The sequence below is a fragment of the Melospiza melodia genome, unplaced genomic scaffold (assembly GCF_035770615.1).
Source record: "Melospiza melodia melodia isolate bMelMel2 unplaced genomic scaffold, bMelMel2.pri scaffold_51, whole genome shotgun sequence".
Classification (NCBI taxonomy): Eukaryota; Metazoa; Chordata; class Aves; order Passeriformes; family Passerellidae; genus Melospiza; species Melospiza melodia.
In genome coordinates, this window is record NW_026948797.1 from 4,009,761 (window position 1) to 4,081,569 (window position 71,809).

Genomic DNA, 71,809 nt, shown 5'->3' on the forward strand with positions numbered 1-71,809 from the left:
GGTCATTGACCTCAAGGACTGTTTTTTCAGTATTCCACTCCATCCAGATGATGCTCCGAGATTTGCCTTTTCAGTTCCGAGTATCAACAGGGAAACACCTCTGCAGCGGTACCATTGGGTCGTTCTTCCACAAGGCCTAAAAAATTCTCCGACGATCTGTCAATGGTACGTGGCATGAGCTTTGGCCCCAGCGCGGAAGAAATTTCCGAAGGTGAAGATCATTCATTACATGGATGATTTGCTCATTGCAGCATCAACATGACAGGAGCTGCAAGAAGCTCGTGACTGTGTGATTGCAGAGGTGCAAAAGGCAGGTCTGGAAAACAGCATTTCGAAGATTCAAGAGGTTGCACCTTGGAAATATCTAGGGTGGAAAATTTCAGAGAGAACAATAAAACCTCAAAAAATGGAGATCAGCACCAAGATCAGCAATTTGCATGATTTGCAACAGCTTTTGGGAGAAATCAACTGGGTGAGGCCAGTTTTGGGAATCACAAACAGCGACATCCCAGCGTTGCTCGATCTTTTGAGAGGAGACACAGACATTCGGTCTCCCAGGACGCTCACGCCAGAAGCGAAAAAGGAGTTGGAGAAAGTCGCAGACGCGATACAGAAAAGGCAGGCACATCGATTTGTTCCAACGTTGCCTTTTCAGTTGGCAGTGCTGGGGAAGAAAACACAGTTCCATGGTTTGATCTTCCAATGGGACGAATCGCAAAAGGACTCTTTGATAATCATAGAGTGGATTTTCCTACCACACAGGCCCGCAAAAAAGATTCTCACAGATTTAAAGGTGGCAGCACAAATCATCATAAAGGCGAGAACAAGGTTGCTGACAATGGCAGGAAGAGAATACTCAGTCATCAGATTACCTTTGAAGCGAGACTATTTCGATTGGGCAATGCAACAATCGAAAGACCTGTTAATCGCGTTGTTAGTGTTCCCAGGAACTTGCACAGTCCACTTTCCACGACATAGAATAATGCAATCGCAGATATGCTATAGAGCAAAACCAAGAATAAGTGAAGAACCTTTGGACGGGATCACAGTGTTCACGGATGGCTCAGGGAAGACACACAAGTCAGTGATCACGTGGAGAGACTCAACGACAGGGGATTGGGAATCTGACGTGAGGATGGTTCTGGGCTCTCCACAAATTGTGGAGTTGGCAGCCGTTGTCCGAGCATTTCAGTTGTTCGAACAACCTCTCAATCTGGTGACAGACTCTGCATATGTTGCGGGTGTGGTCAAGAGATTGGAAGGTTCGCTCTTGAAAGAAGTCAGTAATGAGGTTTTATATCTGACAAGCTTGAAAATACTGCTAGAGAGCAGGGAAAGAAAGTATTTTATCACACACATTAGAGCGCACACGGCACTTCTGGGATTTTTAGCGGAAGGGAATGCTCTGGCGGACAGGTTGACAATGCCCATTTCGCAAACACTGCCGGACATTTTTGAGCAGGCAAGATAAAGTCATGTGTTCTTTCATCAGAATGTGCAAGGGCTAATGGAGTCCTTTCGTCTCACAAAGAGTCAGGCGAGGGAAATCATTAGTGCTTGTCCAGACTGTCAGCTTGTGCAGCCACCTTCTTCTACCGGAGCCATCAATCCGCGGGGGCTGCAAAGTCTTCAGTTGTGGCAGGCTGATGTCACGAAATATCCATCTTTTGGGAGGCTCAAAAATGTTCATGTTTCTGTAGATACATTCTCAGGTGCAGTCTTTGCTTCAGCACATGCAGGGGAAACAGCAGACCATGCTTGCAGACATTTTCTGCAAGCATTCGCAGCGTTAGGTGTGCCTCAGGAGATAAAAACAGATAATGGTCCAACGTACACAGGCAGGGTGCTTGACAGATTCCTGAAAAGGTGGGGTGTCAGACACACGTTTGGTATTCCACATTCACCCACAGGTCAGGCAATCATTGAAAGAACACATCACACCCTGAAATCCCTTCTGGACAGACAAAGAAGAGGTGAACCAGAGGCAACACCTCACATGAAACTAAATAAGGCACTGTATGTGTTGAATTTCCTAAATAGCTCATCCTCAGAACCTAATCCACCAATTGTGAGACATTTTCTAAACAGCACACAGGCAAAGCTAAGGGAAAATCCTTTGGTTTTGATCAGAAACCCAGAGACAGGACAAATAGAGGGTCCTTTCAAACTAATCACTTGGGGCAAGGGTTTCGCTTGTATCTCCACAGATCGAGGTCTGAAGTGGGTGTCGGCGCGGCACGTGAAGCCATTCCGAACGCGAGAACACGAGAACGCTGATCCAAGAAACAAAGAGACGAGTACTCAGACAAGAGTCTAGACTCAGACTGGAAACAGCGATTCAGAAGAGAAATAAAAAGAAACTAAGGACTTTGGGGATTTTCACATAAAAGCGAAGTAATGAGTTTCATGATGCTTACGTGCATCATTCTTTCATTCATTGCAGTAAGCAATGGAGGAAATTTACCTGTTAGTCAACCAAGGCAAAATGTATGGGAGACTTTAGCTCAGGCAGCGAATTTAGATAGCATTTGCCTGACACATTCGAGGCCAGGGAAACCATTTTCAGCATGCATGGTTGGATTGCCAGTGTACAAATGGCCAGTTCCAGGGCACTCTGCAGTTAACATTTCGCAGGTCATTAAAGATCCTGTGAAAGAGTGGTGTGCTTGGACACATCTACTTCCTGTGGCTTCTACAGAACCTCAGGAATTGGAGATTTTTGGGTCCATGACAATGGAACTCTGCATGCAGTTTGAAGCTCCGAAGGTCACAAAGGTGAAAACTATCGATTTGACTCCCATTCATGAATTTTATAAGAATGCGTCAGCATGGTGTAAATATACAGATCGGTCCAAGTCCCAGTGCAATTGCCAAGGGGTTTGTTCTTAATTTGTGGGGACAGAATTTGGCATGGCATTCCTGCTAATGCCACGGGAGGTCCATGCAGCATTGGGGAAATTTCAATGCTATCGCCTGATTTGAACATGTTAAGGGAGAGAAAACGCAGAGAAAAAAGATCAAAAGAACAATATGCGGCAGATTGCAATGATGAAATATTTTCTTGGGACAAGAAAGCGAGTATTGCTACAGCAATCTTCTCGCCTCAAACAGCATCAGGGGTAGCCTTGACTCAAGTCGACCGCATGGGTTGTTGGTTGAGCAAACATGCGCGGTCTGTGTCTGTCGCATTGGATGACATGTTAAAAGACATCAGTGGTGTAAGACAGGCGACTCTTCAAAACAGAGCGGCGATCGATTATCTATTGCTCGCTCATGGACATGGGTGTGAAGAGTTTGAAAGGATGTGTTGCATGAATCTCTCAGATCATTCAAGGTCAATTCATGAAAGTATTAAAAATATAAAGGACAGCATAAATAAGCTTGGCGAGATCACAGGATCATGGATCGATCAGCTGGTAGAGTTCTTTGACATCTCTCCCATTTGGAGAGGAATTTTAAGGGTAGGATTTTATGTTTTAATAGTTCTCCTAGTCCTCATACTTGTGGTCCCATGCATATTTGCATGTTTAAAATGTGCTATGAATCGGATAGCAAAAGAGGTTTTCTTGGTGCAAACAGAAGGGGGAGATGTGGGATCTCAGCACCTCAGGACTGATGTGCAGAGTGACCGAGATCACCCTTGGGGGGCTCGGGAGTCCTGGAACGTTGCCAGAAGTGTCTGGTGGCTGGACTTTGATCCTACACAGGAGACGACACCTGTATGAGGATGGGAGGATTTCACTGGGTGAATGGTGAAGGGATAAGTTAATTAGAGTGTAAGACACAGGGTTTAGGATTTCTGTACAGGGGGGTCTAAAGAAGTAAGATGGAGGAATTGGGGCGTGTCCTGTTCTTCTTCTTCTTCTTCTTGGCCTCCATCTTCTGTGGTGATGTTGACACTTTGGGATTGGTCTTTACTAAAAGTGCACTGGTTAATAAGGGTAAAAGGTATTGGGGAAAAATGATAAATATTGTATATGTAACTTCGAGTATAAAGATAGGTGACCGCCCCGGGGGCTCTCAGTGTGCTCATGGCTGGCTGCTGAGCAGACCTCTGTCGGGCCAAAAGAAAATCTTTTAGATAAACAATTAATAAACACCGAGACCAAGAAAAGATCTGAAGTCTCTTCTCGTCCTTTGAAACGCGGGCTGTCCAAGGCCACCTTGGACCTTTCCAGGTCACCCAAACAGACGAGAAACCGACAGCTCTGCTGCACACAGCCAATACATTTTCCCTGCCCCTGTGCCATGGCAATGCGCTGGGCCAGTTCTTCTGTGAAATCCCACAGATCCTCAAGCTCTCCTGCTCCAATTCCTACCTCAGGGAACTTGGGCTTCTCATAGTTTGTGCTTTTCTGTTATTTGGTTGTTTTGTGTACATTGTTTTCTCCTATGTGGAGATCTTCAGGGCCGTGCTGAGGATCCCCTCTGAGCAGGGACAGCACAAAGCCTTTTTCACCTGCCTCCTTGTCCTGGGTTGACTATATGATGCTTTTATCCCCAATCATCTCATTCTGTTTATGTTGAATAATAAGTTTTGTACCTTTAAGAGTGTTCCAGAGAGTGAAGGGGGGGAGAGAAGAAGTGCGCAGTTTGTTTTCAGACACTGCACTCACTCCTCCACATTCCTGCTCCTGGACTGTGTTGTCTGTGGATGAACAGACAGCGGGACAGAGAGCTCTTCTGCTTTTTTAGTTAGTTTTTAGCTAGCTTAGGCAAAGAAGTTCCCTGGACTGTTTTTTTCCTTTTTCTTTGGACCTCTTGAAACTGCTCTGGACTGAACACCCAGGAGAGCACCAGCAGCTGCAGCTGTGGCCCACCGGACCGGGCCTGGCCTGCGACAATTCCAGCACCGGAGGGACTGATCAGAGACTGAATGAGCTGAGCTTCAATCCGGGGTTTTATCAGTTTGTCATCTCTTACAGAGTGGCAAGGGGTCTCATTGTTTTATATTGTTTTGGTTTTATTGTTTAATAAACAGGATTTTTTCACCTTTCTCCAAGGAGGTATTTTTTCCCTCCCGGACCAGTTGGGGGGAGGGGCCGATTGGATCTGCTTTTTCCACCAGAGCTCCTTTGGGGGATTTTTCCCCATATTTGCTCTAAACCTGGACACTCACCTGGCCGTGGTCTCCTTTTTATCAGCACTGCAGTATTTGCCTACCTGAAGACCCCTCCATCTCCTCCCCATTCCTGGATCTGGCACTGTCAGTTCTGTACTCGGTGGTGCCTCCAGCCCTGAACCATCTCATCTACAGCCTGAGGAACCAGGAGTCAAGGATGCCCTGAGAACAAAGATGACTGGGTACTTTTCAGAAGCAAAAAAGCGTTTGTTTTCTGCTGCTTAGTTTTCAGAATCGAACTCATGAGTGGCCCAGTCTCTGCCTTCTCAGGTCTTTGGTGATGCCTATGGGTTGTTCTTGCCATAATGTGCTCAATTAAATGTTTCTATTCACCCCTGTCCTGGGGTGACGTTATGATGCTTGATGCTTGTATCCCCATTCGTCTGTTCTGTGCCTTTAAGACTGTCTCTGAGGAGTGAAAGTTTTGTTTGGGTTTCTCTTATCAGGGACACAGAGACGGGCAGTACATAGGGCTGCTTTCGTTTTTTGCTTCTTGCTTTTGGCTTGCTGCTTTGCTTGCTCTCTTTTTCTGCTCTCGCTTCTGCTCTGCTTTGGCCTCTGCTTATTAGCTAGTTCTAGTTAAACAGTCCAAATTCCTTCCTGGACTGTTTCTCCTCTCCTGTTTCTGTGACCATCTTGAACCTGCTCCGGACTGGGACCTGAGAACACCGAGGGTTTGCACCGTTTGGCTGCAGCAGCTGCCCCAGCGCCGGAGGGACTGAGAACAGAGCAACCACCCCCGAAAGAAACTTTCTGATTTTGTCATCTTTCTCAGAGCGGTGTCGTCTGGTATTGTTCATTTTGTGTGCTGGGGGGTGCTGTGCCAGTCAAATAAACAGGCTCTTTCCACTTCTCTTCGAGGAATTTTTTCCCGAACCGGTTGGGGGGAGGGGCGGTGTGGGTTCGCTTTCTGGAGGGGCCCTCCTTTGCAGATTCTTTAACAAATTTGCCCTAAACCAGGACAACCCCTCACTTAATTCCATGTCTGCCTCTTGAATTTGATCCAGAAGCTCTGTAATCCAGGATCTGTACTATTGCTTTGTTTGAACAAAATAAATGACCTTGCAGTGCCTTTTTTTTCTGGGATCCCAACTCTGGGACCTGCATGAAGTTATAGGGGGCAAAGGGAAAGGTCCCAGCACAGCAGCACTGCCAGGGAGCAGCAGCACTGGGTCCTTTCAGAGCTGCTCTGCCCAAGTCCACACTCTCTTTCCCAGCCCTTCCATGGGTGCCAGGCCGGAGTGCTCTGGCAGCTTGGTGACTGTCCTACTGCATGTCCATGCTGTGACCACAGGCAGGGACAGGCCATGGGCACTGCTGGGACACAGCTGGGCTCAAGCACAGCAGCTCCATCAGCAAAGGGCATCTCCTGAGGGCAGGGCAGGGAGGTTTGCCCTCTCTCCATTTCCTGCTGTCAGCAATGTGCCCCAGGAATGCGCCCCAGGAATGCCCTGGCACAGCAAAGCCCAGTGCCTGGGGCAGGGGGGGAGTGTGCAGGGGGGGCTCACAGCAGAGTCCTGGCACAGCCAGAGCTCCCGGGATGGCCCTCAGGGAGCAGCAGAGCAGGGCCTGGGCTATGTCTTTGTTCTGGGGACAGCCTGGGAAGGTGCCCCAGGGCAATTGTCCCACACCAGCCCCTGCAACCACCACTGCCAGCACTGGCCTCTGCCCTCACCTGCAGGAGGTTGTTTGTCCCTACATGGAGGGACACCAAGTGACCATGCCAGCAGTCTGTGTTTGCTCTGTACTGAGGAGACTTCAAGAGTGCATCATGTGTGTGTGGGGGGGAGATGAACCCCAGTAAGCACAAACACCATCAGCAGCACCCAGGGGTGGCACAATTCCAGTGGCACAAACAGCGCCTTGAAGCCACTTCACTCAAGAGGTTTGTCCTCTGGGAAACCACCTGAATTCTTTGCCTGGCTGTGCTGAGGACTGCATGGAGAGAAACATCCAGGGCAGAGAGGCTCCAGGGAAAATGCTCAGGACCACCATCGACTGCACAGAGAGACATTGGAGTGGTGGCTCTGTGGGGAGCAATCACAGCTGCCTCCCTTCTGAACCACTCTGAGGACCTGGACAGGGCTCTGCTGTGTCCTGGGCACTGAGCTGGCACTGAGGGATGTGGAAAAGGCCTTTGGTGTCAGGGATGTTGAGAAGGCTGGGCAGTGTCACTGTGAGACTTCTCTCAAAGCCCTTGGAAAGGCCAGAGCCATCCCAGAGGGTCCTGGGCACCTGGGAAGGGCCGACTGGAAGCAGTCTGCAGACATGTGGCAGCAGCTCTCTGGCCACAGAGAGCAAGGCACAACTTTCCCAGGCATTGTCCTGGGGAAGGCTGTGAGAAGATCATAGAAAAGAATGAGAAACAATTCTTATCTTAACTTGCTGCACCTGCTGTTGTGAACATGTGGAATGTGTTATGGAGAATTGTTTACCAAAGGGTAATTTCTTAATTGTCCACTGGTGATGGTGTTTGGATTCAAGGACCAAGTGAGTCCACCTGTATGGTGACTGTCTGTAAGGGCGACGGGTTTCTTAATAAGTAGAGTATAATAAAGTGATTGATCAGCCTTCTGAGAATCATGGAGTCAATGCTAATTATTACCCCTTTGGGGACTGCTGGTTATGACAAGTGGTGAACCCTGAGGTGACCCGGGGGGAGCTCGTGGTTGTGAAAAGGTGCCTGCAGAAATGAGTATCCAGATTTCTACAGGGGAGAACATCAATACAAACTTGACCTGGAGCAACCCAGACAGGGGGGGCCTCCAGGAGCCCAAAGTTGAGGGACCAGAGAGAGGAAACTCAGGGCTGGGTGTTTTTGCTGCATCTTGGTCATTTGTGTATTTTGGGGGCCTGAATCTTGGTGTTTTGGAGGTTTATATGGGTGGCAGATTCCTGGTGACTTCCAGGACTTGGGCAGTAGGAACTCCCTAACCCAATGTGCTCATACATTGTATTTTTCCCCAAACCAGGATTTCTCTTTCCCAAACCTTGGCTGGATGGAGAAGGAGGCTGTTAGGAAGATGTCTGGGAACACATAGGCAGGTGAGGAGGAAGTCAGTGCCCCTTTTCCCCTCTCTTCTGCTCCATCTCCCAGCCCAGCTTGAACCCTGGCTGCAGGACAATCCTGCTGCCGATGCCATCCTGCCAGGGATGCAGAGGGGGGATCTCCTTCCCTCTGGCATGGAGGCAAATCCCATCTCTTTGTCCTTCCTCCTCCAGACAAGGAGCTGAGGACGGAGACCAGGGAGGACAAATCCCCATGGCAGCAGAACTTCATGGAAGAGGCCGTTTTGAGCAACTCCACAGCACAGGAATTGAACAGGGAGGAAAATCCCTGGAGATCCTGCAGGAGGAGGGGCTGCAAACCCAGCCTGGGGTGCTCTGAGGAGGAAAAAGCCACCCTGTGCCAGGAAGGTGGACAGAGCTTCAGCCAGAGCTCAGAGCTGGTGATCTGTGGAGCAGCTTCATGATGGGGAGAAGCCCTGCAAGTGCTTGGAGTGTGGGAAGAGCTTCAGGCAGAGCAGCATCCTGATCTGCCACCAGCTGATCCCCACTGGGGAATGGCCCTGCGAGTCTGGGGAGTGTGGGAAGGGCTTCAGCTGCAGCTCAGAACTCATCAGGCATTCACACTGGGGAGAGGCCCTACAAGTGTCCCAAGTGTCAAAGGAGGTTTCAGACCAGCTCCCATCTCCTCCCTCACCAGCGGACTCACAGGGAGGAGAGACTCTTCCACTGCCCCAACTCCAGGAAGGGATTCAAGCACAACTCCACCCTCGTCAGGCACTGGCGCTTCCACACCGGGGAGAGGCCCTGTGAGTGTCCCCAGTGTGGGAAAAGCTTCTCAGACAGCTCTAACTTCAGTAAACACCAGCAGAGTCACTGGTAAGGGAAGCCCTCCTTAGTGCCCCAACTGCAGGAAGGGCTTCGTGCGCTGCTCCAAATCCATCCCCCATTGGAGGGTCCACGTTGCTCAGAGCCCTTCAGACCCACATTCCCAGTGACCTGAGTTGGGAAGACACTTGGCTAGTTATCCCATTGTTAAGGTCCTAATTTTCTTTTGATTGATCTTCATCCCTTACAACAGTCAAAATTGGGGGAAAAATCAACAAATTCATTGAAGGCATCTAAAGCCTCACTTTTTACAAGTGTTTCAGGGGAATCTGGGATTCAGGGAGATACTTGGGGGGTTTTGGGAGTATTTGATGTGGTTATCTCCCTTTCTTGGCACTCAAAGAGATGAGAGGGTTCAATCTGTCCCCTCAATACCACTCAATGCCACTGAAAACTACTCAATCCCAGCCCAAAATTCCTCGATTCCACAGCCCCTCAGGGTGGAATGGGGTTGGAAGAGGATTGGGGGAAGTGTGCTGCAAATCAGGAAGGGTGAGATGGGCATTGGGTGGGATGGGATAGGTGGGATGGGGTTTGGGTGGTGTGAAATGGGGGAAATACGGCTTGGGAAGTGGGTCTTGATGTCCAGCAGGGGTGGGATGGGTTGGGGTTGGGACTGGGGAGCTGGGGTGTGAAACGAGACAGCCAAAGTTCAGGGATGATGAAGGGAGGGGGAACCCATTACTGAATGCGTTTTTGGATGTGAAAACAATGACACCTCCCATGGCCCCAGAGCTCAGAGCAGCTGAGATGGTGCTGGATCCAAGGCCAACTGTGGATCTTTCTCTCCCTCTCACTCTTCTCCTGATTTCCTCTTCTCAAAATCCACACCTTCTCTGGGCAAACTGTTCCAGGAGGGGCTTTTTTCTGAATCCCTACCTAAACCTACTCTCTTTCCATTTGGATCCAGTCTCCCTTGTCCTGTCCTTGCCTGCCCTCGTACAAAGTCCCTGTCCAGCTTTCTTGTAAGTTGCCCTCAGGTACTGGAAGGCCACAGCTCGATCAAGTCTGAGTCTCTTTGCCAGGCTGAAGAAGCCGAGCTGTGTCAGCCTTTCCTTGCAGGAGAGGAGCTGCAGCCCTGGTACCATCTGGGTGTCCCTGCTGGGCCCCCGCTGCAGCATGGCCACGTCCCTGCCGTCCATGCCGGGGAGCCCGGCAGAGCCGGCGGCAGCGCTGCAGGTGCAGGGTCAGCGGTGGGGAGGAGACACGGCCCTGGCGGCGGCTCCGGGAGCAGTGATTGGCGCTGGGCCGCCCACACTGCAGAGAGCCGGGGCCCTTGTGCCTGCCCTTGCCTCCAGGGCGCCTTTCCCCGCTGCTCACCCGCCCGCCCGCCCGCTTGGGGAAACACCCCCTGCACCGCCCTCAGGGCCGCCCCTCGCCGCTGCCCTGGGGGCTCCCGGCACCAGCTGGAGGGCCCCAGGCCTCGGCCTCACCCTGCTCAGCCCAAGGCCTGGAAAAGCAGATTCAAACACCCACCCAAAAAGTGTCCCAGGATTCCAATCTTTTCTCTACAGCACTGCTTTGCTATCAGAGTCTGCATGGGATTATAAAATCACCAGGAGAAAAGAGCATGAACAAGTTCTGCTTTGGCAGTACCTCAAGGCTTTGAGGGAGAGGGTGTGGTGCTTACTCACTCACAGGGATGCACAGAAAGTGTTGAAATGGTAAAAATAGTACAAACCCCTTAGAACTTGGAAGGAAAACCTGAGGCACTGGCAGCTAGCATCTCAGAAACACCTGGCTTTTGCTCCTCTCTTGCACCTGAGAGCTTCCTGGGCAGGGGCAATTCTTCCAATGACCATGGCTAGAAAGGGCAGCGAGCATGTGGATTTAGCTTCTCCTGCCAGCCCTGAAATGCCAGTTGTCATTTGTGTGCACGGATTCCGTTTCAGACTCTGAACTGGCACAGCTGCTCCTCGGGCGCTGCTCACAGGCAGGCGCAGCGGTGCTGCTGCAGCTGTCCTGCACACAGGGAGGGCTCTGGAGCCTCCCCGGGGCCACCAAGGAGCACAGGAGGGAACGTACCTGGGATCTGGTGCAGCACCGTGGGGTTGGGGGGGATCCTTTGGTCTCTTTGATGGGAGAGGGAGCAGGGCAGATGGAATGAAGATGAGACAGGGATCAGACAACCCCACACCAGGCAGCGTTTTCTCCTCTGAGAGCTCCTCTGAGCTGAGCGAGATGGTGAAGCCTGTGGAGCAAATGAGATCCAGGAGTGAGGGAAAGGGTGGCTGGGAAGGAGTCAGATAAAGCCTGTGTGGGCATTTCTCTTTTCAAGGGGCTCCTGGGGAACAAAGGAGACAAGAAGGATGTCCCATCCCACGACACTTCCTGGGATATGCTTTGGTGGTGGCCTTGGCAGTGTTAGTGGTCTCAGGTTATTGGGAGGACTCTATGATCTTAAAGGTCTTTTCCAATGGAAACAGTTCTGCAATTCTAAACCTCCATTCCTGCTTTGGAAGCATGCAGTCCCAAATAGACCCACATTTGTGTTCTTAAGGAATTTAGCATCTACTGTTCCTTGAATGTCATAGAAATCAGGCTTTTAATGCTCTCAAAACACTTGAATTCCTTGATCTTAAGCTCTGTGTTTGAACTGAGGTGCTTTTATTCAGAAAGGTTTGACGATGGGATAAATGGAGGCAATTCAGACACAATGGCACTTGCTTCATCTGCTTTTCTTCTTCCTTTCCCCATGGGTGGCTGATTTGGGACTATTTGTCTTGTACTTTGAGTTCTGGCTCAGACTTGCTCATGCATGTGCTGTAAAATCTTATCTACTCCTTTGTAGTGAAAAATGCTTGCAGACTGGTGGGAATTGCTAGAGACAAGGCTTACAAACCAGGCCCCAATATGATTAGCCCAGTATCCCTGCTTAAATCCCTGCTTGTATTAAAAAGGAATGAGCTATTCTAACTCACTTGTCCCCTCCCTCACCCCATATTTTTGTAGCTCTTGGGGCAGTCCTGTATGCCATTCCTCCTCTTTGTTATCAAATGTGTGAAGCCATGGTGCTGCTGTAGCTGCAGCCTGAGTTCAGTGGGAACATGTCCAAAGCACTGGGTCCCACAGCAGTGGGCATGGTGAAAGATTTGCCTCTGCTGCCATGGCCATCCAGCCTGGGGAGAGCAGCTGCTGGGGCTTCCCCCATTCTGCCAACAGCAGTCTGCCTCCAGCATGTGGCCTGTATGGCCATGATTTTGCCAGAGTGTGGAAAATGCATTGTTTGAATGTATTTTGATGGTGTCTGACATCACCTGACTGGAGCAGTTTGGTGGGCAGGACGCCCTGTGGCCAGGGCCATGGCAGGGATGGGTGGCTGGCACTGGCAGTGTTATTTTCCCAGACAGGCTCCTGGTACAGCTGTGGAGGAGGGCACCAGCAGCTGTGTCAGCCCAGTGAGCAGCAGCACATGGAGGAGACCCTCATCTGCAAAGAGCCCCTAACCCCTTTGGTCCCCCATGGCAGCGCAAGATGATTCCGCCACAGGTGAAGGGCTGCTGCAGGCTGGAGACTCCTGCAGCCAGGCCTTGTTGCAATCTCCTTGCTGCAGCTGTGCCTGGGGGATGTTGGCCTGCAGCAGCACTGCTGATGCCTGGGAATGCTGCTGGGCTCAGAGAGGCAGAGTGTGTACAAAAGCTGCATTCAAAGCGCTGATGGCGAGACCCCGGAGCCGCTGGCAAGGGCAGCAGCTCTTCTTCATTCTGTGCAGGTGAGAGCCCAGCCTTGGAGCCTGTCCCTGGGGACAGGGAAACGCCCTGAGCATAAGTTTGAATTTTCAGGGACAGTCCAAATAAGAATTGCTTTGTGTTGCAATGTTGGGTTTGGGTGTGTCTGCAGGAAAGAAAGTGGGAATAAACGCCTTGAACAACAAAGGAGAACTCTGCATGGCCAATTTACACTCTACAGATACACTGATCATATCGGCCCACTGAACATTGGGGGCATCTAATGCAGAGTGCAAAGCTTCTTTGAATAGAGAGGAGAGATGAGACTTGAAGAAATAATTTTGCAGATTGAGAAAAAGGGATCAGCCCCAGGGGTCCCATAGATTGGACTTAGTTCTGCCAAATCAAGGATGTCAAGGATGAGTTGTTTTTACCTGCTCTGTTGGGGAGTATTTCAGAATGACTGCCCCTTGCCGGTTCCATTAAGAAAATCTGGAATTTTCAGGAACTGCCAGGATCAGAAATGTTTGGAGGCAGATCATGTTTATGTTGGGTTTGGGTGTCTGTGCAATAAAGAACGCAGAGAAAAAAACCCCAGGGAACAATGAAGCAAAGCAAAAGAGGAACGTTTGAAAGGTCAGTTTGTTCCCTACAGCTCTCAGCCAACTGATTTTTGGGTCATCTACTGGGGAGTGCAAAGCTGCTTTTACTTCCACTGCCCGGTTTCAGAACCCAGGAAATTCCTCTGGCTGCCCTGGAGGACTGGAGCCCCTGCCCAGGGGTCTCAGAGACCTTGGCACAGAGCCCAAGACCCCTGTGCCTTTGATCTAGCCCTTGGAAAAAAGGATTACCAACCTTATATGAAGAATTACAAGCCATGAGATTTTCAGTAGAATAATAGTTAGCTTGTCACGGGGTGAAAAATAGATTTTTGAAGCTTTTAGAATGAGGGCTTGGGGTCCCAAGATGGAGGAATTTGGGTGTGCCTTGTCCTTTTTCCTTCTTCCTAGCCTCAATCTTCAGCTGTGATGTTGGCACATTTAGACTGGTTTAGAGTAGAAAATTGTCTAACATAGATGACAGGTATTGGAAAGTAATTGTAAACATTGTACACATAGTATTTAGTAAAAAAAGATAACACCGCCTCAGAGGCAGGCAGAGTGCCTCTGACATTCTTGCTGAACGGACCTCGGCAGGTCAGGAGAAATAAGTTTATAGATAAGATACACGAAACAACCTTGAGACTGAGAAATGAAGAGCTCTGACTCCTTCTTTAACTGCCTGTCTGGGAAAAGAGACTTTCTAACTTATCTTGGGGTCTTCTGACTAGCTAGAGTCCTGAGAGCCCGGTGCCATTGTTTGTGTCCCACCACTTTGTTTGATGTGAAGAGAATTAAACAAAATCCCACACCAACAAGCTGCAACCTAGAACTGAGTAGGAATTACAGAAATAAAGGCCCTGAAAAGTAGCTTTGGAAAGGGTCTCCTTCCTATGTTATAGGTAAAAGTTAAGTTAAATAAGGGTATAGTTCAATTATATTGTATTAATTATATTATTTGTATTATGTTAAAAGGGGGGGGCGGGGCTTATTAGAATGTGCTAGGAGAAGGGTCCATCCAGGGTTTGGTGGAACAGTGGTCTGGTGGGGCAAGGCGAGGTCAAAGATGGATTGGATGGAAGATCTGACCAATCATTCGAAGCCCTGCAGAAATGCCTGGTCCAGAATGAATGGTGTTTAAGACCAATGAGAAACCTGGAAATGGACCAATCGTCATGCGGATCCAAAATGGACCAATCCTGGACTCAAAAGGGGCTATAAATGGGGGGGGTGGGGGTGGGGGGGGGGGGTGGGTGTTGGGTGGGGAGGGTTCAGTTGGGTCAGGGTTCTTCGTTTTGGCTGCTTGTTTTTTTTTGGGGACAACGCAGTGCACTTGGGGTTAGCGCACTGTTCTGTTTTTGGCTTGCTGTGTGGGTGCCTGGGCTGATCCTGGGTACTCCATTCCTTGTAGCTATTTTAATAAACAAGAACCTCTTTTTTCTGGAGAAAGTTTGGTCTCGTTCACATTCATAACACCTAGACAGTGTGAAACGCTCAGGCCTGGCCTGGCTGGGCTTAGGGCTGGCTACCCTTGGCAAGGGAATGGAAGGGGATGGAGTTGGGGTGGGGTTTTGCAGCCATGGAAACGAGAGAACCATGGTGAGCGTGTCACAAAGGGGCAGCCCCACGCTGGGCTGGTGCAGGTTGTGCTGGACACGGTGCCAGTGGCAGCAGACACGTCTGGCTCTGCCTCTCTGTGCCGAGTGACAGCGATTGGAGTAACCCGGCCTTTGCTCAAAGGCTGGGACCGAGCTCACGGCGCTGACTGCTCTGAGAGCATTCCTAAACTCAAACCCAGACACTTCTGCCAGGCAGAAGCACGGGTTCAAACATGGATTTTAATGGAAAAGGAAAGACAACTGAAGGAAAAGGTGAGGATAGAAAGGAGGTGGAACGCCAGAGGCAAATGGAAAAAAATCCCCCCAGATTTCAAAGAAAACTGGTACGTGGTGGTCAATGCAGACTCTGTGTCAGAGTAGGTGGCTGACAGATGCAGATGATCCTGCAAGGATGCCCTGAGGCATCACAACATTCTATCATTAGTTTATTCTGTCTTTTCATTTTTGACAGTAGCCAAATCACTCCTACTGTCAGCCAGGACAGGGACTGTAGCCATAACTGACCACAGGTTGGACAGGGTGATGAGATGCAAATTCCATTGTTTTCTTTGCCATCAATTTTGGGTCTCATTACAGATTAATTTCCCATTCTTCCTCTGCTTGCTGATAGGGTCTGAGCATGAGGGTGGGTTTAAAGTGCTACAGATACGCCAATAAGGCCTGCCTGCTTGATTGGAGATCTTTGTGGTTTGGAGAAATAACATAACAACTCTGAGAGTTTTACTGTGGATTCACAGGCCAGCCTCAAGAAGGAATCTTTTTCCCCTTTTTATCATTGGAGCCTTCTACCTTTCCCTTCAAACTTGCTACTTCAATACTGCTAAGAGGAATTAAATGCAGGCTAGTTCCATGAGAAATAAAATCAAATAAATTTTCTCAATAATTAAAAATTATTCCCCTTGAGCACCACACCCATTAGATGTGTTGAGGATAAAGGTGGGAGGTCAACTAACTGACTTCTCCCCTTCTGAGCATGGCTCAGCCTCACACAGAGGTGAGTGGGGAGCTAGGCCAATCTCTGCTGGGAGGAAGGGTCTTGTGGCAGCCCAGAGAGGCTGTGCACATTGCCAGGGAACAGCTGTGCCCTGCACGTGCCCCTGCAATGAGCTGTGCTGCTGCCAGTGCCCCTGGAGCTGTGGGGCTGCTGAGCTGTGGGGCAGCAGAGGAGCAGGAGGGTGCATGTGCAGCTGAGCCATTCCTGGAGAGCACAGGGCTCTGGGCTCCCTACTGTCCCAGGGCAGCCCAGAGGCCACGCTGTGCCTGTGCTAGCTCTGGGCAAGTGGCTCAGGGTTGTGCCCTGGCCTGCCTCAAGTGTCTGCCAGCAGCAGGAGCATGTTTCCCTGTGCAGCTGTATAGACATTTCCAGGAAATGTGTCCCAAGAAATATGGAGTTTCAGATGCTTTAGGTTTGCATTGTGGCCTCTGTTCTATTTTGTGTCTCCACTTTGCAGGCCTGACCGGCTACCCTCTTGCCAAGAGGTTTTCCCTAGCAAGTTCCTCCATGCTCCTTCCCTCCAAGCCGTTGCCTCCCATCCAGAGGAGCTCTCCTTGTACCAAGCCAAGCCCAACATGCAGCAGAGAGCAGGAGAATGGGGAAAATGGCACCGGCTGGGATGAGGAGAGGAGAAAAAAACAGGAGCTGAGTTCAGAGGGAAAAGGATGTAAGGTAAGGAGACCAAGCAAAGTCCTGTGTGGCAAATGTTCAGTTTATGTGCTGTTGGCAGAGCTCGGAGAACTTTTCCCTGACAGGAACTGACCCTTTCAGTGAAGTTTGAACAGGTTCTGGTTTGTCTCTTTAGCTGGGCCAGAAATGATGGGATACTGAGGATGAGTGTGCACCTGCCCCTGCTGTCTCCAGCCCCATTCCTGGCCATGGCATGGAGGCACTGGAGCACCTTGGGCAGACAGAGAGCTTGCAGAGAGCAGCAGGGCAGGGGAGCTCTGCTGAACTTCCTCAGTGCCAGGGAGCCTGAGATGATGGATGTGTGGGAGCTGGAGAGCAGCCAGCATGCTGAAAGCTCAGCAGCACCTGGGCTCAAAGGCTGCTGGGGAAGTGTAGAAGGGAAGGGCAGCAGCAGAAGAAATGAGGGGCTTGAGAAAAGCAGGTTTTGACATCCTGCAGAATGGCTTTGTGAGGTCTTGGCTGGAGATCAGCACTGGCTGTGAGACACCTTAGGGGCAGGGAGAGAACAGTGATCTAAAGCCACTGCCATGCCATCCAAAAGGGCAGTGGAGGCAGTGGCACACCAGAACATCCTGATGTCAAACATGTGAATGCCAGCTGGGAATGCCAGCCACACTTTCAGAGGGTGAGCACGAGGGCAGAGGTGGCAAATGTGTGACATGGTCTCTCCCTCACCACTTCGTGTTCCCTTCCCCATCCTGGGCCAAGCTGGACGATCAGTTTGACATTTCCTGGCAGGTCCCAGTTAAATGCATGGCTAAATGTCTTGAGGCATGAATGGGGGCAAGGCTGATGCTTGATCTGATCACTATGTTCTACTCTTTCCAGACTTCCTTGCTGTATTTCAGTGGTGGGAATATGAAGAAGGGGTCACTGGGACCACCTCTGATCCCCCCCATACGCAGGGCAGTGAGTCCCCCTCTTGGCAGTGCTGCAGGGTCCCTGCCAAGCTCTCCTCAGCTGGAATTCCAGGAGTCCCAGGAGATGAGGTGAGTCAAGGTGTCTGCTGCTGCAGTGTGCTGTTCAGCTCTCTCTTCGCATCTCGTGGGGTCATTTTGCCCAGTCAGGTGTCCCATGTATTTAGGCAAACCTCTGTGTATTCTCCATTTTGGCCATCTATGATGATCCAGCACAATGTCAAAGGCAACACCAATGCCCTAAGAGCAGAGGTGGTGGTGGGGAAGAGGAGGCAGGGCTTCAAAGCACCTCAAGATGGGTCGTCTGCTGGACCTTGGCCATTGTTTCATACAGAGCTTGGCCAGCTCTCTGTGACTCCAGCAACTGAAAGCTTCAGGACAATGAATTAGATTTGCATCCTGTTGGGTTTTTGGGTTGCATGTGCTCCTTTATCATAGTGACCATCCTAAAAAGTTTTGCCTCCTTTCATGTTACGCCCATTCTCTCCATTCTCTTTCTACCTCCTCACATGTTCTTTTGTCCTCCATTTTCTCCAGGCCAGAATCCAGCAGCATAAACAAGGGAAAGAACTCTGAACATGCAGGTAGGTACAGAGCATGTCTGTCCTAAAATGACCATTGTAGTCTTGACTCAGGTGACATTTGGAAAGTTTGGTGAAAACCCATTGAATTTAAAAGTTTCTTTAAATTAATTTCAATTTCTTGATGGGCTCAGTGGACTCTCTGAGAGCACAGTTACTGTGCTCCAGTAGTGCAATGAAAATTCCTCCAGTGTGAAGTGTTGAGTGGCAGGTGCTGGAGTGGTACCTTGGAGCCATAGGGATGCAGTGCAGGGCAAGAAAACATTGCTCTCCATCCTGCACATGGCTTTTATCTCCCTGCAGCCTTTCTAGTGTCACAATTAGTAGGATAAAGAAGGCATTTAGCATGAAATGAGAAATGTTCCCACTCCTTCCTCTGCTTATGAAGCAGAAAACCTTTCATTGAGGCAGTTTCTGAGTGGAACCCTTTGAGATATGAAGGAGATTCATGGACATTGCCTGGTATTGTATTGGCAGAAATAGGGAAACCACCTCTGACAGCATGTCCTTATAAATTTTCCAGTTAGGGAGAAAGAGCCTTCCAAAGGGATGCATCCTACGCAGGGTGTGAGTTTGTCATCCTGTGACAGCACAAGCCCAAAGCCACCTATGGCAGGTTCACAGTGACAAATCTCTTCCCTGGCTCTCTCTGCCTGTGTCAGTGTTGCAGGCTGAGGCTGGGGCAGGAGATGCCTTCTGCCTTGTCCCTGTCCCTGCCTTGCCTGATCCCTGACAAGTGGAATTGTGCCAGACAAAATGCAGTCTCTGGTGCATCTGGGTCAGGCAATGCTTTCAAGTTGAAAGCCTCAATGACGCTGCTGTTGTTCCTTTGGCATCTCTGGATGTGTAATGATAGGAGAGATGAGACTTGGAGAAATAATTCTGCTGATGCAGAACAAGGGATAAGATCCCCTGGTCCGTTTGGGGGTCAGGGTTAGTTCTGCCAAATCCTGGCTATGGCCCCTTTGGAATGACTCCTTAATTACTGATATGAAGCTGGAATGCTTAATGCAGCTAGGGAATAGTACTGCTCAGTAAGTAAGGTGTCATTTTTTCTGGACTAATTCTGTACTAGAAATTACTTAACTCATTAAACCTTATCAGTTGCAATTTTAAAAATGATCTAGCCATTCTTCAGGGATAAAAAAAATACATATTTAAGAATGGGTTTCATTTTATGATCTGTCCTATGTAATCTCCACTAAAATTTTTTGAATTGTTATTAACTGCCGTGAACAGACATGTTTTGAAGCAGGTCATGTTTATGTTGGGTTTGGGTCTCTGCAGTGAAGACAGCAGGGAATAAAGCCAAGGAGCAATGAAGCTGGGCAAAACCGAAATATTTGAAAGCTGATTTGTTCCCTGCATATTTGGGTCCTTGAATACTGGGGACTTGTAATGGGGAGTGCAAAGCTTCTTTTACTTCTAACATGGGGTGCCGTTTTTCATGTACCAGCACTTCCTTTCTTGTGAAGAGAAATGGAATGAGTTTGGAACTAAACAAACCTAACCCAGAACTGAGTGGGAGCAAAGGCCATGAAAACTAGCTTTGGAAAGCAATTACTTCCTAGGGGTAATTGTCAAATTCTGGAGACCACTGTGGGTTGCCAACTGTTTGGAAGGAAAGGGATTTCAAAGTAGTGGATGGGCAATGAGCAGCACCTAAGCAAAGTAGAAGAGGCTTTCTGTCTTGCCTTGCCAGCTCCATACAGTTAAGAGGAATTATAGTAATGCTAATATAATGAAAAATAAAAACAGAGTGATCTTCTGAATAGTAAAAAACCCTTGGATACCTAATCGATCCTTGGAGAGATTGATTGTAAGGCTGGGAGTTCACCTAACTGACTTCTCCCCTTCTGAGCATGGCTCAGCCTCACACAGAGGTGAGGGGGGAGCTGGGCCAATCTCTGCTGGGTGGAAGGGTCTTGTGGCAGCCCAGAGAGGCTGTGCACATTGCCAGGGAACAGCTGTGCCCTGCATGTGCCCCTGCAATGAGCTGTGCTGCTGCCAGTGCCCCTGGAGCTGTAGGGCTGCTGAGCTGTGGGGCAGGCAGAGGAGCAGGAGGGTGCATGTGCAGCTGAGCCATTCCTGGAGAGCACAGGGCTCTGGGCTCCCTGCTGTCCCGGGGCAGCCCAGAGGCCAGGCTGTGCCTGTGCTAGCTCTGGGCAAGTGGCTCATGGTTGTGCCCTGGCCTGCCTCAAGTGTCTGCCAGCAGGAGCATGTTTCCCTGTGCAGCTGTATAGACATTTCCAGGAAATGTGTCCCAAGAAATATGGAGTTTCAGATGCTTTAGGTTTGCATTGTGGCCTCTGTTCTATTTTGTGTCTCCACTTTGCAGGCCTGACCGGCTACCCTCTTGCCAAGAGGTTTTCCCTGGCAAGTTCCTCCATGTTCCTTTCCTCCAAGCCGTTGCCTCCCATCCAGAGGAGCTCTCCTTGTACCAAGCCAAGCCCAACATGCAGCAGAGAGCAGGAGAATGGGGAAAATGGCACCGGCTGGGATGAGGAGAGGAGAAAAAAACAGGAGCTGAGTTCAGAGGGAAAAGGATGTAAGGTAAGGAGACCAAGCAAAGTCCTGTGTGGCAAATGTTCAGTTTATGTGCTGTTGGCAGAGCTCGGAGAACTTTTCCCTGACAGGAACTGACCCTTTCAGTGAAGTTTGAACAGGTTCTGGTTTGTCTCTTTAGCTGGGCCAGAAATGATGGGATACTGAGGATGAGTGTGCACCTGCCCCTGCTGTCTCCAGCCCCATTCCTGGCCATGGCATGGAGGCACTGGAGCACCTTGGGCAGACAGAGAGCTTGCAGAGAGCAGCAGGGCAGGGGAGCTCTGCTGAACTTCCTCAGTGCCAGGGAGCCTGAGATGATGGATGTGTGGGAGCTGGAGAGCAGCCAGCATGCTGAAAGCTCAGCAGCACCTGGGCTCAAAGGCTGCTGGGGAAGTGTAGAAGGGAAGGGCAGCAGCAGAAGAAATGAGGGGCTTGAGAAAAGCAGGTTTTGACATCCTGCAGAATGGCTTTGTGAGGTCTTGGCTGGAGATCAGCACTGGCTGTGAGACACCTTAGGGGCAGGGAGAGAACAGTGATCTAAAGCCACTGCCATGCCATCCAAAAGGGCAGTGGAGGCAGTGGCACACCAGAACATCCTGATGTCAAACATGTGAATGCCAGCTGGGAATGCAGCCACACTTTCAGAGGGTGAGCACGAGGGCAGAGGTGGCAAATGTGTGACATGGTCTCTCCCTCACCACTTCGTGTTCCCTTCCCCATCCTGGGCCAAGCTGGACGATCAGTTTGACATTTCCTGGCAGGTCCCAGTTAAATGCATGGCTAAATGTCTTGAGGCATGAATGGGGGCAAGGCTGATGCTTGATCTGATCACTATGTTCTACTCTTTCCAGACTTCCTTGCTGTATTTCAGTGGTGGGAATATGAAGAAGGGGTCACTGGGACCACCTCTGATCCCCCCCATACGCAGGGCAGTGAGTCCCCCTCTTGGCAGTGCTGCAGGGTCCCTGCCAAGCTCTCCTCAGCTGGAATTCCAGGGGTCCCAGGAGATGAGGTAAGTCAAGGTGTCTGCTGCTGCAGTGTGCTGTTCAGCTCTCTCTTCGCATCTCGTGGGGTCATTTTGCCCAGTCAGGTGTCCCATGTATTTAGGCAAACCTCTGTGTATTCTCCATTTTGGCCATCTATGATGATCCAGCACAATGTCAAAGGCAACACCAATGCCCTAAGAGCAGAGGTGGTGGTGGGGAAGAGGAGGCAGGGCTTCAACGCACCTCAAGATGGGTCGTCTGCTGGACCTTGGCTATTGAATTCCTCTGTAATTGTTGTGGTGTCATTTGGGAACTGTACTGCATGGGATAGATGTGTGTGTGTGCCTGTGCCTGTGGCTCCACAGTGAAATAAGATGCCAGATAAATTTTGCAGTATAGATGTAAAATCTGATGTATAATCCGATTGGTATTTAATATTTTGATCTGGGCTTTCGATGAAAGAGGGAAAGGTGCTATAGAAGAGGCATAGGACTGTACCTGATGGAAAAATATTGGCTTGGGTATGCAAAAGAAATTGTAGCTATTACCCTTATGCAAGAGCTAACAATAAAGAGGGAGTCACAGAAGTATCATGCCAATTGCGAATCTTCAATGGGGCTTTTAAGGTGTGATCTGAACATCCTTCCCTAGCAGCTGAGTTGGAAACCAGCCTTTGTTTTCTTGAAAGAGCCAGCAGGTGTAATATCTTTCTCAGGAGACAGCAGTGCTCTGACCACATGTAGCACGAGGCTGTCACCAGGGTAAGGCGCCAGCAGGCAAAGTCAAGCTTTGGCAGCTGTACAAAAGTAGCTGCCCTCCATTCAGAGTCATGATTCAGCTCAGCAGCTCTTGCTGCTTCAGAGAGGCTTCAGGAGCCACTTGGCTCCAAAAGGAGAGGCAGCAGAACTGGGGAGTTCTGATGCAGGTAGAAGAATTACTGCTGTGTTTTAGCTGGAGCTTGGCCACCTCTGTTAGACTCCAGCAATGGCAAACTTAAGGACAATGAATCAGCTTTGCATCCTGTTGGGTTTGTGTGTTTAATTTCCCCCTTCATCACAGTGACCATGTTTAAAAGTTTAGCCTCCTTTCATGGTACACCCTTTCCCTCCCATCTCTTTCTACCTCCTCACATGTTCTTTTGCCCTCCATTTTCTCCAGGCAAAGACCCAGCTGCAGAAGCAAAGAGAACTCTGAACATGCAGGTAGGTACAGGGCATGTCTGTCCTAAAATGACCATTGCATTCTTGTCTCAGAGTTGACATTTGGAAAGCTGGGTTAAAACAAATTCTTTTCAAAATTTCTTCAAATTAATTTCAGTTCTTTGGTGGGCTCAGTGGTCTCTCCCAGAGCCCAGTCTCTGGGAATGTTCTCTGGTGGCACAGTGAAAATTCCTCCAGTCTGAAGTGTTTAGTGGTGCCTGGGGGCCCCTGAAATGCAGTGCTGGAAGAGGATACCTTCCTCTCCATCCTGCTCATTCTTTTTACCTGCCTGCACCCTTTCTAGTGTCACAATTCGTAGGATAAAGAAGGCATTTAGCATGAAATGAGAGATGCTCACACTCCTTCCTCTGCTTATGAAGCAGAAAATCTTTCACTGGAACAGTTTCTGAGCGGAGCCCTTTAAGATGTGAAGCTGAGCCATTCCTGGAGAGCACAGGGCTCTGGGCCCCCTGCTGTCCCGGGGCAGCCCAGAGGCCAGGCTGTGCCTGTGCTAGCTCTGGGCAAGTGGCTCAGGGTTGTGCCCTGGCCTGCCTCAAGTGTCTGCCAGCAGGAGCATGTTTCCCTGTGCAGCTGTATAGACATTTCCAGGAAATGTGTCCCAGGAAATATGGAGCTTCAGATGCTTTAGATTGCATCTCCGCCTCTGTTATATTTTGTGTGTCCATTTTGCTGGCCTGACTGACAGCAGTGGTCCCAAGGAGGTTACCTTGGGATCTGTAGTTTCCCTGCCAAATCCCAAATTCTTTTACCTTCCAAGGTCGTCCTTTCACAGAGCTGCTATCCAAGTCTCCTTTTTTATTATTATGCTGACCATTCTGCAGGGGCAAAAAATCCTGATTTAAGACATTGCTTTTTTTTTACTGCATTGCCACCTAATTTATCCTCTGTGAAGCTGTTGTATAGAATTGCAACTAGAAAATCAGCCTTTAGTCAGCCTGGCCTGAAAGTGGTCTAATCTCATACAGTTTAGAATGAAAATCCATGGGGAAAATGAAATATCTAGTGTCAAGAACACAGTTCACACTTGGGTAGCACTCCTGCAATGCTCAGGTTTTCTTTGAATGTCCTCTGAAATATTCCAGCCAAGTGAAGACAATGTTGGTCTAAATGCATCCAGGTATTAGAACCTGGGGCTTCTTTCAGGAACTGGAAAGATGATGTTTACTACAATCAGCACGAATAAGGGCAGATAAGAATCTCTGTCAAGAGCAATCTCCATCTCTGCCCTTCTCTATCACACACAGAGGCTCTCCAGCATGCAGGGGCTGGGGCCTTCATCAAGCAGCAGGTTTCATCTGATGGCCAACAGAGTCATGTCATGTTTGCTGCCAGTAGCCCATCCCTTGGGAGAGGGTCTAGGCATTGTACCTTGCTGCTCTCAATCCCAATCTCTGTGTCTTGAGAGCTCTGCACTCTGGAACCTGTCTTGCCTGTTGCCCAGCATTGTGTTTTTGGGGGATTGAAGTCTGTCAGAGGTATACAGGAACCTTTGCTTCCATTCCCAGGCCTCCCACTGAGCCAGGCCAAGGAGACAGATCATCCCAGCAGTCCTGGTCTTACAAGGGACAAAGAGCTGCGGGATGCCTTTGGAAAGGTAAGGGATAAGGACAGGGATGAGCGAACTTCCTTTCCAGTGGCTGTTTAGTGCTTGGCCCAAAATGTCACTGAAAATCATCATCTTCCACTCTTGGGCAATGGGGATTCCCTTGGGAATATATTGGACAGCTACAGAACCATTGCTTGGCTATTTCCAGTGGTGCCAAGGTCCCTGATTTGGAGATGGTGCTAAGGTCATGCCAGAAGCATTCTTTGTGTGCAGAGGCTGTTTTAGAGAAGTTCTGAATGACAGAGCAAGCTACACATCAGTGAATGTGGGCAAAGTGCATCCTTGGAAGCAGAGAGGCAAAGATTCTAATGTTGGGTGCAAGCAAGGCTGCAAAAGAAAATGAGAGAGGTTGATTTTTCCTGGTTACCTTTGTGGCTGTATCTCACAGCCCTCTCATTCTCAAGTTTTCTGCTCATGAACATCAATGCTTCTGCAACTTGTTTTCACATGACTCCTCCTTTTGGTCTCCTGGTCTCAGAGACCAAGACCTTCAGAGTCCTTCAGAGCTGAAGGACTTTTCAGAAGGCTTTTCAGAAGCCAGGAAGTGAGAAACAGCTGCAATTCCTGGCCATGAGTGTTAAGCAACAGCTCATTAGTCCTCCTTGCTGGGTATTGCACATGGTTTTTATTCTCCTGCCATGGCCTGTAGGAACTGAACTGCCTGCTCCCTGGCCATGTCAGCTCTTCCTCTGCCTTGGAGCACTCCTATGACTTTCATGCTTCAAGCAGGACTTCCTGACATTGGTTGCAGTTGCAGCAGTGTAAGGCTGTGGCACTGAAGTGTTCCACCTCACTGTGTGTAATTGCCAAGGTGAGGACAGGAGACATTCCTCTGAAACTGTTGGAATGTTGATGGAGCTGCATTGAAGCCTAGGGCACTCTGTGGACTCTGTGCTCCTGATGAGATGTTGTGTGTGGTTTGTGTATCTCTGCTTGCAGTCTATGATGTATTTCCATTGCACTCAGATCCGTGCTGCTTTGTGCATGTTGGCTCAAAAGACCTTGGGGCGGAAGGACGCAGAGCTTTTGGAGAGAGAGATGAAGAAAAGGAGACAAAGGAAAACATCATTGCCACCTATTCCTGAGACAGTCAAGCGTGGGCATGCAGCTGAAGCAAGTAAGTAGTGGCTACACTTGTGGTGGTCCTTTTTGACCACTTGCTTGCCCTTTGCGCAGTGTTGCAATCAGACTGGGGAGCTGTTCAGCTTGCATCTGAGTGGAAGCTTGCTTGGGATTAAATTCTGTTTCCCAAAGAAAAATACAGAGGCATGAAGTGTCTTGCCCACGGCCTCGCTGAGTCAGTAACAGAATATCAGCTTCCCTCCTTCACCTCTAAAGTCTTTCAGAGTAGAAAATTCTGTCTTGCAAAGTGCACCGGGGCTTCAGACTCTCTCCTGGAGAGCAACGTCCAGGAAAGGGGAGTCCAAAAGAGTGCTTTTTAACCAGGCTGCAGCCTGGAAGAAACAAAATTCAGCTCCTTGTAATGAAAACACCAGAGATCCTTCTCCTGCCACTCCCTGCTGAGGAGCTGGCACTGTAGGGCTGTGCTGAAGCCCCAGCCAGGGCTTCTGTTGCAGCCCCAGGAGCAGCAGCATTCCTAACTGGATCCCGGCTGAGGGGCTCTGCCTGCAGGGCTGTGAGCACTGCCTGAGGGTGGCAGCGGGGCCCTGAGGAGGCAGCACTCAGCCCAAGGGCAGCACGCAGGGTTATCTGCACTTTCCTTTGGCAACTGCCCCTGCCAGCCTCTGGAACAGGAGAACAAAGGCAAAGCAATGCTGGGTTTCCTTGTTTCTTAGAGGAAGCATCACTGCAATTTGGTTTTAAGCTAGAATAAGGTAGATTTAGATTAGACATAAGGGAGAAATTTTTTTATAATGAAGGGGATGAAAAGCTGGAAGGTTTTCTCAGAGAAACTGTTGTTGGTCCATCCTTGATGGTGTTCAAGGCCAGCTTACATGGGGCTCCGAGGAACCTGATCAGGATGAAGATGTCCCTCCTCACAGGGGTTGGACTAGATGATATTTAAAGGTGCCTTCCTACCCAAACTCTTCTAAGATTCTGTGACCATTGTCCCATGTTAGTGTTGGTATAAAGTGGTATTTCATTGTTATACTTGAAGTTCTTTGGGGTAACAAGCAGATGTTACCCAGCTCCAGCAAGTTTTCTGGTCCTTGCATTGTCACCCTGTCCAGCACTCTCCCCTTACAAGCTCCTCTTTGGTCCCTGCAGCCTTTAGCTTACCACCTGTTGATGGCACAGCTTCTAGAGGGCATAGAAAACACCCAGGTAGTGCCTTGAAGGAGAAGGTCTTGAGGAAGCAGGACAACATGCCCTTACTGCCCAATACACCCATCATCCATGGGGATGGCAGCTTCCCATGCAGCTCCTCAGGTAAGCCTGCTCCTGAAAAGGCAGCTTTTCCCACTTGGGTTTTTCCTTGCACAAGGAGCACAAACTGCCTCCTGCCTCAGCCAGCACTGCTGGGATCTTGGCTCCATAGTCTGTCCCGAGAGTGAAAAGCAAATCTACTTTTGAGTTACTCCAGCTTGGACGTACTGGAGCAGTTGGTTCTTAGAGATCCATTGGAAAGTTGAACTGAATAAAGTCGTGGTAAAGGCCTAATCTCTGGCTTTTGCCCATCCTAAGAATCCAAACTGCAGCACTGGTGCCAGGAGGCAGCTGTGACTGCAGGGATGAGCTGCAGGGCAGTCTGCTGCTGTGCTCACTGTGCTCCTACGAGAACCACCATGAACAGTTGTTCACTCACCATCTGGGCCCTGTGCCTGTGCTGCTGTCCAGTTCTGCAGCCAGCTGTTCTGCTCTCCAGCAAGGGCTGTGTCTGCAGGGCAGTCAGTGGCTTGGTGCAGTCGTGCTGCTGCTGCTCCCAGAAGTGCCTGATGGCTCCTCACTGCCGCCATCCCAGAGCCTGCAGTGCCAACCAAGAGGGAACAAGCAGTGCCTCCTGTGTCAGCCAGCAAATGCCGCACCCCTGTGCAGCAGATGGCAGCCAGGAGGGGCTGCCTGCTGCTCCCAGGCTGTTTGCTGCCTGCAGCAAATAGACAGCAGAGAGTCCCTAGTGGCTCTTGTCCCTCCTTTGTGGGTAGCCCTTGCCTGTGCTGTGATCCCAAGTAGGGTGAGATAAGAAGAAGGGAGCTAGGAGTGATACTTGAATGCTCTTCTCTAGTGATGCTACTTCCATGTTCAGAATTGACCAGAACTAGCCTGACGTGGCTCTCCATTCACAGTGAATCTAGATGTGTGTGTCTACATCACTGGTGTCAGTGGCTGGGGTACCTCAGTAAAATCCAGATTAGCTCCCCTCTGAATATTTTTGAAGTTGTCATTCCTCCATACTTTGTGAGAACGTGCAAGGTAGCACAAAAACCCTATAGAGTCCAGAGCAGTTCATCTAGATTCTGTGCAATATTTATACTCCATCCTTTTAAACATCTCAAATGTTTTAATCTACGCATTAGAAAATGAGCTTTTGAGTGCACAACATGAAATTTTTGATTGACAGTGCTTTTGATGACAAATGGGTTTCATAAGGAATGCCTTTATCATCAGATTTTTCTCATACCTTGTAAAATTTTTTTCCTTACAAAAAAATTCAATTAAGGCAAACCCAGGTCAACTGATTAACAAGAGAGTGCATCTGCCAACAATGTGGATCTGTATTTGCATATTTTTATCCTCAGAGTACATTTGGAAGGCTTTTTTATCAACTGTCTAGTCTGGAAATTGCATTTTTACATAAGAGAAAGCTTAGAAACTGCTGTGTTTACAGACATGTCCATTAGATGGCAAATAAATTTCACCTCAGCATCCTTGAAATACAGGCAGTGTGTACCTCTGAAAAAGGTTAATGATGCTTGGAAAGAGCAAAATCCATAAAGTACTCCCTTCCCCATAGCAGGCTAAAATATGTGTGCACTCAGCTGCCTCTGTCTGGAATATTTGCAGTCAATGGGAACAGAGGCGCTCTCAGGTGGGAAGGGTCAGGTGTGGCTGTTCCCTGGCAGCTGCTCCGTGGGGATTGAGCCGGGCCCAGCAGGGCTGGGTTGTCCAGGCTTGGCTTGGTGCTGTCTCCAGGCAGCTGCAGGGCTCTCCCCAGGGAGTTGCAGAGTGCCCCTGTCCTCAGGCTGGGGGCAATCAGGGCGCTGAGACAAGAGGGGCACCTGAGGGGTTCCCTCGTGGGCAGCCAGTGCTGCTGGTCAGCGCTGCCTCGCAGGGAGCGGGAGCTCTGCGGCCCAGGAACTGCCGCTGGCTGTGGCACCTGTGGCACTGGGGAGCTGGCGCTGCGAGGCAATTGTCAGCTTCAGCCTGGAGCTGGGCCCAGCTGGGGGAGGCTGGGAGCAAGCAAGGAGCCCCAGGGGCCAGAGAGCAGGGAAGCCTCTGAGCCAGTGCCAGTTTGTAGCACACGGAGCCCTGGCTGGGAGATGCGGCGGAGGCCGCTCCATGGCGGGGCCTTGCCCGGGGCTGCAGCACCCATGGCCGACCCTCTCCTCACAGTGACCTTGCAGAGGGCCCCTGGTGCCAAGCGCCGAGAGGAGCCGCTCCGTGGGCATGGGCGGAAGGACAGAGCCTCTGCAGACCCGCAGCAGTCCTTGCAGGAGGCACTCTCCTTGCTGGGCAGCGATGACTGGTAAGAAAGGCCCCATTCCCTCTGCGTCCCTCTCAGTGTTAAGGTCAGTCAGAAGCGTGTCTTACTTGTGCCTCGGAGCCCCGAGAGCCCAGAGGGCCAAAGGGCACTGGTGAAACCACTCCAGAGTAGAGAGAGGATGAAGATTGGAGAGCAGCCTTTTCTTGGCCTTGCTCTGCAGCAGTGCTGCAGCTGCAGCAGCTCTGTGCTGTTTCCTTGCTTTGCCTGCTGCTCCATGGAGCTGCAAAGGAAACCTTGAGGGAAGAGAGAAAGCTCTGGAAGGAGATGATTTGCTGGCTGAAGGCAAATCAGGCAGAAGGCAAATCAGGCAGAAGCAGGATGGCAGAAGTTTTGAGTGTAGAGATTTAGGTGCCTTGGGCCACTGGCCCAGTGGGACTGAGTAAGATCCTCTCTGCTCCCACTGCTGACAGCAATGGCAGGTGACAGTGTCTCCCCATGACCTCCTGCATGGCAGTCCCAGAAGCAGCTCCAGGGAGCTCCTTTTTCTGAGAAATGGACTGAGTTGTGCTTTCAAGTCCCTCAGCCTGCCATTGCTCCTGAAGGGCTCATGGCAGAAGAGAAGGAAGAAGAAAGAAAATCCTCTAGGTATCTTGCACTTTTGGAATTCAACTTCTTCCTACTCACTGCTTCATATGGACCTGAGATGTTTTGTCAATACTCACCATGTGTCCCAAAATTATACACAGGCAGAAGGAGGCCCAGAGGTGATAACCATACAAATGTCAGCTGATACTGGTTTTCTTTTTGATGGCTTTTTGGTCACTCTCTGCTGGATGCTTCATTCACACAGGGGCAAGGAATCCATTCCCACTGGGATAAGCATGAAAAATCTGCCACAATGCATCTCCTTGTGCAGTCACCTTTGCTTTGCCCTTTCTCTTCTGCTTTCTCTTCCCCATTTCTCTTTGGTGTCTTGTGAGGTGCAGAGAGCTTCTGCAGGTGTGGGGGGTCCGGATGACACTCAGGGTGCCTGTGGGATCGGTCACCAGCCCTGGGCTGCAGCCCTGATGCCTCACAGACCTTCCTGTAGCTGAGGGCCTGCACAAAGCAAGTGCTCAGAGACAGAGTTGTTTGCACCTTTTAAATATCCTGTTGCTGTTGTGGGGGTTGTTTTAGGTAGGGGTTTTTGGGAAAAGCCAGAGTTTCAACAGCTGTTACCCAGGGGTGGAATCTCCTAGGACATCCTGCTGCTTTTTTGGGGAATGTGTGATGTGGAGTGGAGGGGTGACAGAGAGGCCGAGGTCATAGAGTGGAAACTCAGCTCCAGAGTGGCAGTGCAGGCTCTCCCTGCTGAATGCCTGCTGGGGCTGACAAAGAAGGAAAATGCCCCAATAACAGCCTGGTGGCACTGTGTCTCAGGGACAGGTACATGGAGGTGACAACAAACAGCAGCATGGCCCGGTCTCACAGCTTCTTGGAAGCAGTGACAGAGGGGCCTCATGTGCCAGAGATTTCAGAAAGGCTGTCCTCTTAAATGGCCAATCTGAAACCCCTCTCTTTGCCTCTTGGATTTGTGTATGTTTTTGACAGCCACAACATCCTGGGGCAACGCGTTCCCCGATTTCATTAAGCACTCCTTGAATAGCACCTCCCATTGTTCAACTGAGCTGCCAGCCTGGTCATTTCAGAGGGTGCTGCCTTGGTGGAGAGAAAAATCAGTCTTCTGCCTTTCAGGGAGCTGAAGGAGAAGGGACTCTTCACCATCCAACACCTGGCTGGGTCCCATTCAGAGGTCCTGCTTTGTCGACTTCGTGAGGTTTGCTTGGCAGTTACCAGCGAGGTGAGAACATTGTTCTGAATTGTCCCCCATACTTCATACACGGTGTGTAGAGTAGGTATGTGCTTGTTCATCTCCATGTGTGCTCATGGTCTGCCTTCATTTCTGGTTTTAGACCTGATATTTCTAATGTCTATCAGCTATCTGTAGGATCTGTGTGTACATGCAGCTGTGTTTACTGGCAGGTCAGGTATCTGACACTCATCTTTGAGTGTGGTGCCTTTATAATGCAATGTGCAAATGCAGAAACTGAGACACTGATAATGTTATTTGCCAGAGTCCCAGTCTCTTCCCAAGTTGTAATTCAACACTGTAAATTATTCTGTAGACCTGAACCTGTGTTTTCTGTTTCCTGGCTGAGTGCTTCAACTGCTGGTGTTGCTTTTTTGAACAGGAGCACCTGACTCTTTTATCTTTATGACTTGTGCATTTATGATTTGAAAGCAGCTCTTAATTTAATTTTCTAGTAAAAGGGCCTATAATCAAAGCTCTGGACATTTTAGAAGTGTTAAGCACCCAATGAAATTCTTATTTTATGCCTGCAGTAAGCAGGTCTGAGGCCAGAAATTGGTGCCAGAGTAAGTGCCTTTCTGTGCTTGTGCTCTCCTGCTCTTCTTGTACTTGTATGTTCCTCTGGACACAGTGGGATGTGTTGTCATTTCCTGGGACTTCTGTTGAAGGCAACTGATTTTTTTTTCAAGGTGATTCTTATGTTTCCCCTCATGACTTCCCCAGGTGACCAACCTCCGGTCCAAGGTGTCCTACTCTGCCATTGTCACTCTGGGAGAGCTCTTTGTGACCTTGAAGAAGGATATGGACGCTGAGGTGAATGAGGTTGCTCGGGTCCTTCTCCAGATGGTGCCCAACTCCCCAGAGTTTGTTCAGAAAGCAGCCAGTCAGGCCCTGGGGATCATGGTGGAGCATGTGTCTCCTGCACGAGCAATGACTGCTCTCATGGACATGGGAGTCAAGTAGGTTCTTTTCTTTTAGTGATATTCTTCACCTTTGTGTGTGTGGGAGGGAGAAGGGGTGAGACAGAGAATGGGAATGCTGGGAGGGAAGGGTCCTGTATCCTGCATCTTCTGTGAACTCAGTGACTTGATTCTCCAACCAACCTCACTTCTTTCCTCTTGTCACCTATTTCTGCCCTCCTGCAGCCCATTAGTTCTCAGAATCACAGAAGTGTAGAATATGGGGAGTTGGAAGGGGCCCATCAGGACCATCGAGTCCAGCTCCTGGCCTTGCCCAGAACAGCCCAAGGGTCACACCAAGTGCCTGAGATTGTTGTCCAAATGCTCCTTCAACCCTGTCAGGCTTGGTGCTGTGACCACTGCCCTGGGGAGCCTGTTCCAGTGCCCAACCACCCTCTGGGTGAAAAACCCTTTTTCCTGATATCCAAACTAAAGCTCCTCTGACTCAGCTTCCTGCTGCTTCCTGGAGTTCTCCCAGTCTGTCAGAGTTTCCTAGATGTGGTGACTGATGGGGAAGGGAAAGTGCCTGCAAAGGCCAAGGATAGAGACTTGTGCTTTTGTGGGAAGAGGGACAATTGAAATTGCAGCTGTGAGCAGTGTTTGGTATTTCACAGCTCTAACCACAGAGGCCCTGGGAAAACCATGTGTCCTCATGATGCCATGAACTTGAGAAATGAGGAGGGTCCTTGCTGGGGCTTGGAGCACATGAGGGACAATCTGATGGGTGTGGCACAGCCTGCACTGCTGGTGCAGCCCCTGCCAAAGGAATTTTGCATGACTGTCCTGGCCTTAGAGCTCTACTTTCTATTCAAACTGATGTTTCATGTTAGCCTTGAGATGATGAATCACTTTACAGGCACCTTCACAGGCTGACTGCCATGCGACAGTTGGAGCAAATGCTGCCTTAAATGTTGGTGCTGGGCCTGATAGCTCCCAAGAGACACTCTCTAGAACAGGACAGCCTGGCTAAACTGCCTGGCACCCTTTCCTCAGCTTTGCAATAGGGTAAAACATTCAGATGGATCCATTGCCAAGCCCCACAGAAGAAACAAGCTGCATTGCTGGATATTCTGCAACTTCATGACCCACAATATGTTTTCCCTGCATTTGTTGTTTTCCAAAGGTCTGCAGATTTGGGGATAAATGGGTGGAAAGAGCCTCAATCCTGCTGCAGTTCTGTTTACCTGGTACCTTCTGATGGGTCAGCATCAATTGTCTCTAATTTCTAAATTATTCATATGTCATCTATTTCTTTAATCTTTCTCAGAGTAAATACCGTGAAAGAAATTGAGTATCAGACAGTGCAGGGAGACAGAATTCCTCCCTCTTCCATGTAGGCAGGCCTTCTGTACAGTGCTACCTTTGTGTTTAGCTGAGGACAGAGCCTTGTGCAGGTGTCTGAGGGTGCGGGGAGAGCCCAGGCTCCTTCCCCCAGCAAGGGCAGGGAGCAGGCTCTGGCCAAGGCCGGCGCTGCTGCTGCTCCTTGTCCCTGTGCCCAGGGTTTGCTCTCTCCTCCCCAGCAGCCGCCACGCCCCGGTGCGCGAGTGTGCGGCCCAACTCCTCCTGTCCCTGATGAAGAGAATTGGAGTCACCCAGCTCGCAGGCACACCCAGGGCTGAGAGGCTGCCACAAGTGGCAGGGAAGCTTGCTCAGGACTGTCACAAGGACACAAGGTAATGATCTTCATTTCACCTCCCAAAACAGGAAAACCATTTTGTGTCTGGCTATAAAGTTGAAACCACACAAGAGTGGAAACTAAAGGGAATATGAAGTTACCTAACAGTATGAATAAGGGTCATAGAATCATGGAATATGCTGAGTTGGAAGGGACCCATCAGAGTCATCGAATCCATCTCCTGGCCATGTGCAGTGACCCCAAGAGTCACTCCATGTGCTTGAGAGCATTGTCCAAACTCTTCTTGAGCTGTGTCAGCCTTGGCACTGTGACCACTGCTTGGTCTGGATTGCCTGGGCAAATGGCTGTACTGGGTAATCTGAGGTTGGCCAGCAAAAAGGAGCATTGCCAACTTTTTCCTGTGGCTTGAAGGATTCTTTACTGAGATCAAAAGAGCTCAGATCAGCCAGTCCAACAGTTTTGATTTGCCTTAGGTGCACAAGAGAAAGCCAAAGTGTTGGCTAATGTTCATCACTGAAGGATCCCAAACATGCATTTTTCATTAACTTCAGACTATCCTAGAAATATTTCAGGGATCTTTAGCCAATCTTTTCAGACTTTCTAAACCTGTTCTGTAGATTTCTAGAATGATGTTATCTGTGGCTCAGTGAGCTCCACATTTCTTCTTGAAGAAAACTGTGGTTTCCTACTGGCAAAATCAACCCAAACCACCAAAATCCCCTTCCTTGATGATGAAATTGCCATTAATAACTGCCAAGAACACCAGAGAAACTAGCTGCCTCTGTGCATACACATAGTATAGAATAATCAAGAGGGTGCATGAGGTGTTCTGTCCTGGCTTCCCTGCCAGTTAAAGAAAGGCAAATTATTGTGCAATGGCAGCAAGACACTGCCAATAGGCTCTGACAACAAAGCAGAGGTGTTTTGCTTTGTCCCTGGGATCCTTTGATGCCACAGAAGCACACCCTCAGTTTCAGAGTGAAATGATATTTTTCTGTTGCCCCACATTCTCCTCTTGTGTTCAGCTCTGTACCTCACTGTGCAGTGTCAAGTGAGGTAAATCTCCCTCTTTGCTGAGTAGGTAATGCCTTCTCGTGCAGGGATTGCACCTGATGTGTTTAAGGCATCAGCCTCTTCTGTTGACACTCTTCCTGTGTTTTTTCACTTTTCTTTTGTTTCCTTCCTGCCTTTCTTCCTTCCTTCCTTAGGCATTATGGACAGGAGATGGTGAAGATGTTGCTCAGTCATCAACAATTTAAAATGCTTTTGGAACAATCTCTTTCCCCCCATGACCTGGAAGATATTCTGACAAGAATTAAGAAGAAAGTAAGTGCTTGGCAGGAGAAATGTCTCCTTTGTGCAAGTATTGCCACTGATAATATGATATCAAACATACGCAATCTGTCTTTAGCTCATTCCTCTTCTGCTGAATCATTTTGCTCCTGGGAATGAGCTGATAATCCTCAGCCTTTTCATCTGCAGACCACAGAGGAACTGATATTATTAGGGAAAAGGTGGGGTTTTGAATATTTTCAATATTGGTCACAAAGAGGAAAGGGAAAGAGGATAAAATGGGTTTACATTTAAGCATAGGCCCCCCACCATGCTCTCCCTACTCTGCTCCCTGTAAAGAAATTAAGTGAGAATTGTGCTTCTGAAGATAACAGAGTCTTTGCAAAGGACACTGAAAGTAGTAGTGCCAAGAAAATTTCCAGATTTACAAAAGATGTCCAGGTCAATCCTAGTTACTACAATGACTGTCTGTCTTTTGTGAATACTGCCCAGCTGTCAAGCCCTGTGGAGCTGGAAGTAGCTTGGTGAATTCAGCAGCATCCACTGGAAAATCCTTTGTTTGTTTGATGGGGAGGATTTTATTTTTTTAATCGACATTACAGAAGGGAGCCTGCCTTTGTGTAGGCACAGGGAGAGTGAGTGTTGAACCAAATTGACTTCCAACACAATGGGCCAACCCCCAAAGAGTCCAGTGATTTCTGTTGCTTCCTTCATGAACACTCGTTGCCTGCCAGTTTGCATTCCTCCCACTTATGGTCAAGACTAAGGAATTTGGGATTTTAGACTGCTGCTCAGACTGGTAACATCCATAACCTGCCTTGGGCTATTGAAAACAAAGAGTTGGCATCCCTGAATCTCTGCTCTGTTTCCATCTGTAAGTTAGGAAATGTTTTCCTAAGCCTTGGTAGCAGTGATCCTGGTTCTAACTTGTGTTCTCAACAGGGAATTTCCTGGTTTATATTCTAAAGATTGATGGGGTTTCTCTATGTCTTTGTAGGGGATGGAAAACCAGAAGGCTGAAGGCCCATCTTTCAAGGAGCCGGTGAAGGAGAGAAACAATGGCTCAAAGGAGCCCCAGGCCACATTGTCTTCTAACAAACGGTACTGAGCACTTTTGTCAGATGTGACAAAGCACATGACAAGCTTTACATGTCTCTTGCTCAAGAAAATCTTTCTGGCAGAGATGACCAATGCCACAGATTGTTTCCTTTCCCTACAAATGCTCTAGGATAAAAAATGTCTACTTCTGCATTGTGCTGACCACAACTTCTCGGGAGGGGTTTCCACAAAAATGGAGAGACAAAAAGACACCCATTGGTTGCAGCTCAGATGATCCAGTGCAGTGGAAGGGCAGTGTTGTGGAGGTTGTGAGAGGGTCAAGTCTCTGCTACCTGACTTGGGACAAGTAAATTCAACCAGGGCTTTTTTTTCATCTGAGTGGAGTCCTTTCAGATGGGTGTTGTGACGAGAAATCTCAGTCTGGAAGCAAGATGCCATTCCACAAAGATGCATGTGCTTTGGCCTGGCTGAATCATGTTTTCTTACCCTCATACAGTACCAAGTTTGAGTAGCAAGGAGCAAGGCAATTCCTGAACAACTTCAGTCAACAGGTGTCTGAATGTGGACTTTTTGTCTTGATATTCCTGTCCTTCATGTAATTTGCTTGATGGACAGCATGTTCCCCCTGTGCTGCAACCAGCATTTAAGACAGGAATTGCTCCTTGCTGTCTCTTCATGGCAGCTGCAGAGTTTATATCTGTTCTCCTCTGACAGCAGAGGGGATTTATTTAGCTCTGTCCTGCTCAGCAGTGGCAGGAAAGTGACCACATGCCTCAGTAGCACAGCTAGCATCTTCCCGTGCTCATGCAAGAGACAGGTTGATCAGGGGAATTGCTCCCAGTGGGGTTGTTAAGCTGTGCATCTAGACTCTAAGGAAACAAATGAAATGTGAGAGTAGTTCTGGGATGTCTGACTTCTGGTTTTATCTCTCTTACTGATTTTCTGAATCCTTGAAATATGGCCCTGTTCATCTGTTCAGGTGCATCTGAGCTACTTTTCCAGATTGTCATGCCTAGTTGCAGAGACACTTCTCCAGAGTGATGAGTTTCCTTATTCTAAGTCACACACGTCCCATATGAGGAGGCATTTAAACTTGGCAGTAGTGTCTCTCTTTCTCCACAAAGCAATGTGACCTGTGTTCCTTGGCAGCCATCTGAAGATAGATCAGATGCATCTCATCCTTGGTTTTCCTGAGTGAGCACTGGTGAGAATGTCACTGGCAGATTGTCTCCTGTAATGATTGCCATGAGGTCCACGTTGTTCTTCAGAGCCTCATGATTTTCCTGCTTGAAATCACATAATTAGGAAAGCTGCTCAAGATGTTTTGCTCACAATTAACTGAAAGCATTGTCTGTGGCTGCAGCTCTCTCCATAGAGAGCAGCAGGCACAACTTTGCCAGGCATTGTCCTGGGGAAGGCTGTGAGAAGATCAGAGAAAAGAGTGAGAAATAATTCTTATCTTCACTTGCTGCACCTGTTGTTGTGTGGAATATGTCATGGAGACTTGTTTACCAAAGGTGATTTCTTAACTGGCCACTGATGATGGTGTTTTTGATTCAATTGACCAATCTGGTCTGTCTGTATCAGACTGTCTTTAAGGCCAAGGAGTTTCAGTATAGTATAGTATAGTATAGTATAGTATAGTATAGTATAGTATAGTATTGTATAGTATAGTATAGTATAGTATAGTATGGTATGGTATGGTATGGTATGGTATGGTATAGTATAGTACAGTACAGTACAGTACAGTATAGTATAGTATAGTATAGTGATTGATCAGCCTTCTGGAATCATGGAGTTAATGCTAATTATTTCCACTATGGGGATGCCATGCTATGATAATTATCACCACCAGGTACTCATTTGGTTTAATTTCCCAGGGTGAAATCTCCCTCTGATGGACACCTCCTACACTGTGCACAAGCCCAGGTCACATCACCTACAGCTGTGGAAGAAACGGAGCTGCTCCAGAAGCTTTACAATCTCCTGGAAGCCAAGGGGTTTCAGAAAAGGATGGAAGGAGTGGAACTCCTCCGAGACCTGTGCAAAACCAGCCCCCAGCTCATCTCCACTAACATTGCCCAAGTATGTAGGGTATCTTCACTGCTCCTTTCCTTTAGCTCCTTTCCTAAGCCTGTAGCAGCAAAGTTAATTCAGTGTGTCTTGGCACTCTGTCCTGGCTGTTTGGGACACGCTGATCCCTCTTACCCAGACAAATGTAATTCAGGTCCAGGCTTCAGGACAAGTTATTTCAGTCCAGCTGTTTTATGTCTGGCAGGTGCCTATTGCTGCTGTTCATCAGATGATGGCAGAATTTTCTGCTGGTGTAACTGCTACTCTGTCCTACTCCCTGCTGGGTTAGGTGAAGGGAATCCAGCCCTTGAAAGCATGGCAATTATTCTCTAGACAAAAATGGGTTTGCATAGGGAAGAGAAGTATCAGGCTGGGTTGGTTTAGACCCAGTTGTTTTTTCAAAAACAACACTCCTATATACTCCATCTTGTCTTACACAGGCACAGCTCTGGCTACTCATTTCCATCCTTGTTTCTATTCCTCTTAGTAAAGACAGTGCTCACCCTTCTTGGGGGTCTTTTTTCTCTTTGCAAAAGGAGGAATACAGCTAAGGACTCATCTCTGCCTTCTCCTCCCAGTAGCTGCTTTTTCCCTTTTTCCAGGGAAAGGCGCCTGATAATGTGGCTGTCAAGGGACTGAACCTGCTCTAATGAGAGCTGTACAGCACATGACATTTCAGAAGTCCACCTGTTACTTAGAGAAATGCTCTGGATCCTGGAAGAGTTGATCAGAGCCCTGCACTTCTCCAGACACTGGCTCTGAGAACAACAAAAGAAAACTTAGATCTCCTCCAGCCATAATTTTGGCAAAATCATAACTGCCCTCAGCACTTGAGGCAAGTGTATAGAAAACCAGGCATTGTAAACATCTGCTTGCATTCAAAGCAAAGATACTCTTTAGCATTAATAAATGGAATGGATTTAATGATTTATAGATGGAGAGAAATACCATAGGAACTATTCTGTCCCCAGCCAAACCTCCAGAAAACAGAAGAAAATCTTTCAACTAGCATGAGGTTGTGCCACCATTCCAGTGAGTGGCCCACAGGAAAACAGTGAAATTGTGCAAGCAAGGGCTGACCTGACAGAAAGGATCACTCTCATCTTTGACATTGCTGACTGCTACATCCACCCTTCAAACAAGGACATTTGAATCCAGCTTTCACATTGCTTGTTCTCTTCACAGATTTTTGATTATTTTGTCCTGAGAATATCTGACAGCCACAAGAAAGTGAAGCAGAGGGCGCTGGACGTGCTGGCTGAAATCACAGGAGCCCTGAAAGATGCCTTGAACCCGGTGATCATTGGTTTAGTGGAAGGAATAACAAAGAACCTGAATTCAAAGGATCCCAGGGTTCGTGGGGCAGCTGTGAAAGCACTGGAAGAATCCATTGCTCATTTGGGTAAGGCTGAGCCCCAGCAGGGACTCTCCTCAACTTCGTCTCTGTCTCTCCTGCACAAGAGAGCGCTGAGTGCCTTGACAGCTGCTTTTGTCTGTGGAACCCTCCAGCTGACACTCACCAGAAGCTGTGCAGGTGCATTCCTTATGCACCATCCCCAACAGGCTGGAATGGGATCAGCATTTCCCAACAGTCTCAGGAGCCCTTGGCTCTGTGCTGCTTGTCTGAAGAGCAAGTCCTGGGCTGCAGCTCTGCTACAGTTCAGAGGCAAAGGGGGTTTGGAGTTTGCTTGGGCCCCGTCTGACTTCCCAAATGAACAGCTTTGCTGTTTGCATGAAGGGACACTCACCCATCAGAGCTTCTGCAGGGCAGCCACCTGCAAGGCTCTACATTACAGGCATTAGCTGCCTATTTTCCACTTTTCTCTTTGTCTTCTATTTTCAAAGTGGAACTTATGATTCACCAAGTTCATTTCTTCAGAATAAACAGGTATAAACCCAGCTATCAATGATGCCTTGTTCCACATGTTGTTTTGCATGGGGCAAAATGGCTACAGCAATTAACTACATAGGCAAGGGCTGCTCTAAATTCCTTTGCCACACAGATTTATGTCAGCTCTGAGAATACTGCACTGGGGAAATATGCCTGAAAAAAGGAGTGTTGAAGAGGCAGGTCTTCAAGAGGAGTTTCCACTTTCTCCTCCCCAGCTGCTTTGTGAACTCAGGAACTGCCTGACTCAGTGCCTTTCTGTGCCCCAAGTATGGGGCTCTTCCTTTGTGCTCCGGAATGCAGAACTTTTTCACTGCTTCCATGTGACTGAACTCTTGAGGTCCCTGATGTGAAATGTTTTAACACAGCTCCTGCTACAGCAGAAATGTTTGGATTTACAAATGTGAAAGGAGAGCTTTGCTTTTGGAATTTAAAACCCTGCCAAGTAGGCTGGAAGGAAAGAAGAAAACTATTTAAAAATCATCAGAAATGTACATGATTTTATAAAATGTGGTTGGCCCTGCACTTTCCCTCCCCACTCTCCTTTCTCCTATGACCTGAGAAAAGTGAGCAGAAATGTGTGTTTTCCTTGTAGATAAAGTGGCACTGCTGAAAGAGTTCAGCTACCAATGGAATCACCTGAGTGGCCAAGCCCTGCTGGATGTCACCGAGCGTATCACAGGTATGCCCTCCCCTTCTGAGCCAAGAGCTCTTCCCCGGGAGTATTTACAGGGAATGCCTGTGAGCAGACAGCAGAGCAGCTCCTCCAAATCATCAGGTGCTGAGCTTGTCCCTGCTGCCCTACAGAAAAGGCAGGTGGGTTTGGCAGGTTTTCCCTGGCTGCTGCAGAGCTGGGCAGCATCTGAGATGGGGGCAGCGCTCGGCCTGGGGCTAAGATCTCACTGGGGCATCTCAGAACCACCTCCAGCAAAGGCAGGGGCTAAAATAACCCAGCTGGCTCCTCTCTGGGAAGCTCAGGGACATCTGTGACCTTGAGGGGAAATGGTGGCAAATGCTGTCTCAGGGCATCAGTTTGTTTTGTCCTCACAGAATTTTTGCTTTTCTCTTGGAAAGTTTTGAGGCTGAACCGTGCAGAGCCTGGGGGTCACAGCTTAGGCCAGAACTCAACAGAGGTATCAGAGGCATGGGTTTAGTGCAAGGCAGCCTCTGGGGGCACAGGGACAGAAGCAGAGTGCTGAGGCTCCCTGCCTGTGCTGTCACAGTGGCATTGGACTGAGCCTTTCAGGGTGTGCAAACAGTGTCTGCCTGTGTCAGCGCTGTCCACAATGCTACAAATGCAGCTGATAATTGATTCCTCAGAGGAGCTTGGTATGCCAGCAAGAGCCAAGGAATGGAAAAATGATAATCTCAATATATAGTAGAGAAGACGATTGATAGCCTTGCTTTAACTGGGGCTAAATCCACTTCTAACTATGCCAACGTCTTTGAATGCAAGGTTTAATACACTTTGTGTCTTCATTAGGAATCTCAAAAGGGCATGTTCAGAGATTGGGAATGTCAAAGGTCTTTTAAAGAGCATTTGAATAAAGTAGATCTCCAGCAATAGGGAATTTAGTTTAACAGTTCTTTTGATCTCTTTTTCAAATAAAGGAATTAACCATAAATTAGGACTACTTTAGGAAAAGCAGATGTTCTCTCTGAGATTTAATAGGAACAGACAGCTGTTCCTCACATTCAATAGTCACTGATGTCTTTAGTTGCATTTAAACTCAAATGAATTCCCATTTTAAAATGGGTACCATAACCCTTTCCTGCTTAGCAGAATTGGTTTTGGGTACTTGCAGGAGCTGTTTCAATGCTGGTGGATTAACAACATAGAGAAAATGAAGTCTCTTCCACCACAGAATATTAAATGGCTACTAGACAACATTTTGTCTGATCAGAAAATAAGAATGGTCTCCAGAGCATTTCAGGTTTTCATATGTCTCAGCCAAATCTGCCATGCAAGAAGCCTGTTGGTAGTAAATATTCGTCTGTGTTTGATACAGTTCAGTTTAAAAAATGGGCAGAGAGATTCCAGAGACAAATTGAGAAAACACTCGTGTTTTGGTTACATTTCAGTCCCCTGTGTAGCATTTTTCTTTCTCTATGCCCCTATTTCAGTGGACATAAGAGAAAATGCCATTAACATTGAGAGGAAAAATGGCATTAAAATGTGGAGATGCTCAAATGCAACAGCAATGGGGTCTGGGTAATTCTCTAAGACACCCTGAGGTTTGAAACAGATCTTTGTTGGAAGCCCCAAAAGCATTCTGCCAAAGACACCAGCTGGTCACTGATGTTTCTCATCCAGCTGTCAGGCAGCAGCCATCTCTGGTGGGCTGGAGTTTTGAGGTGTGTTCTAACCCTGCCCTTTGCTGTGTGCCGCTGAGCAAAGAGAAGAGCCAGATTAGACATTTGGCACTTGACATCAAAGTTACAAAAATGGAATCATCCCTTTTATTAGAAATCTCTCCATTTCCTCTCTTTGGTGCATTTCCAAATATTCAAGTGTGGGTTTAGACAACTTCTAATGGAAATCAAAGGCAATTGCACATTTCATTCATTGTTCATGCAGAAAGAGATTGTGAAATAATTTAGTAAAGGTAGGAAATCGGCCACAGGGACAAGGCTCTGGTTGGAGCAATTAGTCCTGAGGGGTTGGTGGTTCTGTTCCCAGGTTGATCAGCTGCTTTGCCCTTTTCTGGATCAAAGGGCTCTGGGTGCTATTTTGCTGATCTTGGCCAGAGAGGCTTGCAAGAAGCAAAAGCAGAGGTAGATCCTTGTTTGCAGTGAGGCTGGTGGGTAAGGAGCTGTGTCTCTGTCCCGGCAGTGCTTGTGCAGTGGATTCATGCCAGGAGCCCTGAAGTCGTCCAGCGTGATGCCCTGCCTGTGCTCTGGGCCTTCCTGGGGAACAAGGCGCTGCCTGTGCGGAGCGCCAACGTCCGCACCGTGGCCACCAAGCTCGCCTCTGCCCTCTACAAGGTGATGGGCACCAAGCTGAAGAAATGTGCTGCCAGCAAGCCTCCACATGTGCGGGAAAACCTCTCCAAAATGTTGGGCTGGTGAAGGCGAGATGTTCTCCAGAAAGCTGAGGAAGCACTGAGTTGGACATGTCTGGATTTTCCTTTTGAGCTGTTCCAAAAATGACTAAATCCTAAGGAAGGCTGTGCATCTGCTCCCACTCTCTCCATTGCCCTTCCTAGTCATGGCATGGGGGGCCTGAAGCAACTCCAGATGGAGGACAAGGTGAAGGCAATCATGGCTCAGCCTCACACAGAGGTGATTGGGAAGCTGGGCCAATCTCTGCTGGGAGGAAGGGTCTTGTGGCAGCCCAGAGAGGCTGTGCAAATTGCCAGGGAACAGCTGTGCCCTGCATGTGCCCCTGCAATGAGCTGTGCTGCTGCCAGTGCCCCTGGAGCTGTGGGGCTGCTGAGCTGTGGGGCAGGCAGAGGAGCAGGAGGGTGCATGTGCAGCTGAGCCATTCCTGGAGAGCACAGGGCTCTGGGCTCCCTACTGTCCCAGGGCAGCCCAGAGGCCAGGCTGTGCCTGTGCTAGCCCTGGGCGAGTGGCTCAGGGTTGTGCCCTGGCCTGCCTCAAGTGTCTGCCAGCAGGAGCATGTTTCCCTGTGCAGCTGTTTAGACATTTCCAGGAAATGTGTCCCCTGAAATATGGAGCTTCAGATGCTTTAGGTTTGCATGGAGGCCTCTGTCAAACTTTGTGTCTCCACTTTGCAGATCTGACTGGTTACAGTCTTACCGAGAAGTTTTCTCTGGACACTTCTGATGTTCCCTCACCCACAAAGTCCTCGCCTCCCATCCAGAAGAGCTCTCTGTCCTCTAAGCTCAGGAAGAAGCTGCCGCCTGTATGAAGAGTGTTTGAAGAATACGATTGATGCATTAGGCTTCATAATTACAGCTGTACATATGTTCTGATCTTTAGATGTAATTTTGAATTAATGTGTTTTGATTGTATCTTTAAAATTTGATGACATATTTCTAATTGTATATATATTTTAAGATGAAAAATAAATAAATAAATAAATAAATAAATAAATAAATAAATAAATAAATAAATAAATAAATAAAATTTAAATGAACCAAGAGAAGAATGTGAGACCAGGACCTGCTAGCCTAGAGATTATGGGAGTGCAGCTCACTCGATGTGGCAGTGTCTCACCACATCCTTTCCTCATCGGGCCTCTCCTCTTCCTCTTTGGCCATGTTTTTTTTGTGTCATTTGTGCTGCTCTTTGTTACTTGGCATTACAACGGGGTCACCTGTTGACCTGTTTGGGGGACAGTGGATCCAAAAGATCCTATATAGTCAAAGGTTTTTGTCTTGGTTTGGTAAGACAGGGGGCTGCTAAGGAAAGCAGGAGCCTCCCCAGAAATGGAGAATGTAAACCCTCCCCACCCCTCCAAATTGCTATAAATTTTAAATTAAGGGGCTCTCAGGCAAAAATATGGGAGCAGGAAATAACAGTTCTTTAATAGGTAAGGAAAAAAAAGGATAAAATAAACAATGCATTACACTAGAACAACACTGACAGAGTCAGAACCCAACCTGACACCCTGTGGGGTGTTGGTGGCAATCCAATTGAAAATGTGGCTGCAGCCCTCCTGAAGTGTCAGGTGTGGTTCTGTTGGAGCAAGGGGGATCTGTAGAGAAGGATGTATTCTTCCTCTGAAGATCCAGTAGAAGAAGAGAGAGCTGCTGTTCCTCTGGGGAATCCAGTGGAGAAAGCCATGCTGGTGTCTCAAAAACCTCTGGATTATATCTGGGTAGCAATGCTTGGCTCCTCCCTCTGGGCAGAACATCTCACAATGGGATGTTATAGTTCTTATCAGTCATGCAGTGACATTCAATAGCCTGTTATCAGCAGATGTCTCCTCTCCAGGGAGGAGTGGGAGTGAGTGCTCAGAAAGAGAGATAAGGCAAACTGCCCACTTGACAGCTGCCATACAGATGGTAATAGAATGCATCTTGCCTTGCAATCTGGAACATTATCCACCCCTTATTCTATTTCCATCTGCATCACAATGAAACCTTACACACAGTTCTCACTTAAGACTAAGTTTCCCTGTGGTACACAAGGGTTTTCTCCATCTTTCTGCATTACCCACCAAGTGTAAACAGGTCCTTGAGCAAAAACAATTCCATGCATGGGTTTGTCTTTGCCTGAAGTGGGAGTAATCCAAACAGTTTTTCCTAAAATACCTTTCATGTGTACAACAGGGACTTTATCTCCACCCACTGTGTGCAGGGGTTCAGACTGGGCAGGACCAGCTCTATTTATGGACCCTCTGGTGTTGACCAACCAGGTGGCTTTTGCTAGGTTCATTTCCCAATTTCTAAAAGTCCCCCCTGACGAGTGCCTTCAGGGTTGTTTTAAGTAGTCCATTGCATCATTCAACTTTCCCGGCAGCTGGTGCCTGATAAGGAATATGATATATCCATTCAATACCATGTTCCCTGGCCCAGGTGTTGATAAGGCCATTCTTGAAATGGGTCTCATTGTCTGACTCAGTTCTCTCAGGGGTGCCATGTCTCCACAGGATTTGCTTTTCCAGGCCTGGGATGGTGTTTCGGGCAGTGGCGTGAGGCACAGGGTAGGTCTCCACCCATCCAGTGGTGGCTTCCACCATGGTCAGCACATAGCACTTGCCTTGGCGTGTCTTGGGCAGTGTGATGTAGTCAATCTGCCATGTTTCCCCATACTTTTACTTGGACCACTGCCCACCATACCACAGGGGCTTTACTCACTTGCCCTGCTTGATGGCCGCACACATCTCACAGTCATGGATGACCTGAGAAATACTGTCCATGGTTAAATCCACCCCTCGGTCTTGTGCCCACTTTTAGGTGGCATCTCTGACCTGATGGCTGAGGCATCATGGGCCCATCGAGCTAGGAATAACTCCTTATGTTGCCAATCTAAGTCTATCTTTGACATCTCCATTTTTGCTGCCTGATCTACCTGCTCGTTGTTTCGGGGTTCCACATTAGCCAACTCTTGGGGACATGAGCATCCACATGGTGGACTTTCACGGGTAGCTTCTCTAACCGAGTGGCAATGTCTTTCCACTCATCAGCAGCCCAGATCGGTTTTCCCCCACACTGCCAGTTGGCCTTTTTCCACCTTTCCAGCCAGCCCCAAAGAGCATTGGCTACCATCCATGAATCAGTATAAAGATAGAGTTTTGGCCATTTCTGTGTCTCAGCAATGTCCAGGGCCAGCTGAACAGCTTTGAGTTCTGCAAGTTGACTTGATCCACCTTCTCCTTCAGTAGCTTGTCCAACCTGTTGTGTGGGGCTCCATATGGCTGCTTTCCACTTCTGGTTCATCCCTATGATGCGACAGGAACCGTCAGTGAAAAGAGCATAGCGTGTTTCTTCTGGGGGCAGTTGGTTATAGGGAGGAGCCTTTTATGCACGTGTCACTGGTTCTTGTTCCTCTTCATTATTCAGACCAAAGTTCTCACCTTCTGGCCAGTTTGTAATTATCTCCAAACTCCCAGGGTGATTCAGTTTACCTATCCAGGCACGCTGTGTGATAAGAGCAATCCATTTACTCCATGTAGCGTCAATGGCGTGATGGGTGGAAGGAACCTTGCCTTTGAACATCCACCCCAGCACCAGTAGTCGGGGTGCCAGGAGGAGTTGTGCTTCCATGCCAATCACCTCTGAGGCAGCCTGGACTCCTTCATAGGCAGCCAAGATTTCCTTCTCTGTGGGAGTGTAGTTGGCTTTGGACCCTCTGTATCTTCAACTCCAAAATCCCAGTGGTCGGCCTCGAGTCTCCCCAGGCACCTTCTGCCAAAGGCTCCAGGACAAGTCATGGTTCCCTGCTGCAGAGTACAGCATATTCTTTACCTCTGGTCCTGTCCTGACCGGGCCACGGGCTACTGCATGAGCGATCTCCTGCTTGATCTGGGCTTGTTGTTGTTCAGGGCCCCAGTGGAACTCATTCTTCTTGCAGGTAACCAGGTAGAGAGGGCTCATGATCTGACTGTATTCGGGAATGTGCATCCTCCAAAAACCTATGGCACCCAGGAAAGCTTGCATTTCCTTATTGCTAGTTGGTGGGGATGTAGCTGTGATCTTGTTGATGACCTCAGTGGGAATCTGACGCCGTCTGTCTTGGCACTTCACTCCCAGGAACTGGATTTCTTGAGCAGATCCCTTGACTTTTCTCTTCTTGATGGCAAAGCTGGCTTCTAGCAGAATCCTGATGATCCTCTCTCCTTTCTCAAATACTTCCATTGCCGTGTTCCCCCACACAATGATGTCATCCATGTACTGCAGGTGTTCTGGAGCCTCACCCTTTTCCAGTGCAGCCTGGATCAGTCCAATTGCAGATGGTGGGGCTGTGCTTCCACCCCTGGGGCACTTGGTTCCAGGTGCACTGCACGCCCCTCCAGGTGAAAGCAAACTGAGGCCTGCATTCTGCTGCCAGAGGAATGGAGACAAACGCGTTAGCAATGTCAGCAGTGGAGTACCACTTTGCTGCCTTGGACTCCAGCTCGTACTGGAGTTCCAGCATGTCCGGCACAGCAGCGCTCAGCAGTGGAGTCACTTCATTCAAGCCACGATAGTCCACAGTCAATCTCCATTCTCTGTCAGACTTGTGCACAGGCCGAGTGGGGCTGTTGAAGGGTGAGTGAGTCTTGCTGATTACTCCTTGGCTCTCCAGCTCTTGGATCATCTTATGGATGGGCATCACAGCATCTCGAGTGATTCTTGTACTGTCGTCAATGCACTATGGAAGTGGCAATTGGCACCTATTGCTCTTCTTCCGTCAGGACTCCTACTGCAGATGGATTCTCAGACAGTCCAGGCAAAGTGTTCAGTTGCTGGATGCCCTCTGTCACTACAGCTGCTATCCCAAATGCCCCCTTGAGTCCTTTTGTGTCTTTGAAATACCCACTTCGGAGGAAGTCTATGCCCAAAATACATGGGGCCTCTGGGCCAGTCACAATAGGATGTTTCTTCCGCTCATTCCCAGTCAGGCTCACATCAGCTTCCACCACAGTGAAATCCTGGGATCCCCCTGTCACACCAGCAATAGAAACAGACTCTGTCTCCACATGTCTCGATGGGATTAATGTGCATTGCACACCAGTATCTACCAAAGCTTTATACTCTTGTGGTTCCGATGTGCCAGGCCAACGAATCCACACAGACCAGAAAACACGGTTTTCCCTGGCCTCTACCTAGCTAGAGGCGGGGCCCCTCTAAGCCTGCTTATCTTTCTTTCCCTGGGCATATGTCTTGGATGTTCCTTCAAGGGGATCGGACGTGTCATCATCATCATCATCATACCTGGCAGTTCGGCTATGGGCAACTGGAGCTGCTTTCCTTCTGGTAGCTTCCTTCAGTTCATGCACCTGTTGTGCCAGAGCAGCAGTATATTTTCCATCCCATCTCCTCATGTTTTCTCCACAATTACGCAGGTGGAACCACAGCTCAGCTCGTGGGGTGTACCTTCTCTTGCCATCTGGGTAACATCTGTGTTGGCTACCAGAACCTCTGATCTGTACTGCTGAGATTTGGAGAAGGTCTTCTTTAATCTCCTCTCTGAACTTCTTATGATTCTCTTCTATCTTGTCCTCTAATATCTGCAGACATGTTTCTACTGCTGCGATTCTGGCATGTGTTGGGCCATGCACAGCATCTGCATATGCTCGGAGCTTCTTTGCCATATCCAGCACAGTCTCATCCCTCTCATCACACTTCATTATGGCTAAGGCAGAAGCATATTTGTGTGGCACAAGTCGTACAAGTTTCCGCTACATCACAGACCTGCATGGTATCAAGTCTGGGTTCCTAGTTGTTACATCATCTGAGAAGATAATCTCTGCCACTGCCATTTCTCTCAGGTGTTGGATCCCTTGTTTTATGGTCTTCCATTGGGTTTGTTGCATATAGAGATCATCTGCACACAGGTATCTTTGTGCTACATTTTCCAAGACCCGTGCCCAGAGGCTGTGTGGAGTAGTCCCCCTCATCATTCCTTGGTCAATGACAGGATCCTGTGACAGGGATCCCAAATGCCTCGCTTCAGTGCTGTCCAGAATTGCAGCCTCACCTGCAGCATCCCAGAGATGGACTAGGCAACTAATTATGGATTCATCAGGTCGTTGGGTGTAATCCTTCTGTAGGCCACAAAGGTCCTTCAGAGAAAAGGACACAATATTGGCTTCTGATCTTGCGCCTGCTGGTTTGACTCCTGATTTTATGTCAGGAGGCACTGAGGGTCCTTCTCCTGCTGCATCATCATCATCATCATCATCATCATCATCATCATCATCATCATCATCATCATCATCATCATCCACTGGTCGGTCGGTCTTGTCCGTGCATTTCCCACTTCTAGTGATGGTAGCAACAGCCATTGGTTGAGGCTTATTGTCTGGTTTAGCTGCTGGCTTAGGCTCACTATCTGGTTTAGCTGCTGGCTTTGAGCCTCTGCTGTTGGCTGTAGCCTGACTGGGATAGCTGCTGATTTATCTCCCTGCTCCCCTGCCTCTGTCTGCTGCCTGACAGTATCTAACAGAGTGGGATAAGCATAGGCCAGGGCCCAGCTTATTGCAATGAGCCTTTTCTCTTTAGAATGATCATGGCACTTTGTTTTTAGGTATTTCGCTACCTCAGCTGGGTTCTGAATTTGTTCCTGTGGAAAATCCCAGTCTGCAGGATGAGAAAATTGCTTCAGGGTTTAGCCTGTATTTTCCCATTCTCCACACCACTTAGGATTTTTCACGCCTGCATCTGCTGCTGGGTCAATGATCTCACCAACTCCTCTGGATATCTCAGCCCTCATTCTAGAGAAGCTGTAGACCATATAGAGGAAGCTTGATTAAATACCAGATTAAATACCAGAAAGATGGTCTCTTTAACATTCAGGGGAAACTGAACATTCTCAAAAAGTGACATAACAGATTCAAAGGAGAAGGAGGAAAGGAAAGGCTAGAAAAGCCTCATTCCCTGCTCCTCCTCTAACAAACTGGGTGCAATTACTAATAAATTCCCAAAACATACTACTGGAACTGGGATGCAGGGTAGGACAAAGAAACCATAAACCATAAATATCATAAACAGACTCCAGTATCTGTGGTAGATAGGGAAAAGGCGCTGCGGAAGATCACGCGATGTCACGGAAAGCCAGGACCCTTTGTTCATGTAAGATAAGAGATTACCCTAGGAATGTGGCCCCACTAACAGTAGGAATGTGGCCCCACTAACAGTAATGCCAGTAACTTTCCATTCCTTACCCAGTACTTTTCCATTCCCTACTAACCATAGATAAGAAGGACAAACCCCCTTTTGACGTAGAGACCCCTTAGACTATAAGACCCCATGAGAAGAAGTAATAAACGCCTTTTGACCGTCCACCATATTGGTGTCTGCGTGTGTCATTGGCCCGAACGACCCTGGAGAGAGTGGGTCGTCAAGCTGTTCCTCAGAACCAGGTCGCCTGCCTTGATCCAGAAGGCAACATTTGGTGCCCGAATCCCGGGAAGCGACTTGCGCCTGGCGAACGGGGATTCTCCTGGAAAGAGGACGGTGGCTGCGGCAGCAGGTCTGACCACAGCAGGAGGGACGCCTCCGGATCAGCGTGGACAATGGAAGCCATAGCGAAGGTCGTAACAGAGATGCATGCACAATGGGGTATAGAATGTAAACTTAGAGATTTAACTCTCGCATTGCCGAGATTGATTAAGCTTGGGGCTATTGAAAGCCCTGTGGACGTCCTACATTCGGACGTGTGGGATAATTGTACAAAAGCTCTGGCGGAGGACACTATGTCCTCGGGCTCAAGGACAGCCCTAAAATCGTGGGGCAGAGTTGTCCAGGCTCTGCAAAAAGCTCGACAAGAGCAAGAAACCTGGAAAGCCGCACAAACTTGTTTATTTGCCATGCCACAGTTGGGGGTGGGCGCGGCGACACAAACCGCGAAGGTGCCTGACCCGGGCGGGCGCGCGGAGGCGCGAACGCCAGATGCCGCTCAGTGAGCGGACTCACCATCGGAGGGGGGGAACATGCGCCTGCATTCTGGCGGGGGCTCGCGGAGGAGGCGCGGAACGTGGCCGGATTGTTCGACCCCATAGGGATCGATAAAAACACTCCCCCACCCTATGCGTTTGAAAATGGCGCCAGACCGCGTGGTCAGGGTGGAAAGGAGGAGGAGGGGGACAGAAACGCAGTCAGCCTGCTTAACAACACATGCGCGGGCAAGCAGGGAGACGGGGCAGCCCCCGCGGAGGCGCGTAAGACCAATCAGAGCGCTTTATTCAAATTAAGTCCTTGTAGGGCAAGGACCTCCCCCAGCAGGAGGCGGGGGGACCCCAGGGGGAGGGAATGGCCCGACCCCCACAGGAAGGGGCGCAGTCGGAGCCCGAGGAAAAGGCAGAGCAGCCCGGAAGCGTCTAGTTATTCGACTTCCGGCTCGGCCTTGGACTCGAGCTCTGAGCCCGAGATAGGGTCGGAGGATTCCGACTCAGATTCTAGCTTTAACAGGCAGGCCACTTTAACAGAGAGAGAGCAGTGGCACGTAAGGTCATTAGCCACAGCGCTCCTGCATGGGTGAAGGGGTTACCAGAGAAAAACCGAACCCCGCTTACAAACTGGCGGAAAATAAAAATGGCTTGCGCGGAATGGGCTCCGTCTGCCACTCTGGTGTTCCCGGTCCGTGTGGAGGGGGCAGCCGGAAACCAAAGGACTTATTCACCGGTCAATCCGAAAGATGTGCAGGCAATTGTTGAAGCGATTGCGGATAAGGGAATTAACTCTGCCATGGTTTGCACACTCATTGACGGCCTTTTCGGTGGGGACGATATGCTTCCCTTCCATATTAAGCAGAGGTGTAGAATGATATTTGATGGTGCAGGGATGATCGTTTTTAAACAAGAATGGGAGGACAATTGCATCAAACAGCTAGCCTTGGTAACAGGGGCAGACCATCCACTGCACGGCTCCAGCATACAGAGGCTAATGGGCACAGACCCCACTATGATCACCCCCCGGCTACAGGCTGAGGGCTTGCGTGCCCATGAGGTTAAGACAACAACCCGTGCTGCCCGAGAAGCCATCCATGATGCTTCTAAAGTGGTAGCCAAACCATCTCCATGGTCTTCCATAAAACAGGGTGAGAGTGAGAGCATCACTCAGTTTGTGGACAAGCTTCAGGCCGCATTAGATTCCTCTGCGTTACCCTCAGAGGCGAAGGGTCCCGTGCTGGCAGAGTGCCTATGCCAGCAATGCAACTCAGCCACCAAGGACATTTTAAGGTCACTGCCACAGGGGTCTAATATAGCTGCCATGATCAGACACGTTGCAAAGGAGGAACATCTAGCTCCCATTCAAGCAGCAGTTCACACTGCAATAACCAGTGTGATGGCATGCCTTAAGTGTGGCCAGGCATGCCACTTGGCATTAAACTGCCCCCAGCCAAGGCGCCTATCAGCAGCTGCTCCACCATGCCAAGGGGGAGGTAGGGGGCCATGCTGGGTGTGTGGAAGGAAGGGGCATTTAGCTAAGGAATGCAGATCCAGGCCCCAGGGAAACGGGAGAGGGAGGGGGCACCTGGGCTGCATCCAGCCCCCTCCCACCTGGAATATGCAGCGGCCCAGCTACAGCAACCCCCAGTGGGGCAGGGGACTCTCATACCCTATGCCCCCACAGGGAGCAGTCACCTTTGCATCCCCCCCAGCAATACAATGGCAGAGTTGTGCAGCACCCTCAATACCTTTACACCCCCCACCACCACAAGCCGCGCCGGAGTCACAGGAACAGCAGGGGATGCCCCAGAGCGGGATCCCTGGGTGGCCTTGGTCATGAGAATAGGGAAGGAGCCCCTGATGGTGTGGGGGAAATGCCGCCTTTACGGCAGTCAGGATCCCCATGTCATAGGGTTTCAGTTCTGGGCGGACACGGGATCAGACTGCACGATTTTTCCCCAAGCACATTGGCCCGGACATTGGCAATTCAAGGAAGTCCCCCCAGTGAACGGAGTGGGGGGGCAGTCCCGGGCATGGAAGAGCACCCAGCCAGTGGCTATAACACTTCACACGAAAAAGGGACCAGAACAGACAGTGGCAATCTACCCCTACATTTTGCAAAATTCTCCACCCCTGTTAGGAAGGGACGTCCTTTCCATGCTCGGATTTCGGATTACAAATTTATCATGAGGGCCACTGCTGTACACCCCCCGCTGCCAATCAAATTGACTTGGAAATCATCAGACCCTGTATGGGTTGAGCAGTGGCCCCTGACAGAGCCTCGAATGGCAGCTTTGCTGGAACTGGTCGACCGTGAACTGCAAAAGGGTCACATAGAACCCTCCACCTGCCCATGGAACATCCTTGTATTCGTGATCCTCAAAAGGTCCGGACAAGGCTATCGCCTCGTCCACGACCTGAGAGAAGTGAACAAGACGATCCGACCCATGGGTCCAGTCCAGACACTGCTACCTGCGAACTCAGCCATCCCCGCAGGGCAGCCATACGCAGTACTGGATATCAAGGACTGTTTCTTTTCAATACCCAATACCCCTGCAACCTGAGGACAGAGAACGATTCGCCTTTTCCGTGGCGTTTCGAAATGGCGAGCGGCCCAACCTTCGCTTCCAATGGAGAGTGCTTCCACAAGGCCTGGTCGACAGCCCGACCATATGCCAAATCACCGTGGACAAAGCACTGATGCCGGTCCGACACTCCTATCCCACCGCAACCATCATCCAGTACATGGACAACATCCTGGTCGCAGCACCATCGACAAGCCAAGTAGATCACCTGGTGTCCACAATCATGGAGACCCTTCAGGCCAACAGCTTCGAGATCGCGAGCGCAAAGATCAAGAGAGGACCCTGCGTGACCTTCCTGGGAGTAGGAATTACAAGCTCCTACATGACACCCCCCGAGATGAAGGTCAACCGAGAAGTCGAGACGCTCCACAACATGCAACGCCTGGTGGGATCGCTGCAGTGGCTTCGCAACATCGTCCTGATTCCTCCCGAGGTCATGGACCCTCTGTACGACCTCCTGAAAGGAAAGAACCCCTGGGATCCTAAGGAGATGACGCCACAAGCAACGAGCTCCCTCGACTTCATGGAAAACCAGATGTCCACTGCACGCTTGCCAGGTGGAACCCAGCCATGCCACTGGACCTATACGTCCACTTTACACTGAAGGGGGGAGTGGGAGCACTGGCCCAAGGACCTGCTGAAAAGGCCCGACTGATCCAATGGGTGGTCCTCGGAAGACCCGCTCATGCATTCTCCCCAGGAATCGAATGCATCGCCAGCCTCATCATGAAAGGCAGGAGACTCACCTTGAAACACCTAGGGACAGAGCCGACAAGCATCCACCTTCCGTTTCGCAAGCAGCCGACCTCGGAGTCAGCCACAATATCGGAGTACCTGGCCCTTGCTCTCACCGGCTTCGGAGGAGAAATCTCCTACTCCTCCAAGCCACCCTGGATTAAGCTGCTGACCGTAGTCGACATGGACATGCCACCGAAGGTCAAGGACAGACCGCAGCCAGGACCAACGGTCTTCACAGACGCTTCCTCCACGACTTCAACCGCAGCAGCAGTGTAGCAGGCAGGAGAGCAATGGCATTGCGTCAAAGCGTGTGACCCCACACTGTCAGTGCAACAACTGGACGCAGCAGCAGTGGTTTTGGCGTGCGGACTCTTCCAAGACAAACACCTCAACATCGTAACGGACTCTATATTCGTGGCAAGGCTCTGCCTACCCATGGCAGGACCAGGTGTGTCAACATCAGCAGCAGCTGGAAGAAGCACTCTCCTCGCGACAGGGCACCGTGTCAGTCATTCACATCAACAGCCATGACCCAGTCAAAGGTTACTTCCAGATTGGCAACGACAAAGCGGACGCTGCAGCAAAAGGCGTTTGGACCTTGCAAAAAGCTCGTCAACTGCACAAGTCACTCCACATTGGAGTCAAAGCACTGGCGAAGAGATGCGAAATCTCGACGGCGGACGCAAAACATGTGGTAGCCACCTGCCCTCATTGCCAGAAGTCAAACCTTTGGACCTACGGGGTCAACCTGAGAGGTCTCAAGCCCTCAGAAATCTGGCAGTTGGACTTCACCTGGTGCGAAATGCTGAAGCCCCGAGCATGGCTTGCAGTGACAGTGGACACTTATAGCGGAATGATCATAGCCACACAGCACCCCAAAGCTAACTCCAAAACCACAATTCAGCACTGGCTGACAGCCATGGCTTGGCTTGGTAACCCCAAGCAGATCAAAACGGACAATGGCTCCAATTTCACCTCCAAACAAGTACGGGAATTCGCCTCAAAATGGGGCATCAGTTAGTGCAAGGCATCCCATACAACAGTAGCGGGCAGGCCATAGTTGAGAGAGCAAACCAGACCCTGAAAACCGAGATAGAAGTGTTGGCAAAAGCAGAGGGCTTTGCCAATGCCATTCCCCCAGGAGATCAGGCGCGTATGCTGGCAACTGCTTTGCTGGCACTGAATCAATTCCCTAGGGGAGATGAAACAAACAGTCCCGTCCAAAAACACTGGGCCACTCGAGCGCTAGAAGAGGGCCCACAGGTGGTAATTAGAAATGAGCTAGGCGAGTGGGAACGGGGCTGGAGGCTGATGCTCACGGGGCGAGGGTACGCAGCTGTCAAAAAGGACGGCAAAATCAGGTGGTGTCCACTTAAGTCGATTAAACCGGACCTTCATAGCGAGCAGAATGAGACTGACAAGAATTGTGAGTCTTTGTTTACAGGACCTGCTCGTGGGACGTCCTCGTGACGCGTACATCCCGGTTCCAGACGAAAGTGACAGACCACCAAGCCGTCAGGCAGCACCCGAGAGACCCACACGGGTGAGACCCAAGCACCAAGGGTGTTTCTGTGTGATTTTGCTGTTGGGGCTTGTTGCCAGAGGGCAAGCCAGCCCAGACCACTACCCCCATCGGCCCTTCAGGTGGGTCATGCGACACCTTAGTAGTGGCAAAGCACTCAGAGAAATCACCACACCAAACACTCCATCCTTCGTGCTCCGCATCACCGACCTGTTTCCAGGACAGCCAAGGGTAAACCCCTATTCCCCACACGTCACACACTCGTCCCTATCCTACTGGTGCCCAGCTTCAAACCCTGGGAAAAGCTACTGCAATCACCCAGGGTGGGGATATTGTGGGCACTGGGGCTGCAAAACCATAGTTACAGATGCCAGACCGTCGGGGCCTGGGTGGGATCCACGAGAGCCTGACAAATTCTTACAGTTCACCTGGGCACCCATCGGCTGCAAAACACCCTTCTTCTCTCACGGAAACTTCCATCGAAACCAACATAAAATACCTAGATTTCGGGCATGCACTGATTACAACATGACGGTCTTACAGCCAGATCACCCTAGCTGGGCCACAGGCAAATCGTGGACAGTGGTCCTTCAAGGGTCAAAAGAGAGGGTGAACGTGCAAATTATCAGGCTCCAACCATCGGCACCCCGAGCGGTCAGACCCAACAAAGCGATTAAAAGCGTGCCGAAAGGGAGAAACGTAACCCACCCCAAAACCTTACCCACGGGGATCAGCTATGTCCCGACCGGTGAAGCGGAAACCTTTCAGATGAGCCGCTTAACCGAGTCAGACTCAGACCCAATCCTTCGTATATATTAGAAGCTACCTTTGTATCCCTGAACGAATCCAACCCTAACCTAACCGAATCCTGCTGGCTTTGTTACGATGTCAAACCCCCCTTTTACAAAGGAGTCGCTCTAAACACTCCCTTCAGTTATTCCTCAGCCGACGCCCCTCACCAGTGCAGATGGGATACCCCTCGCAAAGGAATCACCCTGAGTCAAGTCACAGGTCGAGGCAGATGCTTTGGCAATGCAACCCTAGCTAGGCGGAAAGGCAACGTCTGCGCCAAAATTGTCAAGCCTAACAGGAAAAACAAGTGGGCAGTCCCATCCGCATCGGGGATGTGGGTTTGCCAGCGATCCGGAGTGAGTCCTTGTGTGTTCCTTGCCAAATTCAATGACTCTAACGACTTCTGTGTCCAAGTTCTGATTGTTCCTAGAGTCCTGTATCACTCAGATGAAGAAATGTACCATCTTCTTGAGGGACCCAGCCGGATCCACAAAAGAGAAATAATGACAGGTATAACTATTGCAATGCTGCTCGGCCTGGAAGCAGCCGGAACGGCCACGGGTGTCTCAGCCCTAGCCACCCAGCCCCAAGGACTGTCCCAGCTGCAACAGACCATTGATGAGGACCTGCAAAGGATCGAGAAATCCATCTCTTTTCTAGAGAAGTCGGTCTCCTCACTCTCAGAAGTGGTCTTGCAGAACAGGCGAGGCCTGGACCTCCTGTTCATGCAGCAAGGGGGCCTGTGTGCCGCCTTGAAAGAGGAGTGTTGTTTCTATGCAGACCACACGGGAGTCGTGAGAGACTCCATGGCAGAACTCCGGAACCGACTGGCTCAGAGACAGAAAGACAGGGAAGCCCAACAGGGCTGGTTTGAGTCCTGGTTCAATCAATCACCATGGCTAACCACTCTGATTTGTGCCCTGATAGGTCCATTGGCGATGCTGTTTCTAACAGTTACCTTCGGACCACGCCTGCTGAACAAGCTGGTCTCGTTCGTTCAGAAACACCTGGAACGGACCAACATCCTGTTCGTAGGGCGACGACAGTTGCTGTGAATTCAACCAGGGAACACTGCCAGTCAAAAGATTTCCTGACCTTGTCTGGCAAAAGCTTACTCAGGTTTCCCAAAACCCCTTTCCCTTGTCAAGTTACAACCTTATACCTCATTTTAGTACCTATGTATATGACTACCTCGTTCATTTGTGAAAAAGGGGGGGAGATGTGGTAGATAGGGAAAAGGCGCTGCAGAAGATCACGCGATGTCACGGAAAGCCAGGACCCTTTGTTCATGTAAGATAAGAGATTACCCTAGGAATGTGGCCCCACTAACAGTAGGAATGTTGCCCCACTAACAGTAATGCCAATAACTTTCCATTCCTTACCCAGTACTTTTCCATTCCCTACTAACCATAGATAAGAAGGACAAACCTCCTTTTGACGTAGAGACCCCTTAGACTATAAGACCCCATGAGAAGAAGTAATAAACGCCTTTTGACCATCCACCATATTGGTGTCTGTGTGTGTCATTGGCCTGAACGACCCTGGAGAGAGTGGGTCGTCGAGCTGTTCCTCAGAACCAGGTCGCCTGCCTTGATCCAGAAGGCAACAAGTATCTTTGTAAGCGCCCTATAAATCATTATCACCAAGGCCAGCACAACAGCTATTCCAATCCGTGCCGCACTACCGTAAAAATTACGGGGTATGGACAATAATCCCAGTGAGCAGAAAGGTATTGAAACCTCAAAAAGCTCTAGAGACCAGAACCACGTGAAGGCCTCTACTCCAAGAGACATTAGGAATTCAAGCAACATGGCTACTGACTGCTTTAACTCACTAGAGAGTGAGCACAACCAACATACAATCAATAGAGCTTTTTTCCACCTTCTTGAGCTACGCATTGGGCACCAGTAGATGTATTTGTCCTGGTTCAGAGCAAATTTGGAAGAGAATTCCAAAGGGGCTCCAGTACGAAAGCAGATTAAATCAGCCCCTTCCCCCAACCGGTCCTGGAGAAAATACCTCCTTGGAGAAAGGTGGAAAAAACCTGTTTATTAAACAATAAAACCTAAACAATATTAAACAATAAAACCCCTTGCCTTTCCAAAAGAGATGACAAACTGAGAAAGTCCCCTCCCTGGGTTGCAGCTCAGCTCACTCAGTCTCTGATCAGTCCCTCTGGTGCTGGAAATGTCTCAGGCCAGGCCCGGCCCAGTGGCCACAGGTGTAGCTGCCGGTGCTCTTCTGGTGTTCAGTCCAGAGCAGGTTTGAACAGCTCCAAAGAAAAGGGAAAAACACCCCACAGTCCAGGGAACTTCTTTGTCTCCTTTGCCTCAGCTAGCTAACTAACTAAAAGCAAAAGAGAGCTCTGTCCTGCTGTCTGTCCATCCACAGACAACACAGTCCAGAGCAGGAATGTGGAGGAGTGAGTGCAGTGTCTGAAAAAAATCTGCCGCTTCTTGTCTCCCCCCTTCACTCTCTGGAACATGTCTTAAAGGTGTAAAACTTATTATTCAGCATAAACGGAATGAGACAATTGGGGATAAAAGCATCATTTAGTCAACCCAGGACACCAACCCATTACTTACTTTTTTCTTACTTTCCCAAGCTTGCTGACAAACTTGCTGAGTCCTGATGACTCTTCTTCTTGTATCTCTTTCAAGGATATACCAACCCCATTTCTGAATATGTCCATTATTAATTGTTTGTGCATGTGTCCATTGTCCATTAGTACAAGCAGGCTGGATTGTGCTTCGGCTGAATATGGCCATTGTCTAACAAAAACTCCTCAATCTGCAAAAACTCTCAATATGTAACCATACTGAGATGACTGGAACCACACAGGAACAACCAGGACCATGCTGAGGAGAACTGGGACCACACTGGGGGTAACTGGGAGTGAGTGAGACCATGCTGGGAGGGACTGGGATCATATGGGGAGTGACTGGGACTATACCAGGGACAACTGAGTTCAATTGGGACCATACTGGGAGTGTCTGTAACCATAGGGGAGTGATGGAAGCACGCTGGGACCAGCTGGGCCCATGCTGGGACCAACTGGGATCACTCTGAGAGGGACTGGAATCATGGAGGGATTGACTGGGAGCAACTGGAATGATGCTGAAAGCAACTGGGAAGAAGTGGGAGTGACTGGGAACAAGCTGGAAGCAACTGGGATAAACTAGGAGACACAGGGAGACACTGGGATCATACTGGAGGCTACTGGCATTGCTGGCATTGACAGGGGGCAACTGGGATAACACTGGGGGCACTGAAATTGTACTGGGAGTGTCTGAGAGCAACTGGGATTAGACTGCAAGTGACTGGGATCATACTGGGAGTGGCTACAATCATACTGGGATCAGAGTGGGTGTGATTGCACCCTGACTGGGGGTTACTGGGAGCTACCAGGCCCATGCTGGGGGACATAATTAGAGGAACTGGGAGCAACTGGGATAAAACAGGGGGCAAGTGAACCACCCTAAGGTAACTGGGAGTGCCTGGCAATGACTATGAGAATGTCCAGGGCAACTGGGATATACTGGGAGTGTGAGGCCATATGGATGTTGACTGGGACCGGACTAGGAGCCACTGGGAATGTGCTGGGGGAACTGGGAACATGCTGGGGGCAAGTGGGAAGGACTAGGGTCCTGGTGGGAGAGACTGGGATTATACTGGGAGTGCCTAGGACTATGCTAGGGACAACTGGGAGAACTGGGAACACACTGGATGAAATTGGGAAGAACTGGGACTGTACTGTGATCAAATTACATCAGCATAGGGAATCACTGGGAGGCACTGGGCTCATAATGGGAACGAATAAGATCCTGCAGGGAGTGAGGGGAAGTGACCAGGCTCATACTGGGAGTGCCAAGGAAAATGGAAGCACACGGGGAGACTAACTGGGCTCATACTGGGACCAACTGGGCTCATACTAGGAGCAGCCACTGAAGGCCCAGGGACCCCCCAAAAACACCTCCCAGGATCCCCGATGTCCTCCTGAGGGCCATCTGCGGCTTGGCTTTGGAGCCCTGCCAGCTCCAAACATCATTCCAAAAACTCCAAACCCAGGCACCCCCCGGGATATTTGGGCCGAGCTCCCCCTGACCAGGCACTGGTGGGACTGGGGGCGATGCTCAAGGGGTTGCGGCAAATTCAGGGAGTGCCAGGGCTGTGAGATTCTCCCTCTCCTCTTCCGCTGCAGATGCTTGGCCTCTTCCTTCCTCCCTCCTCCTCCTCCCCCACTCCCGAAGGCTGAACCTTGAGAGGAAAAGGGGTGAGGAAAGGGCGGGAACCATGAGGGGAAAGGGGCGGGCGCAGGCCAAGGGCGGCAACTGTGAGGGGACACTCTGGGAGGTGGCAGTCTGCAAACAGAACTGCAACAGACTGAAAATGAACAGGAAAGAAAGCAGAAAGTCTGAGAGTTTTATTTGCTGTCAAATACATCCCACACACCCAGCCCCACACAATCCCCTTGCCACCGCTCTAATTGAGATCCCACATCTCCCTATCTCCTTCCAACCCTATCTCAGCCTGGTGGCTGTGGAATTGAGTGAGTTTGGCATGGGATTAAATTTTATTGAGGTGGGAAAAAGCCATTTGAGCTTCTATTGAGCCCTTATGGGTTAAAAATCAATTGTTTTCACTGGGACTTGAGTGGTTCTGAAGTGACAAATTGGCTTTTGGACTGCAGAGAGATGAAGAAGAGAAAACAATTAAGGCCAAACTAAAAGGAGAGGCAGCCAGGTGTGTTCCCAGCATGGATCACAGGGAATGTGGCTCACCAGGCCCAAAGTGCCTCCTCCAGTGGGGGATGGAGCCGGAGCAGTGCACGAAGCTCTTCCTGCACTCGGGGCACTCGCAGGGCTTCCCTTACCGGTGCCTCCATTGGTGTCGGGTCAAGTTAGAGCTGCTGGAGAAGCTCTTCCCACACTGGGGACACTCGTAGGGCCTCTCCCCAGTGTGGATGCGCCAGTGTCTGATGAGGGTGGAGTTGTACTTGAATCCTTTCCTACAGTCGGGGCATTGGAAGGGCGTCTCCTCTCTGTGAATCCGATACTGCTGGAGGAGACTGGAGTTAGTCTGAAACCTCTCCCTGCATTTATCACACTCATAGGGCCTCTCCCCAGTGTGGATGCGCTGGTGGATGATGAGGGGGTGAGGGTGGAGTTGTCCCTGAACCCCTTCCCGCACTCAGGGCACTGGAAGGGCCTCTCCTCTGTGTGACTCTGATAGTGGCGGCGGAGATTGGAGCTGGTCAGAAACATCTTCCCACACTCCCCACAGTCGTAGGGCCTCTCTCCAGTGTGGGTCCTCTGGTGCTTGGTCAAGACAGACCTGCAGCCGAAGCTCTTCCCACATTCCCCACAGTCGTAGGGCCTCTCCCCAGTGTGGATCCTCTGGTGCAGGATAAGGTGGGAGCTCTGGTTGAAGCTCTTCCCACACTCCCCACAGTTGTAGGGCTTCTCCCCAGTGTGGATCCTCTGGTGAATGATCAGGTTGGAGTTCCACCTGAAGCTCTTCCCACAGTCCACGCACATGTGGGGCTTCTCCCCATCATGGAGCTGCTCATGGAGCACCAGCTCCGAGCTCTGCCTCCATCTCTGGCTGCCTTCCCAGCCCAGGCTGGCTCTTTCCCCCTCAGATCCCCACCAGCTGTGTTTGCAGTCCCTCCTCGTGCGGCATCTCCAGGGCTTTTCCTCCCCATTGGCTTCCTGCACCATGGAGCCGCTCAAAATGGCCTCTTCCACCAGGTTCTGCCATGGGGATTTCTCCTCCCTGCTCTCCATGCTCAGCTCCTGCTCTGGGGGAGGAAGGACAAGGACAGGATGGGATTTGCCTCCGTGCCACAGGCAAGGGCTAGGAGATCCCCCCAGGGCTGTGCTGCAGTCGGGGGCCATGCTGGGTTGGGAGATGGAGCAGCACAGAGGGGAAAGGGGCACTGACTTCCTCCTCACCAGCCTCAGTGTCCTGGAGCATCTTCCTCTTCCTCGCAGCCTCCCAGGGGTTGGGAATGGGAAATCCTGGTTTGGGGAAAACAAGGGATGAGCACGTTTGTAGGAGCATCGGGGGGTTGCATGGTCAGGACAGACGGAGACGAGAGATCTCTGCAGACAGGTCGTGGAACTTGCGGTTTATTGTAAAGGGCCTGGGTGTAGGGCCCTGCTTGGAGCTGCTAGCCACAGCTTGGAGCAAGCCCAAGAGAAGAGAGGGGCAGAGAGGATGAGAGGGTAAGGGAGGAAGATTCTGTTACAATACAATAAATCTTCTGTGTTGAACATTGTCACTAGCCAATCTAGGGCAAGATACAAATCCTATAGCATTTACATACAGCCTGTAAGATTCATTACATCACCATACTGTGTTACATTTTAAACCCTAAAAACTACTCTTTGGACCCCTTCTGCTGAGCTAGCTGTCTGCTCTGACCCCTGGGTCTGTCTGCAAGCAGCGAGAATTGTTTCATCAAAAGGGGATTACCTTCATTTGGGCCACACCATTTTTTCCAGTTGTTCACTAACAAAGGTATCTCAGAGCTTGCTTTCATTCCAATCTTGCTTCTACTATCTATATTCTCAAAATCTTTTGCCAGACAATCATATTTATAAGGCTTTCCTGTTTCATCTTACCCAACACACGTAGAGTTTGAAGGTCCCTCTGCCTGACTCCATCTCAAAAAGTCACTGGCCACCTGGGCTCCAGAAAAACCTCTCAAACACCAAGATTCAGCCCTGGAAAAGCCTCCCAGGAGTTCCCCTTTGGTTTTCGGAGACTCCCCCTGTCCCAGCTGCATGGTGTCACGCTTGGATTGGGGGTCCCCCCTCTCCTCAGTGCCCGCCCTGCCCAGGCTGCCGGCAGTCCCAGCAATCCCAAAAGCTTATCCCTCATCGCTCTCCCCATTTTGGGATGCCAGGGCTCTTTGGGCTCCAGGGCTCCCTTCTCCCCTCATTCTCTGCTCGGGGCTGCAGTGGCTCCAAGGAGTCCCCCCTGCCCCTCTCCAGGCTCTTGAGGCTCCCACCAATGGTAGCGCTCCCCCCTCTCTGGGCTCCCCACTTTGGGCTCCTGGGGGACACAGGGCTCCTCCAGGCTGCCTCTGCCGGCAGCCGCCACCGGCACCCCCGATGTCCCCCCCAAGGGGCCTTTTCCACTCAGCCTTGGACTGCTTCATTCTCCAAACATCCTCCCAAAAACCCAACCCAAGGACTCCCTGGGATATCTGGGCCCCGCGCCCCCTCCCTGCTCACTTGCGCGATGATGGGGGGCGATGATCCCACAGGTGGGGGTTGCGAATTCAGGCAGGGCTGGAGCGCATGCTTGTGTCGGCTCAGCCTTGATCCGCCTTTGTCCCTCCTCTTCCTCTTCCTCCGCTCCTCCTCTTCCATCCCCCCTCCTGCTCCTGTCTTATCGCCACCTCCTTCTCCTCTTCCATCCTGCCCCTTCCATCTCCCCTCCTCCTTCTCTTCCCCCCTGACCCCATCTCTTCCTCCCCCTTCATCCTTCCCCTTCCCTCCCTCCTCCTCCTCCCCCAGCAGCAGCCACACCCTTGGTGCCCCGTTCCCGCAGCCCTCGCAGCGGGGGGAACCCAGCCCAGGCCAAAGGAGAGGCAAACTGGGCAAACTGGGGGCTGCACATCCCAACTGGGCCTTGCTGGGCATCCTGCCTGGCCACCGCCAGCCCTTGGGGCTCCTCTCGGCACATCTGCCTGGGGGAACTCACACAGGGCCGGGGGATCCCAGCAGTGGCAGCACTGCCAGGGACTGGGCTGGACTGGGATCATACTGGGAGTGAGCAGGAGCTTGAGAGGGGCAAATTGAGACCATGTTAGAGGCAAATGGGATACACTGGGAGTGACTGACTGCATGTTGGGGGTGATTAGAAACTGCTGGACTTATACTGGTATGAACTGGGATCATGCTGGAGGTGACAGGGATCATACTGGCAGTGAGTTCCACTACACTGAGGTTGACTGGGAGTGGTTGGGTGGAAATGGGATCATACTGAAAGGAATTGGGAATGACTGGGAGCATGCTTGAGAGAACTGGGCTGCACTGGGACATACTGGGACGGTCTGCAACAAAAGTGAGGGTGAAAGACAGCAACTGGAACCATGTGGAGCACAATTGGCTCACACTGGCAGGGACTGGGAGCACACTGGGGCTCATCTTGGGATCGTACTGGGAGGGACTGGACTAATACTGGGAGTAACTGAGAGCGACTGGGAACACATCCTGCACATCATCCCCCATACTGGGCCTGACTGGGAGCAACTGGGAGCACGCTGGGAGCAAATGGCATCATACTGGGACTCTGACTGGGTTGATCTGGGAAGCAACTGGAACCATGCTGGAGGCAGCTGGGACCATACTGGGAGAGATTGGAAGCAACTGGGATTATACTGGGACCACACTGGGAGGACTGGCATGTGATTGGAATCAAACTGGAGCTTACTGGGATCATATTGGGGTTGAAAGGGAGTGACTGAGATCACCCTTTGGTCAGCTGGGAGCCACTGAGAGAAACTGGAATGATGCTGCAAGCAAACTGGAGGAACTGGGAAGGACTGGATGCATGGTGGAGGCAACTGGGATATTCTGGGCATGACTGGGGGATCATACTGGGAGAACTAACACCTCACTGGGGCCACTGGCAGTGCCTGAAAATGACTACAGACATGCTGGGGGCAACTGGGATATACTGGGAGTGTCTGTAACCATACGGGCGTGACTGGAACCACACTGGGAGCAATGGCACCATGCTGGGGAGAACTGGGACCACGCTGGGGGCAACAGGGAGCAACTGGAACCATGCTGGGGGCAATTGGGATCCCTACTGGGATCACCGTGGAATCACCTGGGCCCCCATGCTGGGGGAGAATGGGATCATACTGGATCATACTTTCAGCAACTGGGACTGCACTGAGGGTGACTGGGAAGTGGCTGTGAGCAACTGGGATCAGTCTGGAAGCAACTCCAATCAACTGGGAGTGACTGGGAACATGCTGCGGGGAGCTGGGTTATACTGGGAGAGACTGAAACCATAGTGGGGGTAAATGGGAGCTACTGGAACCATGCTGAGTGAAAATGGGAGCAGCTGTGTCCGTGTCGGGGTCATACTGGGATCATACTGGAACTGCCTGGGATCATACTGGAAGTGACTGGAAAAGTACTGGGAGTATCTGACAGTGACTGGGATTCTACTGGAACCAGACTGAGAGTGACTGGGAAGGTGCTGGCCATGACTGGAACCATACTGGAGGAGAATGGGAGCAACTGGGCCCACACTGGGAGTCACTGGGCGTGACTGGAATAACACTGGGAGGATCTGGGAGTGACTAGAGTCATACTGGGAGTGACTGGGAGCAACTGGTATCATAGTGAAAGTGACTGGGATTGTAGCGGGAGTTACTGGGATCATCCTTGGAGCCACTGGGATTGCAATGGGTGTGAATGGATCCTGACTGGGGGTTACTGGAAGCTGCTGGGCCCATGTTGGGAGGAAAATGTGGAAACATTGGGAGCAAGTGGGATCAGCTGGAAGGTACTGGAACCATGCTGAGGACACTAAGACCACAACTGGGATCATACTGGGAGCAACTGGGACTATACTTTGGGCAACTGACAGAAACTGGGATCATGCCGGAGGCAACTGGCAGTAATTGGGAAAGACTGGGATCATTCTCAGGTAACTAGAGCCTTACTGGGGCAACTGGGATAAACTGGGAGTGTTTGTAACCATAGCGGGGGGACTGGAACCACACTGGGAACAGCCAGGACCATGCTGGGGGCAACTGGGAGTGAGTGGGAGCATGCTGGGAGGGACTGGGACTATTCTAGGGACAACTGAGATCAGGCTGGGATCACAGTGAGAGCAGGTGGGTCCATTCTGGGTTAGACTGGGATCACATGGAGGGTGACTGGAATCATGCTGGGATTGACTGGGAGTGGCTGTGAGCAACTGGAATTGTGCTGAAAGCAACTGGGAGAAAGTGGCAGTGACTGGGAGCATGCGGGGGGTGACTGGGATATACTGGGAGAGACAGAGAGTCACTGGGATCAGAGTGGAGGCTACTGGGGTCATGCTGGCATTGACAGGGAGCAACTGGGATCACCCTGGGACCACTGGTATCAGACTGGGAGAGACTGGGTTCATACTGGGAGTGGCTACAATCATACTGGGGAGCAGACTGGGTGTGATTGGACCCTGACTGGGGGTTACTGGGAGGTACCAGGCCCATGCTGGGAGCCAACGGGGCACATAATCAGAGAAACTGGGAGCAACTGGGATAAAACTGGGGGCAAGTGAACCACACTGAGGCAACTGGGAGTGCCTGGCAATGACTATGAGAATGTTCAGGGCAACTGGGATGTACTGGGAGTGTCTGAGACCATATGGGTGGTGACTGGGACCAAACTGGGAGCGACAGGGAATGTGCTGGGGGAACTGGGAACAAGCTGGGGGCAAGGGCGAGTGACTGGGACCCTGCTGGGAGAGACTGGGATCATACTGGGAGTGACTTGGACTCTGCTATGGGAGATCTGAGAGAACTGGGAACACGCAGGATGAAAGCGGCAGGAACTGGGAGCAACTGGGACCTTGCTGGGAGCAAATTGCAGCCTCCCTCCTCCTCCTCCCCTGTTCCCAAAGGCCAAACCGTGTGGGGAAAGGGGGCGAGGAAAGGGTGGGAATGGTGAGGGGAAAGGGGCGGGGCCAAGGGGAGGCACGGTCCTAAAAGGGCCCAGCTTGGTTTAAAATCACCCAAAGGCATCTCAAATGCAGCTGAAATCCAGCAGGTTTGACCTAAAATCAGCCAAATGGGATTAAAATTATCCTAAGGGGTCTAAAATCCAACCAAAGGGGCCTAAAATTGTGTTGGGATCGGTGGGAGAAATGCAGCACGCAATATGAATGATCAGCAAATCTCAAACCTTATTGATAGGTACACATCTTTATATCGGTGTTAATGAAGCTCATACATATTGCAAAGGCGAGCTCACTATTGGTTAGTTATTTATCAGCCAACTACGCCTACTTCTGCATTCTTGTGGATATTTTATTGAAACTACTCTTCATATTTCTGCCAAAGATCTTCTTCCCTATCCTGTTGTTGCACCAAGGGCATAATGTCCTTGCCTGTTATTAGACACTGACTGCTGATTCCTGTACTTGTGCCCTTCTAGCTTAACCAGCGGCATTATGTCGACGTGACCTTTCTCAGCTAACCAACTGTCTACAAAGCTCTCCACACTTCCCCCGTTTTTCTGTTGAATAAGCATAGTCTGATTAAACGCAGCAGATATCCTTTGCACCATGTTCTGTAAGCACCTGCAAAAATATGGCAAAACAGCACTACTAAAAGAGCTATATTGTTCACTATAATGCTAACTTTAACAATAGAGCGTAACCATGATCTTAGGCTTAACGATGAGAACCATTTATCAATACTGAAACTTGATTTTACCTGTAAGTTTCTAGTTAACCTCTGCAATTTAGAGAGCTGGGCGTGGATGGACTGCAAATGGTTAGAAAGGTTCATGCAACACATGCTCTCAAATTCTTCCCAGCTATGGCTTTGTGCAAGTAAAAGAAAGTCAATCGCAGCTCTATTTTGAAGCGTTGCATGGTGAATAGAATCAACATCAAGCAAAAGGCTAGAAAGTGCCAAAGAGGTGGAATTGGTTTGCTTCCCAGGCCAGCACCCCAAATTATTTAGGGCAGCATGGACACCTGTGGCTGCTACTTTTGGAGTTAGAAAGGATGCTGCAATTATGGCTTCTAGGGACCAAAATTTTTGCATCGTCTTTGCAGTCAGCAGTAAATGCATGGATCATTCTCTTATTTCGATGATGGTGGCGGCTCATGTTTAATATCATGGACGTATTGGGTGTAAGCAGAGACAGGTGTCTAATTGTACATGGCCCCCTGCACAGCATCGATGGGACACCGGGCCGAGCACGGTCTCTACAGATTAAGAAGTAACCTGCTGGCACTTGAATAGGGTCATTTGATGAGATTGACGCTTTCCCTGTGGTATAATTGCACCAAGCTGTTGCATTATGATACACAGCCATGCGGAAGTTACGATAGTGGAATGGTTCTTGGCTGAAAGCTGGCTTCTATGGTTAAAATTAAGGCATGCATTTGCCATCACTAAACTTAACAGCTCCAATTCTTGGGGTTCCTGTGGTGCTATGGGGAAATGAGAAACTCATTGGTCTTAATTATCTACACTTGTTCTAGCATTGTCAGTTTTGCAGGTCGGTACACATGAGGGGCATGGCCAGGGATCTGCTGGTAGCCTAATCAAACAAGTTGTAAATGGATTACCAGGAGAAGATAATGACAGGCAAATAGCCTCTTGGTTAGTTAAGTTTGCTAGGGTGACTTAAATGTTAGTCTTGGGCTGAGGTGGGGTTCATGCTTAATGAGTTTTCACTTCTCTGGCAGCATCTGCACTGTCTGTTAAGAGGGTGAAAATTGGCAGCATCTGCACTGTCTGTTAAGAGGGTGAAGATTGGTAAAGCAACAGCATAAATTTGCCACATCACTTTGATCTTCTTAGGCGCTGCTTTTAACCACTCAGACATTTGGGAGATAAACATGTTTCTCACAAGTCGTTAAGATTGTTTCTTCTTTCTTTTTCTTTTCTTTCTCCTTGATCTGTCTAGATTTAACTTCTTTAGGTCTCTCAGACAATTGTCCCACACTTGGTTGGGATCTTGATCTCTTGAAATTGGACCTATTACACCTGACTGTGAAAGGGGAATACTCTAACTACACTTAGACTGTAAAATATGCGACTGGGATTGTTCTTAAAGTGCGTTTAACTAAGTGCTGGGTTTCTCACAAACTATGTGAGAATTTTCTGTCTGGGGATTCATACAACTGCAGTCTTTGGCGGCTAGTTAATCCTGTAAAGGCCTGAAGTTCTGTTTGCCAGGAGATCAACTGCCAATAAAATTCACAGCTCCTGCACTACAACTCAGGTAATTGGGTCTGATGTACCTACTTAGTTTCTTGACAACTCTCGCAAAAAAGCAATACTCATGCAGCACACTCTCTATTTTGACAATTAATACAAGCTAGGTTCTTAAGTCTTCAAAATTCAAATGTAGAAAGCGCTGGAAGCTGGCTTAGTATATTATCTAAGGATTTGCACTGATCAACCGCTCGGTCGATAGCCAAACTACACTGTCCTTTCAGCTTAACAAGTATTAGTCGAAGGATGATCAACAGCTTTGTCTCTACTCGCTGATGGTCTTCTTTGCTCAGTTGATGGAGGTCTGGTGGTTCCATCTAACACAGCTGCTCGGGTCCATTTAGCAGGTACCCATAAGGATCCTGTAGGGGTAGAAACACAAAGATATCCACGGCCCCAATATAACACCTTAGCAGGACCTTGCCATTGTCCTGTTTTGGGATCTCTGTATTTTACCCATACATCCTACTTTACACTTTCTTTCTCCTGTACATAGTGGCGAATTACAGCAGGAACTTTGCTTTCCCAAAAACACACGAATGATTCAAAACAAATAGGCACCTTAGCAATCTTTCTTGTGGCTCTCTAATATCTTTGTATTTACCTAGATATCTTTTCAAGGTACTATTAGCTCTTTCTACAATCACTTGTCCTGTCAGGGAATTAGGAATGCCTGTCACGTGTTCTGTCTTCCACATTTGCATAAACTGCTTTATTCTTTTGCTGCAATAGGCAGGCTCGTTATCTGTCTTAATACACTGTGGCACTCTTATTACTGCAAAACAGCTACTGAGATGCTTCTCTACTTGCCCGGCTTTCTCACCAGTCTGTGCTGTGGCTCATATAAAATGACTATGGGTGTCTATAGTAACATGCATATACTTCATCCTTCCAAACTCAGCAACATGTGTGACATCCATTTGCCAGGTCTCATTTGTATTCAACCCTCTTCGGTTAACTCCCAGACCTAACCCGCAGCCCCCATTATGATGACTACATATGAGACACGCTTTGACTATTGCCTGTGCTTCTTTCATAGAAACCTGAAATTCTCTATGGAGGCCCTTTGCATTTTGGTGAAACATGGAATGTGCTTCTCTGGCCATAGTCTGCCTGGGAATTGAGAGTTGTGTAATTGAGACTCGCTTATCTTCTTGTGCATTACTTTCTCCTAGACCAATATCTCACTTGTGACTTCTGATATGGATAACAGAAAAAGGATGTTTTCTCAGCTTAGTCACCCTCTGTAACTGTATAACCAGCTCATGTAACCTCTTGTTTTGAACTTCTTTTATAGAGGCATCCTCTATTTGCTCGCACACTCCTGCAACATACAAAGAATCTGTCACTATGTTGAGGGGCCCCGAAAAATGCATCATGGCTCATACAACAGCCAATAGCTCTATCATTTTTAAAGTATCTGACTCGGAAGCCTGGAGAATCTGATGGTGCCATTGTCCCTTTTCTTGCCTGGTCACTGCAGCAGTTCTTGATTTTCTTTCTGCATCCGTGTAGGCTGTTATAGCGTCCAACAGGGGCTTCTGTGATCTTTTTGGGCATTGAATCTAACTTCACTGCCCTACTCAGTTCAACGGTATATTGGGAATATCATCAGTGGCAATCACGCTTCCAGCTCCCAGCAGCGCCTCTTGTAATTCCATACTGTTTATCCGGTACCAGGTCAATGTATCTTTCTTCATTGGTATCCGTATCTGATCAGGCTCCTTTCTTGTAATCTGTAATGCTCGATCACGACCTTTCTTAAACAAGTCAGCCAAAATTTCAATTTTTTGAAGAAGGGTTTTATGCTGTTGAAGTGGAGGAGATATCCATTCTAAGGCCCACGCTTCCCCTGTTTTCCTGTCATGCTGAGTAAGTGCACTCAGTAAAAATTTAGTTCTACACCAAACTGTCAGCTGTATGGGGAGGTTAAGATCTTGTCTTTGGACACTGCCTTGAGTTACACAGTCTAATATCTGTTGAAGTGTCTTAACCTGCTCAGAGGTTATATGGACAGGTTGTGCCGGATTAGTCTTTTTTAGTAAAGGTTGAAGTTCATCTAATAACTAATTTGGGATGCTTATAATAGGGTGCAGACATTGCAGATTGCTAAGTTACTTTTGAGCATCATGCAATGTATGTATTTTAATATCAAATTGCAATTTCTGGGGGGTAACAACCTGAGTAGTAAGTGTCTATCTTAAATATTTCTAGGGTGCAGATAATTGAATTTTTTCAAAATAGGAGCTACAACTGAGCTATGTAGTTTCAGGGCTTTATGTATTTCTAGAATTTGTATGAACCAGTTGGGCTCCACATGCTTCCAGTTGCTGTCTTTCACCCTCGCTTTTGTTCCAGTTACTCCCAGTCACTCCCAGTGTAGGCCAGTTCCCT